Source organism: Falco cherrug, chromosome 5, assembly GCF_023634085.1.
Source record: "Falco cherrug isolate bFalChe1 chromosome 5, bFalChe1.pri, whole genome shotgun sequence".
NCBI lineage: Eukaryota > Metazoa > Chordata > Aves > Falconiformes > Falconidae > Falco > Falco cherrug.
The window spans coordinates 57,239,831-57,302,861 of NC_073701.1; the positions used below are offsets into that span (position 1 = coordinate 57,239,831).

Here is a 63,031-nt window from a genome sequence, read left to right on the forward strand (position 1 = left end):
GTATAGCCCTGGCTGTAGTTATGGAGGAATGAAATCAGCTTGGACAGTCATTGGAACCTGTGACAAAAACATGTGTTCCTTGGCATATTCATAATCATCTGGAAGAGAGAACGGTGCGTTTTTTCTCAGTGGAACTCTTCAAGCAGTAGGAAAGCAAAACACAACACTTCTGCTGGCTTTTCATGGATGTGGTGGGAGAAAATGAAGCCTTGCAGCAGTTCTTTGAAGGTAAGTGTCTTAATTTTAAGAGGGTGTCTTAGCAATTTTTGATGGCAGCAAAAAATAGGACTTGTTTGGGGCTAACTGAAGTAGAAAGGAGGCAGAAAAAGAGCCCTGAAACTGCAAGGTCTATTTACACAAAGCTCCTGTGTAAGGCAGTGCCAGAGTGAAATGGTACAAATGGTACAGATGCGCTGCAGTGCCCTTTTGTTTGTACTGTGGCCAGAAGACCAAAGGGAAGGTGGACCCAGCAGAGCCTGCAGTATTGCTGACGTAATTGCCAGGAAGAAAAACAGGGAAGTGGCTGAGGTCTGCTTGCAATTTATCACTTCTGACACCTTAGCAAGTTTCATCAGGTTAGAGTGCTCCTTCCCTCCTTCATCATCCCACGTCAGGTTAAAGAGGGTTTTCTTTTCACTAGTATAATTCTGAAACGGCCTGATTACAGCTGGTAAAATGGCAGTTGCGGCAGTACCATGGGGATCCTTCTGAGAAGTTAAACTTGGATTTTTTTGTCTTTTGCCTGGGATCTGTCCTGCCTTTTTTCCCCAAGACATTTTACATTCAAGAAGGTCCTATTAGTCTCCTGTCTTTCTCTTGCACACAATTTACGTTCTAATAGATTCTGTGATAAAACTGCATTTCTCCGGCCCTGCCATAACATGATTCAAAATGGTTGTTCGAAGGCTTATGTATTTTTAACTTTTTTACTAAATCTTTTCTTTCCCTTCCAGTTTACATGTTTCACTATTTTTTAAATATAATCTTCCTATACTAAGCTTCTATTTCTGTATTTTTCCCCCTTTTATTACCTGTGCCAGTATTAATGGGATACTGATCTCAAGTAACGGAAAACTACTATTTTTGTTTTGGATAATGTGGACAACTTTTGTTTCCCTGCATTTAATTTTTATTGTGCTAAAACCCCTGATATTTCCTACCCCCCCTGGCACTGTTGGCCTCTCTGAGAGGTGGCAACTCTGACTTTTGTATTTTAATTTCAAACTAGGAAATTAAAGATTCTCCAACATTGATCAAGAAAATGTATTTAAGCTAAGAAATTTAAATCAGGGTGTCACAACCTAGGACTACTAGGCAGCAAATATGTTGTTTCTAGATGTTAAGAAATGCATACCATGTTTCTTAAGTTCACCTTAAGTCATGGAGATCAAAAGCTAACAAACTTGACTATTTAACAGCCAAGCAATGCAGTACTTGAACAAATATCTTGATAAAAACAAACATTACGTTGCTGAAAGAAAAGCCAAAATAGTGTTGGAAATAACATAAAAAAATTAATTTTCAAATTTTTTTAGGAAGTAACTTGGAAAGCAGGACTTTGTAGGGCGTATGGGTTAGGTTCGGTTGGCTTTTTCAACAATGACACTTTGATGGTAGAAGGTATCCCAGAGATTTTGCCTGTCTGAGCTCTTTAACTAGAATTACTAATTGTAATTGCAGAATTATTAATTGAACTCTTTTTAGAAGGTAGTTTGGCAGAACATCTGTCTGGGCCAGCATGAGGGGGAGAAGCCCTATTGATTCCATTTAATTGCAGGAAAAATGAAACATCTTAGGGGTTATGTTCCTTCAGTAATATCACGTGGCCTCTGCTGTATAGCCCTAGAAAATGACAAAGGTCTGCTGGCACCCTGCAGCATGCGGGGATGCTGTCAGATGGCTCCATTTCATTATCTGCACACTGAGATTAGATATGTGTCAAGGCTACAAGAGCTAATCATTCATTCAGCATGGAGTAGCTGGGCTCCTTTTGCTGGTAAATGGTAGGTGAATCGGAACGGGGTGCGCGCTGATATAAAGCGGGGTTTGCACCCTTTCCAAGCAGGAGCTGGCTTCGCTGAATGTGAAGGCCAGCTTTAACTGGTGGCATCTCTACAGCTTAGCACTGCAGCTTGGGGGTTGGCTTTATAATGCCACCGCATGAGGTAAGAGCAATAAATTGCTAGTGCTAACTTGGTGGCCTCTGAGATTAGTTATGGCAGTGTTAGAACATTTGTCTTTCAAGGCTATAAAACAGCTCAGTCCTGCAATATCAAGTGGAGGATGCTGCCACTGAGGAAGTCTCTGCTCTGTCACTCAGATTTGGCTTCCAAATGTATCAGCTGGCAGCTAAGCACATTTATAGATCTGTTTTGTAAGATTATTTGAAACTCATAAACAAAAAGGATCCCACTTTCCCTGTTGCTTTAGTTCCTTCCAGCACAATTTGTTTTGACACTGATTAGTAAGATAGTCACATTTGCAATATTGAGAGGGGGCAGTCTGAAAGTTTTTTCAAAGAAAATGAGTAATGTTTAACTGCTGATCACTTCTTTCAATAGGTAATAGACCTCTTAGATTAGATATGACTCTGCCTGGGATTTGACCTTGGCTTTTTCTCATTCAAGTAAATGGCTTTTCTCTTACTGTGTAGATGTTCTGAAAAGTTCTTGTCTTTTTTTGTTGTTGTTGTCTCATTTCACTCCCACACTAAAGATTTAATCTTCGATGCAAATTTTTTTCTATGATTTCTATTGAAATTAGTATATTTAATTAGCCATTTGTATTTCAGAATCAGTCACCTCATCAGCTCCTGATGAGCTCTTCTGCCTGTCTGTGTAGCAGAGCAGTCAATTTTTGCTGACATAATCAAATTATGGATTGAGAAACTCAAATGAAGGCCAACCTACTTACGCTGTTAAACTCAGTTTTCTCTTTTTTTGACATTGTTGGAAGGTACATTGAGGTGTCTGAAATCTGTGTGTTTGGTCTCAGTTCTCTCTGTGATCTAAAGAAGTCTTTGTGGAATCGCCACCTCTCTGTATACTGATGCTCCTGTATGGATAACATGGAATACAGTTTAGAGCTCTCGGTAAATAAACAAAGCCGCAGAACAAACATGCTGTTAAGTACAAAACACTTAAAACCCAAAGGTGTTCCATACCATCTTAAGGATGAGAGACTGAAACAGGAGTAAAAGATTAAATGATAAATTTAAAATATTTAAGGTAAGATTTGTTTCTCTGGCAAATACTACTTTGGGGGAAAATCCCAACTATCTTGACACAAGCTCACTCCTTACCACTTGGAGTTATAGGTGTTCCTGGTGTTGAATAACCTAGACTGTGATACATCCCGGCTGGCTGCAGCTACAGCTGTTTTGTCCTTAATCCTTTCCTGTTTATTGCTGTCATGTGCCCAAGGTCCATGTCTGTAGCTCTGCTGGCTGAGCAGCTTTCGTCAATGGCTCCAGGTCTGTTCCAGTCAAAATGAACTGGACTATCTTGAACAATTTAAATAGTGACCAGTACTTGGAGTCCTTTAGCACAAAAGAAGTTAAGGAACTCTATAAGCCCTGTAAGTAGTACTTACCTTAGTGTGAGTCAATGAAGCTTAGCTGGACTTTCCACTGAGCCTGTACGGTGGAGCTCGTAAAGTGCTGGGGCCTGTTTTAGTGGTAAAGTATCTTCAGATGAAAATCAGTTACTAATTCTCAAGCAGTTGCAAGGGTTTGTAGCAAACATCATGAATTTGTCCTTTCAGCAAGCAGGAATTACTGAGCAGTGCCATTTTTACATCTCAAGTTGTATTTAAGGAATGCTCTCCGTATAGAGTAGCTGGTGTTTTAACACAGATGTTCCTACAAATAGCTGGACTTAGCTAGGTGCTTCCTGGCATCCTCTTTTAATGTCAGGAAATGATCAGTTTAGTATTGATTTTTTTAGTCAACACTAGAAGTTTGACAGAATATTTTATTGGTTGTGGACTGAATTTATGTTTGCGGAAAGAGCACTCCAGTAGCCTGGTTCTCCGGCTACTCCTTTGAAGAGCGATGGTTGTGGTTCAAGCCAAATTCATGACAGTGTGTGTCTTTCTTTGAAACAGCTGCTCTGTTAGACATAAAACTTATTGCAAGGAATTTCTGGTTCTCTGTCCCGCACCCTTCACTTTGCATTTAGGTACTACTGAAAAGCAGGCAACTGATTTCAGTGCAGACACATGTAAGGCCTGCATGGAAGTGTTGGGAGAATTAATCAAGGCAGGTTATTCAGGGATTGAGACTGTTGGCTACGGGACTATAGAGTGAAGGTTGGGAGCCAGGTGACGAGAGCCTGGTGGCTGCAGGAAAGGAGAGGATGTCTGCCAAAGAGAGATGATACATGAAGCAAGCCACTGCCAGATTAGGAGGCTTGAGTTCAAACTGCTCCTTGGGGGCTAGGAACAAGGACAGGCTAGGGGGGAAGGGACAGGGAAACAGAAAGCCAGTGGTAGAACTGACAGGTTTTAAGCTTCAGGCCGAAGGGAACAGAACAACAGAATATCAGGTTTATGAAGAAATGGGGAAAAAGTCATATGCTGCCCACGACCGCAGTCTCTGTTCTGCAAACAGCTGTGTATGAAGCCCCAACTGCAGTCCTGTGTCTTGGCCTTTTGTCTTCATCAGTCTCTTGGATACCTGGCAATCCTCTGCACAGTGACACTAAAGCTGAACGTGTCACTCGGTGCAGAGTCTTCCCAGCGATGTCTGTGCACATTTTGGTGCGGAGTGTGGCCCAGGAGCAGAGATCCCAGAGCACAAGCTGATAATCAAGTCTCCTGACTCCACACATCCCCCAGCAGCTCTTGGCTGGGCCCGCGGTCCTGCACGGGAAGCGGTGTGTTCCCGGTGCCTCTCAGCAGGGCTTGTCCCACGATGTACACACAGTGCTTTGCTCCTGCAGCCACCTAACGCCCAGGTGAGCAGACTGGCTTGCATGCTACCCACCCGTGTCTGTCACAGTACTCGCTGTGACCATGTAAAACGCATGCCACCATTTTAAATAACTTTGCATATGACCTAACGGCTCCTCCTCTGCTAAAACAGATGCCAATGCAAGCAGGTGATGCCACTGACCTGGAAAGTACGTTCATAAAGAAAGGATAAAGTTCTACAGGGCAGCCAAAGGTCCCATCTCTTCTGTGCACCTGTACTGCAAACTTTTGTTAATGGTGGCCTGTCTTCTTCCTGGTGTGCCACCTCCCTCTTCCAGCACAAAATTACTTACTCCTTCCTTCCCTTCCTATCTGTTTAGCTGTTTCTGCAAGGTGGAGAGGTTAAAAGAGAATGATATGTATCACAGTTGTCATCACCTAGCAGCAGTTAATCTCTGGACTGTGGGATGCCCATGTTAAATGCCCTGACCTTGTCTGATTCATAGCTGTACTTTGAAAGAGCTTGTCTCTGACCTCGGTCAAAATAAAGAATTCCTGGTTTTGTGGTACAGGAAAAAAAAAAAAAAATCATCATCTTTGTATCTGACCTTTGGCTTCAGGAGAAGTGTTTGAGATTGAAGGGGGATATCCTAAATTCAGACAGGTCGGATTCTCGTCTTTTCATTCTTAAAGTTTGTGGAAGGCTCTAAGGAAAGCCAGGCTCTTTTGTATTCTCAAGCTGGCTTTGCGAAGTGCTTTGTTGCTACTTCAAGACTTTCCATGTTACAGTTTTGCTGAGGCAGGTAAGTATGCTGCACCTACTGACTGTTCATCTCTGACGTGCAGAGGACAGGTTCGTATACGTTGCCGATGTGTTGGGCTGCAAGGCTCTACCAATAGCACACCTGCAAGCTGCTCTCTCACAGTGAGAGGCAGCCAAAATCAAGCCTGCAGCAGTGATCAGCAAATGATGCCTAGATTAATCTGAGATCGCAAAGCAATTCAGATGTTTATTAGCAATGCAAATTTATGTGTTAAGGCAGACACATGAGGGAATTCCTGTGCGAGGTGGTGGAAGTGGATTTTTAGATGGTGCTTGTGGTTAAGTAATGTCTAAACACTGGATCAAGAAGGAACTGTCAGAGGCATCAGGAAAAGAAGAAATTTTATGGTATGACTTCTTACCATGCACATGTCTGATGCTAGTACAGTGAGAAGACAGTAAAAGCACCAAAGGCACTTGCTGCTCTTGTGCACAACAGCAGCGATTAACCGTTTGTGCCCTCAGACTCTGCTGCAGGGCTGGGGGCATTGGTTGGTGCCCGCCGCCAGGATGTGCAGGTTAGCCCACTTCACCCCACGTGGCTCCTGTGCCTTGCTGGAGTGAGCAATGTCCTTCAGTGTCCCAATCTTGTTTGCCTTCTGACTGGTCACACCTATATTTATGTAAGGTGTGCTGGAGAGGTGGGGAGCCTACGGAGTACTGCTGTTTGGTTTGGGTTTAGGAGTTCCGCCTGACTTTCTACAAAAGTTGTCATGAATTCCAGATGCTTTATCATCATAAAAATCTGTTTACAGCCCCAGTTACTCAGCAACACAGGACAAAGTACTGAACCTTTCTATTCATTAATACATTTGACATGCTAGTGGGCTGGGTTTTGGGGGAGAATAAAAAACCACCGATCAAACATTTCAAAAGCTTTTTGTGTGCTTTCTTTGTGCTCTGGGTGGTGGTTTTCTAAACTGTTTCAGAAAGTCACTTGTGGTACTAATGCAGAAAGTGGATCTGTGTGAGCCAGTGTCTGAGCTTTGACCAAATCACCTGTTTTGATCCCAGTGTAACAGTGTGACGTTTCCCAGCTGCAGGCTGGGGCCCTTCATCCTCTTGCTGTGGTAATTCACCAAAGCCTTAATGCTATGCATGAGCTGGTATTCGCCTGATGCTGCTCCATCTTCTTCATCTTCCCCTGCACATCCTTGTTTATTCTGCATTTCCCATCATCCTTTCTCCCAGTGACTAAGCCAGAAGCATAACCCAGCTGTTACATATGAGACAGGACAGATCTGGTTTTCCTTTGCGTAGAAGAGCATTACTCAGCATTACTTAGTCTGAAGTACTGATGATTCCCTCCAAGTTCCACTCTCATAACTTGTCTTTTTGCTGTCTTTAATTTTAGGGCAAGATGTCCATGGAGCCTTGGAGAATCCCATGGTGGATACAACTATGTTGGAAGAATTCATCAGTAGTGATGTAGAGTTTGGAACTTTGTAAGTATTACAGCGACATGTACTTCTCCTTAGCAACATCTCTGAGACTTTTCATTAGTGTCATGATAAAATCTGAATGCACCAGTCAGACCTGAAATATGAATTTCAAGAGGATTGTGGCTCTCTTGATATTGTTACTTGAAGCTGCGTAAGATGGCTTGGAAAAACAAATGACAGACCGTAATGGAAATAAGTTTGTCTTGTTCAACAGAATGAAAGATAATGAAGTCTGGGATAATTCACAACTGTTATGCTAATGGTGACATTAAATGCAAAGCTGTTATTTTAAAATTCCTGTAAGTGCTACTTTAGTGTTTATGTACAGAATAAGTGATATGTGAGACTAATGTATAATAAATTGAGAGAGTAATGTAAACCTCCCAATTTGAGGGAAGCTAGGCTACTGTTTTTATCCTAATGCTTCATGCAGAACAGAGGAACTGGCTATTAATCTCTTCTGAGACTAAGTTTAAGAGCTACAAAGGGTGGTCAAGGGTGGAAAGTTGTGCAGCATGCATCTATCAGAGACTTCAAATGCAAGTCTTTCATCCAGATGACTGTTGTTCGCTGCAATATATTATTAACGGGCTGACACTTGCACTTGCCAAGAAGCAGAGCAAGAGGGGATGTTTTTAAAATAATGAAATGGGATTTTTTCATTCCGTACACACTCAGCAGTACATGTTTACTTACAGTGGCTGAATAGGCTTCTACCTGCTCTAAATCATGACTGATGAATTGATTCTCTCTGCCCATGGTGTAAAAGTAAAGAATGAAGTGGTTGTATATAAACATACATAACCTTTATTTTCAGAGTGGCTAAACATGTTTCAGGTTAAACAGATTATATGAGAATTTTAAAATGTTATTCTTTTGCTTTTATACACAAAACACAGCAGAAATATATATATGTGTATATATATGCTATAATGTAGCTTAGGTATGTTAGATATTACAGTTGCAATGCTATGCAGTATTTACGTACAAGAAAAGCTACTATGGGTTTGAAGGCTCAACAGGATTTTACACCGATACATCAGTCATATTTCATTAATTATGGGAACTTTTACTGAATCATTAAATCTCTAAAATTATGAAGTATTTGTTTCTGTTACAGACTATTTATGCATAAGCAGAATTAAATCTTACAAAGGAACTTGCCAAAGCATGCCCAAGGAGAAAAATATTGCAAGACTCCATATACATATATTAAAAATGCAGATCAACATCATGGCACATGCAATATAGAATGCATAATGCAGTGAAAAGGGTGGCATGACCACCAACATCTTGGGTGCATCTGGAAGTGTCCATTACAGATTGTCTTGCATCAGACAGACCACTGGCATTACATTTATTCTCTTATACCACATGTGAAGTGCCATGTGATCCCCCATCTTTTCCTACAGCAATAGCTTGCTCTTGAGCAGTGAAAGAAAAAGGGTTGCAATGTCCTTTCCTAAGCAGGCATTTAATTGATATGCTATGTCTATAATACAAAATATTTTAAAATACAGAATATTTTTTCTCAAAAAGCACAATAACAGTTTCAGTAAAGTTCTAACTTGGGAGACATATCCCTAATACCTCTGTACTTTATGAATGCCTTCCTACTCCTAGAAAGTGTCTGTCTCTGTGTTTTACTGAAGTACTCTAACTTAAAGCAGAAATTGAGTACCCAAGGCAGCATTTGAAACCAGGAACATGAACTGAATGTGTGGAGGGGAAGTTTTAGAGTTTTATGGATGTATCTTTTTAAATTGTACAAGGCACATCTCGAATTCAGTAGCTATGGATCAAGTATCCCACAGGAAGAAAAAATACTTTCAAATGTTTACTAACTCTCTTTATTCAAAGTTGAAAACAATGTTTAAAGCAGTAGACACTATATTTAAAAGCATCAGAAAATCTGTTTTGAAGAAAATAAAAGATTATTATAATAATAATAATTCTAATTATTCTAAAACAATTTATTTTTTAAGACTAATCATGTAGTTGAAGCTAACACAAAATGCAGGGTTGTGGCTGTAGCATGTCAGAAAACCAACAGTGATAGCATTATGAAAAACACAAGAGCATGTCAAAAGTAATAGACCGACCAAAACTGAAACTGTTCTCCTTCAGACCACTTGAAATTGGAAATGCAAAACCTGAACTGGAAACATTAGAATGAAAATCAGGTGATGGAAATTTTCCATTGATGCTTGAAAATATTTGCTGTATATTTGGGAACATGTCTTTTCTGAATAGGAGAGCCCCTTTAAGCAATTTTATTTTTATTCAACTTCTGCCAGAACACTGGGCCTTAGTAAAGGGGGTGTGCCTCACTACGTTCCTGTCATTCTTCCTCTGCTCTAACATTTTTAGCCTAACATTCATCTTAAGTACTTGTCTTTCAGGTAGTGTTTCAGGGCAGTGTTTGAGCCTATAATTCATAGGAATACCTGAAAGGGTTAAGAGTCCGTTTCTTGAACCTCCATCTATTCCTAATGTAATAGAGGAATCCTCTGTAGTTCCTTTAAATGGCAGCAAGATGGCAAAGGATTTTCTCTCCTTTAATCTGTTTTGAAAGCACCATCATGGACTGAAAAACTTGAAATAAAAGATGTGACAGACCTGTACCCTCAGCTGACTGGAGGCAGAAGCATCAGTTCTCTGTAGCAGTCTTGTTGATTTAGGATGCTCCTATTTTTAATCCAGAAGGAATGAAGTGGTTTTGCTACATAGCGTGGGAACATCAGCTTGTTGCTGTGAGCTACTTGTGAAAGACTTGGTGTAGCTTAAACTACGGTGTAGTTCTAGGTCTGCCTTTAAGAGTAATCCTTTACACAATGTCTAACAGAAGCAGTGCTGTAAGTGTGAAAGCCAAAGAGACTAGCACAGGGGGATATAACTAAAGCACATGTACCGCAGAGTAAATAACCAAGAACCTCCTTTCAAACCTCAAGCATGTGAATGGGCTGAGCTGTTGAAAACAAAGCCCTTGGTGTCAGCTGCACACAAAGGAGCACTCACTTCCTGTCTGAAAACTGGGAGAAAGCGGCACAGTAAAATATGGGCTGGCACGTTCTTGTACGGAGCACTGTGAAGTTCTTTAGAAAAGAATCAGGAGAGGTTGTGTTTTCAGAGATTTACCTGTTATTTACCTGTTCACCAGAGTAACAAAAAGTGGTGAACGTTAAAAATCACAGAACACACTCAAGTTGTCTGGCATTCTACCATGCCTCCTCCAAGCCAAAGGTGTTTTAAAACATAAATTTCTTCTGCCTGGCTATGGGGTTTGGCAAGGAGGTGGCTGTGGATCACAGGAAATTTCTTGGTTCCTAGCCAGGATTCTTCTGTCATGCCTCCAGTCCCCAGCTCTTGTAATGACCGCGACAGCATCACTGCCTTTCCTACCCCACTGCACCTGTTCTCTGTAATGGTCCTGCTGGGGGTTTGAAGATGCTGTGCCACACAGGGTGCCTGGGTTTTCCTCCTGTACAGTGCTGATTGCCAGCAGCCCCGAGCTGCTACGGAGGTGGCCAGGCTTTCCAGTCCATAGAATGTCAACTGGGAGATGAGTCTCTTGTGCGTGTAGCTCTACAGAGGGGAAGCAGCCCAGCTTCTGCCTGCATTTGGCATGGTGCAGGTTACTCGGCGGGGGATGGGTGGCAGGTGACACGGGAGCTGTCGGGCGATGGCGATGGCACCGTGAGGGGCATAGCACGGAGCTGCACTTCGTGAGCACCCTTTGGCCCGGGCAAGACAGCTTAGACTCAAGAAATTTTTACTTTAATTTGTTACCAATTAACGCAAACTTTTGACCACTGACTCATGTATTGAGAAAAAGTGAATGTAACCAACGAAACGCTCAGTGGAACATCCTTCCTCCCCCGGCTTTTTCGAGGCCCTACCCGAACCGCGTACTTCTCCCTCCTTCCTACTCCCCCTGCGGCCGCCGCTCCTCGCACCCGGCCCCTCCCGCTGCCGACGGTGAGTGGGGCTGCGGCGGTGCGCAAGGGCTCCTCCTGCCCGCTTCTCACTCGTTCTCCTGGGCCCCGGCGCCGGTCGCTCACGGCCCGCAGGCCCCTCGGGGCGCCTCCGCCTCTGCGCAGCCCCGGGCCGCAGCCGCCGCCGCAACCGGCCCCGCGGCGCTGGGCCACCGCCGCTGATTGGCGGGCTGAGGCGGGAGCCGGCCGCCGCTGATTGGCGGGCTGAGGCGGGAGCCGGCCGCCGCTGATTGGCGGGCTGAGGCAGAGGCGGGGCGGGGCCGGCTGGGGGCGGTGGCGGGAGCCCAGGGCCGCTGGCTGGCAGCCCGCCCCCTCCCCCCCCGCTGGGCGGACGGGCACGGCTGGGGCTTCATGTCAGTAGGCTGGTGGTCCCCCTCCAGCTGCTTTCAGCGTTGCCTCGTGGTCATCCTCCATATCTCCTCCCAGTCGAAATTAAAATCTCTTTTTCGTCCCTAGGCAAAGCCAGTTGCCAGACTCCCCACCGGACTCTGGATCGGAACCATGTTCTCCGCCACAGCTCCAGAGTAGGTCACATGAATTTGGCCTCTCCCAAGCTCGTAGGAAGGTCTCCAGCTCCCTTTCCTTGTCCTTACTTTCTTGTCTGTTTACTTGCAGCCCCGTGGTATGAAGCTATGTGGCCCAGTGGGCTGCAGCCTCCACTCCCATGCCCATCTGCTGTGGCACCCAGCAAGCTTCCCTGCAGGTTCACAGAGACTTACACTGACCCCAATGCCAGTGGGCATCCTTGCACCATTCCCCAAGGCTGCTGCCTGAAGACAGAAAATGCTGTGACTCCTTGGAATCATTCTGCATCCTCCAGCTGTTTGGGTTTTAATTATTCATACTTTCAGCCAAATGCATCTCAAATTTCTGGGTAAATGATAAAGCTTTTATGCAAAGGATGAGACAGGTACCAAAAAAGTAGAGCTTGTGGAAGACGTGGTTTAAGACTGGTGTAAAATCCCTGTGGATGTAGGGTTTTCCACAGGATGGCAGTGTTTAGACGTTTTTGAGACGCTTGTGGTTGAGGGTTCTTTAAACACCTTGATTGAAGTTAAGATTTGAAATAGGAATGGATTTCAGTTTTTAAAATGTTAGAGGCCTAAGGAGGGATCAACAGGTGCTTCATAACTGGATTATTAAAGTGTTCAGGTGTTTTGCAGTACCTGTTTTAGGCATTTGTCCATGAGGACCTTGTAAGTATTCTGACAAGTGGCATGAGAGAAAAAAAAATAAATTGTCATATCTATGCAGGAAGTGAAATGGTATTCATATGCTATCTGCCATATTCACCTACCAGCATATTGTGGACGCTTAATTTTTTTAAAATACATTGGCTAGTGCGAGCATCCAACCATGATACCTAGTAAGAATGGATTGACTGGTGCACAACAGAGGGGGACCTCCCTGGTTATGGGAAGAGAAATGTGAATTCATCAGTGTTAGTCCTGGGCTTGCAGGTGCGCTCTCTCCTGTACAGAGCTCAACTACACGTTACATGTGATGTGGGGGAAGGAAGCTGGGCCTGGGTTTCTCAATGGAGCTATTTGTGTTCTTTGTTTTCCAGTAGAAGGTGCCAGTTAGTCAAAATCATATTACTTTTTGAGGGGATACTTTGGTTATTGGAATTTAAGATACAAAATACTTTTTGACTAAACATGGAACTTCGGAACAAATCCAGTAAAAGAGTAGCAGTTAACGTGGTGGGCAGGCTTTTTTTCTACTTGTGGAGAAACCACTTAGTTTGACTTCCTACTGGGCCTCACTGAGACCTGGAGTTTGGCTTGGTTTTTTCCCCATGCAGAAGGAGTGACCATCTGTTGGGATATTCTAGTTTACATTTTATAGTATCAAAACTTTGGAATAAGATTTTTTCCCTTTGCACAAAGGAGAATTTTTTGAAATCTCATTTCCTGGGAAAGGGGGAAACTGTTACCTAGCAGTTGCCCCTTGAGATCTCTTTGTTAACACATTCGTTTCACTGCTACTAGTATTTTCTGTGTAAAAAAGGGAGAGTTCAAGCTTTGTGCAGTACACCAAATGCACCATTCAAGATAAAGCTGTGATTTTAATGCAAATGTCAGGAAACAGTAAAACCCTACCACTTCTGTACTGTGTAAATTTTTAAGAAGAGATCAACTTCTCTATTCATATGAAATAAATAATCTCATTTATGTTTTGGAAGGAAAAATTGCATAATTCAGTTTTAAAAAGCCAACAGTAATTTCATTCTTTGGGCGAATCAGAATTTGAATAACACTACAGTTAGAATGAAGTATGTTATCATTCTGTAATATCTATTTAAACTTATTATAAATGAATAATGCAGCGTGTGTTTTTAAAAAAGTATTTCTGCAGCGTCAGGCAAAAAAAGGAAGCTCTCGCAATTACTGGGAGATACCACTGATTCTCCATTCCGGTCACAGGACTTCAGGCAAGGTAAGCAACTGTGTGAAGATGAAATTTAACTTTTCATGCCATAGACAAGTAAATATTTTAAGAACAGAGCTCCTGTTGGCTCTGAAAAGGTAGCGGTGTTAACAATATGTACTCCACTACCAGGTTTGGAGTGATTTACCTTTTCAGTGTTTTTGAAAACCAGGATCTATTTATATTTGGTGAAGGGAGAAGCAGTGATACAGGTTCATGTTTCCTGAGGACTCTCCAAATGAATTATTCGGCCCTTCTCCATGTGTGAGCCTGCAGTACACAGATGATACCATGCTCTGCTGACTTTGCTTGGTGCTAAATTGACCAGGCAAGGAAACCATCTTGGGTCAGCTTAACAGGGAATTAATGTAGTGGATGAGCAAACAGACTGCAGTTTCCCTTTATCATCTCAACTCCGTATTTTTTCTGCAGACTGTATCCATGCACGAGCTTGGTAAAAGCTGTGTGTTCTTCCCCACCCCCTCCTGAAATTAATTTGGTATACTGTTTCATCAAGCTAAAAATGCTAAGCTTATACCAATTGATATTAAAAACGCTTATCAGGTGTGTACAGAAATGGATCAGCTTCTGTGAACTGTGAGGCTCTCTGCAAATGAACAGTTTGTAATGAACAGTTTATCTGAGGAATTTCACCCTTGTCTGTTAGTGGAAAATCTGAGAGTTATTTGTTATTTCTTCAGAGTAAGTTATTTTTCAGCATTAAATCAATCTTTTAGAACACTTTTTAACGAGTAGCAACTGGATTTAGTAGGTTGCTTTTCCTTTGGTATCTTTTATTTGATCAGTGTTGCTTGATTGTGACTAGTCCTCCAAGTCTACCATGGCTAGAAATAGAAGACAAGCAGATGCTTCTCTATCTAAAATGGATTTTTTTTAATACTTAAAGGCACAGCTTTGAAATACACTTTCCTTGGGAGTCACTGTTAATAAAATTTCATTGACACACATGCTGTTGGAAAAAGAACACAGCCATTGTTACAAACAGCATGGGGATAATTTAGAAATGTGTGAATTTCCTTATGGGGTGGGGGTGGGTGGGGGAAGCTTTTTTTATTATTTTCCCTCTGCTTTTTAAAAAGCCAACAGTAATTTCATTCTTCGGGCGAATCAGAATTTGAATAACACTACAGTTAGAATGAAGTATGTTTCTGTATCATTCTGTAATATCTATTTAAACTTATTATAAATGAGTAATGCAGCGTGTGTTTTTAAGAAGTATTTCTACAGCGTCAGGCAAGGAAACCATCTTGGGTCAGCTTAACAGGGAATTAATGTAGTGGATGAGCTTGGGCCTGAAATGATTCTGTAGGTTCTGTCTTACTGTGCTGCCACTGGCTGTTGACAGTTCTCAGCTTATATGCTCCATGCCATATTTTCTCCTGTCCTCACTGTACTCCATTTATCTGTCTCTCTATCACATTCTCCTGTGACTTCATAAAATGTATAATATTTCAGAGAATTATGGTTGACCCTGTCTATCTCAGAATGCTATAACGTTGGGTCAGAAAACATTAATGAGTCAACCAGATATAGTGGTGAATGTGCTTGGTATTGGAAAACTGTGCCTTCTGCTGTGGGATGAAGTACCTGTCGCAGTGAGTTGGGGTATATTCAGTTTAAACCTGTCGTAGAGAGAATGGCAAACTTATGTAATTATTTTGCTTAATTGCTTCTTGCTTCACGCATTGTTGCAGATTTACAGTAAAATGCTTAGATTTCCTTTTTTTTTTTTTCTTCCCAAATGAAACTATCCATCCTTTTGGAAAGAATAAAAATAGGAAGTGCTACTTGTGTAATATTTTGCAGATCAGGAACGCTGAAAAACTTATTTTCTAGGGTAAGGGAATAGAACACAAACTTTTGGAATAACTGCAAAGGACAATCAGGTTTAAATATACATGCAATGTATTTGTGCTTTATATGTATATATAAATATATTTATTGAAATACTTATGCAGGATTTTTGGCTAGTCACAAAAGTGATACCTGAATTGTCACTATCTCTCTACAGCAACTGTTAAGGACTGTGCTGCTGAAATGCAAGAATATGACACTGATGGACAGAACGCAGCTTCGGAGAAATGCTGTCAAGCTCTAATGTGGCAACCGTATCAAACTTCTCAGTGGAACAGCTTATTTAACTCTAATTATGAAAAACTGTAAGCACTGATGATTGCACTTGGAAAACGTGGCTTCTTGTTGGTTTTTTATTTCTTGCTAGTATTGTAGTTTTGTAGGAATAAATGATATGTATGTCATCCCTTGTTCTTATTGAAAATAAGACTGGAGAAGGAGATAAGTAGGCATGATGGAATATGAACTTGCAGATATATCAGATAAGCAGAACTTTAAATACTGGTTGAAATTCATGCCAGGTTTTCTGATTTTCCTTTTGGGATTTAGGGGCAAAAGAAAAATAAGTTATTTAAAATATCTGTTAATTTTTGTTTATTTTGTCAAGCACATTCAGGCAAGTAATTACTGAGCATATGGCACCTTTCCCTCTAATGGCCTAAAACATTAAAGAAAAATGGAAATAGAAGATACCTGTATTACTTCTGGGCCCATATAACCTAGACTTTAATAACTATAGACATATATGTAGAATGTGCAACTGTTTAGTCAAAGATTTAGAGTTTTCGCATATAAATCAGAACTGTAAATGGTTTTTTTGGCCACATGATCTGGGAAAGGTCATTCCAAGTTCACTTTACATCTCTGGTTTACTCCATTCTAGTACTTAATGATCCCTTTTAACAAAAACCCTTCTACAGCAGCCTGGTCAGTTCTCCAGGATTGATGGAAACGATTTGTCACTGCCTCCACAGAACTTAAATAGCATAGTAAATTTTAATGTTCCTCTAGCCCAACCTGCTAAAAGCTCTCATGGGAATTTGGAGTGTATCAGTGTTGTTGCTGGACAACGACGTTCCCTGTTTGTGCCACGGTCATAGAGGGGCAGTACACATCTTAGTGTGTCGCACAGAGCCCTCCTCCTAAGGTATTGACATGACAAGAGAGCAGACAGCTCACTGTCCACACCTTTCTACTCCTTTGGAGCTGGATGGGCCAAGAAACCTCCAGCTCTGTGTTATAATTGTCATTACAATATTAATGTTTATAAATACAATACAATAAAAAACTAAATGGAAGTGGCTTCCAACTCCTGTTACACTTTCAGTCAACAGCTGCCTGACAGCTGTGAGCTGAGCCAATTACTTGTTGGTTCCCATATACTTAAAATTGAAGCTCCAGAGTCACATTTCTCGGTGGCTTGTGTCAACAAAGGCAATGTTGATGCTGAGCATTAAAGCATCCAAGTACATGTATTGTTGCCATTAATGTGGAAGGGGATTGAGATATTATTTGCAGAGAAAATTAGTGTTACTTTTAAGTGAGGTCAATGGCAGTGCCTTTGTTCCAAGATGCACTGTAATTATGGCACAGATTTTGTGAGTAGTGATCCTGTATTTTGTTAGCCTCATAGAGCCATGTGGTTATCACTCCTCAGTGTGGAGGCATTGGTCCTCTACCTTAAAATTGCTGTGCCCATTTTAAGGGCAGTTCTCAGGTTAATTATTTTCCATTTTATTAATCCAGTATTTTAACCTTCTGATTGTTTCCTTTTCACAACAAACTGCTGTTAGCTGAGGTAGATTCATTAGAAAAGGTTACTGTACCATTATTTATGCCCTGCATTATGTTTGCTTGGCACTTTCTTAGCTGCTTGCCCCATTACTATTGTGGTTGGTAGGAATCTGTTCTGAAGATGTCTAAAGACTCAAATTCTGATTAGAAAGAGGAATTTGAAGTGTATTTCTCATAGAGAAGTTTGTGTGACAGGGATATCCCTTGCTACCTGAAAATTCTTCCAAGTTTTACTGTACTGCTTGGTAAGACTGATCATTCTTTGTGTGATCAGATCAAAGTATGTATTTGCTCTTAATTACTGTGACATACTCAGAAACTGGTAAGTGTGAAATTCCTCTTTGGGAGTCATTGTTCCAAACAATTCACCTTGGAGAAATGGAAATTTGTACATTTGCTTCTCAGTCTGCTTGCCTGAGTGTAAGCAAATACTCTGAAATTGCTTTAAAAGTACCAGGTAATGAACTTTCTTCATATCTAAATCTGAAAAACAATGCCTTTCCCTACTATGAAATGCACACATTTCCTACGTAAATAAAAATAATTGCCAGTTGTAGGAAGAAACTGAAGAAATTTTGCTTCTTTGGTGGTTTGAGGAGATGGTAGGCACTTCACTATAATTTTGAATATGAATTAACATACGACTTAGCAGTTTTGGAATAGTTACAAATTAAGTAGCTTTCTTTTTATTCCATGTTCCAGATAATGAGTGATTGTTTGAAAGGGGATTTTTTGTTCATAATTTATGAAAAGATAATAAAATCTGTACTTTTCTTGGGAAGTCTGTACATTTTGATTTTTCCAACTAATAATGTGCAAATGAATGGATGAGCTCTAAAAAGCCATTATCAGTAATTGTGTTAATGAGAGGTTCTCAGTAGCATCAGACAAGATCATCATTATCAAACTTTCATTAGTGAGAAAAGCCAATGCTCATGTAAGAGAACCTTGCCATGTAGTCCTATTATTTCAGAATTATTTGTCACTTAAATCAGAGGACTGGAAACATTGTTGGGATGGTGAGTTCACTGGCTTTTTAAAAAAGATCTTTTGATGCCTTTCCTTGTTTGCTATGAATCATAAGGACAGAATGCTCTTTCTCTGTGAGTGACAAATTAGCCCTTCGAGTAAAAGAAATTGGGTTTCCTTAAGATTTGGTAGGAGGGACAACACTATTAATGAGAGTTTAGTAGTCATCTGACCAGAGGGTCAGTATCGATAGCTTTTTTTTTAGCTTGAGTAAAGCCTTATTGAATCCCAGCAGCTTCTGCAGAAGCACTTGGTGTGGGAATTCAGGAACAAAACAGGGAGTCTTGCTCACTCATCAGCATGTTGTTGTCTGCAGCACTAGTTCAGCTCTGTTGGTTATAGCAATGTTGTAATGAATGCTTGAATACACTAAAAAGTTTCTTTGCAATTTTAGGTGCACAGAGTTCTTTTATACCAGATTTGTAAGTGAGGATTATGTAAGCTTCCCTGTCTCTGGTTTACAAATATTTTGTGTGTCAGACTAGAATTAGAGTATACCTTATATGCATTTTCAGTTTTACACCTCTAAGATGCTAAGAAGAAAATACTAGCAGAACTGGTGATTGTAAACATGTATTTTGGCTCCCAAAAATCAGATGGATTTTCAGACCACATAAAAAAAAAGAACTCAAGATGTCACTCAAATATGCCTGTACTTAAAGTTGCTATTTTTTCTTCTTGTTTTTGTAGACCCACTGTAGGATATCACATCGTCACAGATAAAGGATTTAATTTTTCGACAACAGATGATGCCTTTGTGTGCCAGAAGAAGAATCATTTCCAAATCACAGTCCATATCAGAATCACTGGACATCCAAAATATGTCAAAACTCAGCTGGGGGGGAAACCAATAGAAAAGTTTTACTTGAAAGCTTTTGGAATAAAGGCAAGTATTTATTCTCTTTATTAATTTTAATAAGTTAGTATATGATTATCCATAGAATAAAGTAAATAATTGAAAAGAACTCTTTTCTTAGTAATTTTTGACCAAGAACTGACAGAAGAGAACGCTTTTAAGTTACTAGTGACTTCTCTTTGGAACTGTTTTGCAAAAAGAGTGATGTCTGATGGATGCTTTTGCTGATATATGCTGAAAGATGTCATGTTTGCCTGTTTGCCACGGTTTCAGTGGCTTCCCTCTCTTTGGCTGAAATTTTGTTCCCTCTGTGGGTAGTGCAGGGGTGTCAGCTGGTATGTAGGTGGCCAGTCTACCCAATGGTCAAAAAGATGTGTTGAAAAAAGCAATTCACAGAGCAAAGAAAAAGAATCAAATCTGTTTTTCCTGAACAGTTCATGTGCAGAAAACCAACAAAATTTCCCCATTTCTTCTTGCCCGGCTTTCCATTTTCATTTTAAGAACCAAATTCTTCCCAGCCAATATGGGTTCTCAAGCTTGCATATACAGAAATAGTAGAAAATATTAATCTTTCTGAAAGATTTTACTAGTTTTTTTACTTACTACCAAAATTCAGTGGTTTAAAAAATCCATGTAGCTGTTTTAAAAGGCAGTTACTACCAGTTTTGCTTAATGAAAAATGCAGAACCCCCCCCCCCCCCATTCCCATCTGAAGCAAAGTGCTGCGTGGTACCATTCCAGAAAGATACAGAAATTTACATTAAAATAACTTACGGAACTACCTTGCATAGGTTCAGTTCTCATGTTAAATATGTACATTTATGCTTTGGGTTAGAATGAGCCAATAACAGTATAGATTCAGAAAGCATTTTTTCTTTTGCAAATTAATGCATGACTTTTCCTTTTTTTTTTTACTTCTTATTTTTTTATTTCTTTCAAAATAAAGATTTGGGTCTTCAGACTAGCTGTCAGATGTCAATTGATCAGGAGCCAATTCCTGCATTAATTTCTATGTAGTGCCGTGAGAAATGAGAGAGCTTTCATGGTTTCAGACACAGTTTGCCTATTAATTTCTATTGCAAATGTTATATGTTTGAAAATTTAATATTCTTGTCATTTTTTGAAAATTCTTTTTTCTTCATAGGTGGAAGCTCCAGATCAAACAGTTGCTATTGAACAGTCTCAGTCAGATCGAAGCAAAAAAACTTTCCATCCTGTTAAGTAAGAATTTTGAGAAAAGTATTCCATTTTATTTCAATACGTGATTAGCCTGAAATGTGATGTAGTTGTTTCTTGGAAACTTATAGTAGCTCTAAGCCAGTTTTCTGATCTTTACCCAAATTCCACTTTGGGTGCACACATAGAATAGCAGTAGTAACATGTACTTGGTCTTTTTCGGCAGCTTTATGAATGTGTTAAGTATGCTTATCCAAAATATTTATATTCAGATAGCAACACTGTGTACAGTGTTTAGAGTTGTATGGCAGATGCATTGCCTATTTTAAAAATTGTCAGTAATGTTCCTGTTCTACACAGGCGTGAGATGTATTTGCAGTGTTTTTAAGGGGAGTGCCTCTGCTAGAAACAAACTTGCAGCTTGGAACTCTCTGCCATTCTTCTGCGTTTTAACTTACTGTCAGAATCAATGTTTGTCCTTCTGGCATAAGTCTCTTCTGTTGTAGCTGTTCTGTTCTCTATAAATAATTAAATAAGCCTTAAACCAGAAAGTGTCAAGTTTGACAGGACAGTGCTGGGATGAAGGCTTCAATATCTGCAAAATGTAATCTGCAAAAATGAACTTTGAGCTTGGGAGAAGAGCTCAATTTTCACTACATTACCTCTATCATGGCATTTTTCTTCCTTTTGTGTGCTGAAGAATAGATTCTGAGCGTGTGTAAACTATTTCATGTTGACTGTTTGGTGGACTGTGATTTTCTCCATGCAAACTCTTTATTCATATTATTTGTCACTTACAGGAGCAGTGCTGCAATGTATTTGAGACATAGGTGTATATTTTATACTTCCAGACATGCAAATTAGATGCAGGTGAAAAAAAGGACAAGCAGTAAAATTTATTTATTTTAATGTGGAAATTCAGATTCAATAATAAGCGACGTTAACCTTAGCAAGCAACAAACACCCATCGTATGGAACATATACGGTTTTATTATGTTCAAGACTGTGTACAAATAGACCAAGAAACACAAGACTTCTATTACTAAGAACAATTTCCCACTGCTGGTGCTTTATCCTGTTTATCTGCTTGACACAGTCACTGTGTTTTTAATACATTTTTATAAACCAGGGTTACTGCTGGTTTTACTTGGGTTCCTCTGTTAGTTTCATTTGTCAGTTTTTCCCAGAACTGTTTTAATGAGTTTGAGGAAATCTGGCTTGAGCCAGGTAGATCTCCAAATGCTTGTTTCCCTGATCTTGTTTCCTTTTCCATTTTAGAGTTGATCTGCCAGGGGACCAAATAACTAAAGTAACACTGGGAAGGTTGCATTTCAGTGAAACAACAGCAAATAATATGAGAAAAAAGGGGAAACCTAATCCTGACCAGAGGTATTGCTATAGCTAGTTGGCCTATGTGTGTAAAGTGGAAAAGAGAAGGTCTACTTTAGAATGGAGCTGATGTTTTTAAAAAATGTCAGTGTTGCCAGATCTGTGATTTTATTTAAAATTCTGTGATACTTGGTATCTCCTTAAAGGCCTCCCTTCTAGAGTCACAGAATGATATGAGAATTAAAGAAAATACCTTATCCTCCTGGTTAGAGATCGTTTCAGGAAATCATAGCCAGAATGATGACTGGTGAAATCAGGAGGCCAAAAACCCAAATAATGATAATTTTCTACTGAAGAAGGAAGGCTTTTCATCTTTGAGTCTTCATTACTTAAATTTGTCAAAATTACTGTGATCTTTGTTCATTTTCAGTGATTGTAAAGATTGAAAGGGCATATTACTTGAGACTGATGGAAATACTTTTTCATATTGTAAGAAATACATTGAAAAAAAGTTCTGGCTGTCTTTTTATGTATAAATAACAGCAGTTGTATTTAAAACTATTTTTTCTGTGAGAAGACATTACTTCAATTATTGTCTTGATTAAATCAATTTCAAATTAGATACTTCATGCTGGTAGTTGGACTGTATGCTGCCTCTCAGGACCAATTCTACCTACTGTCTGCGAATGTCTCTGAAAAGATCATTGTGAGGGTAGGTAGAAATTTATATTGCTGTCATACTTGTGAAAAGTATTTACTGTTTTGATATTCACAGGAGACAATGCAGGCAGGATTCTTGCACATAAAAATTTCCATTGACTCAAAAAGATTGAGAAAAAAATATAGTTGCGTATTATATGACTATGTTGTTATCTTTTAATTATTGGGGTTTTAAAATGTTAAAAGTAGAGCTATGGAAGAATTTAAAAAGAAAGCTTGCTCTGAACTCCAACACAAAATATGTTGATTTTTTCCAGATTGTTTTTTCTTTGAGGTGAAACGATTTCCTGCACTTGCCAGGAATTTGGTAAATGCTTTCATTGGCTTGATGCTTCATTTTCAAAGGAGGATGAGAAGGTAAAAAAATGAAGGGACGAAGGTTGAGCAGCTCTAGGAGGATTAAGACCCATAGCTGCCCCTTTCCAGTGTGTTTCCAGAGTGTCCCAGCTCATAATTTGGTGGTTGTAATAAAGGTTTTAAAATAGAAAAAGGAAGAATTGGTCTCTCTTCCTCGTGACCATTACTTTTCAGTCCCCTGATCCACATAAAATTTTCCTTTTTAGTGCTCAGCTTTAGCCTACAGTTAGAGTTAGACTTGGAAGAGAGGAAAACCCCAGAGCTCATTGTAACAGGAGCTATGGAGGGTTAGGGTTATGAGAGAGAGAAAGTATAGAGCCCCAGCGTGAGTGGGGTTGCAAGGCGTCTGCAAGGGAAGATGAGGGCTGCCAAAAGCTTTCACTCCTGGCCCCTTTTCATGTGACCAAGAGCTGGTGGCTAACATTTGAACTGGGCATAGTGGAGTTACGGTTATTTCTAAGGCAAAGATTATGTTTAGAGCTTAGAAAGATAGGAAATGCGTAGGTGCCGTGTGGTGGGGCTGCAAAGGATGGTGAGGGCCTCCAGAAGATTGCAGGCCAATAAACTTTTTCATGTGGGCCAATCGAGGAGCTGCTTCTTGTTTGCATGGGATTTTTCTAGTCCTTGCCTTCTGGTGAGGAATAGGCTTAGCATCTCGTTTTAGACTCAAATAAGACCAAGAACTCTAGTGTATTAAGTGGGGCTGGGAAGAGGCTCCTAAAGAAAGGTCAGGGTTGTCAAAAGCTTTTAGTCCTGGCATCATTTTTTGTAGACCATTGCTTGAGTCCTTTTTTGTGGCATGTTGCCTGCTTGGGCTTATGATTACAGCCCAGTTTAGCATTCGGGTTCAGAGAGAGCAGAAGTGTAAATCCCCAGTATGTGTGGTGTTGCCCAGAGGTTTCCAAAGGAAGATGAGGGCTTTCAGAGGGCTTCAGTCCTGGCTCCTTTTTTGTCTGAGGCCATAACTTTGTATTCTCTAGTGCCATAAACCCTCTTCCTGCAGTTAGTTAGTTTTTTTGGGGGTAGTATGGCCTAGAGCTCCTTTCTGGGTGGAGCTGTGAAAGGGCTTTGAAAGCAATGTTTGGAGTTCAGTAGTCTTCTGCCCTGCTGAGAAGTTTTTCCATCCTGGCTGTTGCTGTGGGTTCTTTTACTTCAGGACACTGAAGCATTGTGTTTGTATCGTTCTTGTGTATTTAATTATTTTCGGTTTTTGTCCATTAATTTCCACAATACTGATTTTGTCTGAATTTCTCTTTCTGCATCTAGCAGTCTTAGAAATACCATCTCTTTACTAATTTGGGAAAGCTGTTGAATTTTCACATTTGACTCATCCTTGGAATTATTGTTACTTTGTAAGATATACATTTTTATGTAAGATTTAGAAATTTACTTGTTTCTACCATTTTTAATGACAGATTCTTTTGAAATTTCAGTGAAGAGAGCTTCTTCATGTGTATTGGGGGAGTTTTTTAATAGGAATCCAGGGAGTGAGATTTTGCAAACCTGGCCACTATTCCAGGCAAAGTAAAAAGAAGGATCAAGGGGCCATGATTTGAAGTGGTGAAAATATCAACAGGAAAGCTGGAAAGAAAGAAAAAGTCATTTTCCAGATGCCTGGGATCTGGAGAGGGCTTCAGTGGCAGGGTACAATGAGCCAGCCACTGGCTACCTTAAAGTGGCAAAGCTGTGCAAATGCAGTGCGAGAGAAGGCAACTCATGTGATGGCCCTTTTTACACTCAAATATATTATGACAAAACTACCAGCTGGGGAATGGTTATCAGACTTATCAGATCATGCTCTAATCGTGACACACAGTGGTAAGTGCACAGCACCAAGCCTTGTAGATGGCAAACTTGTGTGAAAGCCTGGCTTCTTTAAATGATCGTGAACTTTATATCATGATCATACTTTTATTCAGACTAAAATTTTAAAGCCTGAATTCAGAGTTAAAAAAATAATTATTGAAGTCAAATACCTTTTCTAATTATACACACTGTTATTTTATTGGTGTTTTTTGAAAGACCTTCTTTCCTTGACATGACATTTCTAACATGAGTTAATTTAAAACATCACAGGGGATTTTATGAACCACATGTGTTTAATCTGTGCCTTGTTTGCTCTTTTCTTATTTCCAGCCTCAGCTAAAATTTGCTGGTAAATAAAGAATGGTTATGTGCTATAATGTCAAAGTTAAAATTTGGAAAGCTTTGGACGTTGACAGTTTAGCTTAAGGTGATAGTAAAGTAGAATTCAGGAGAAAAACAATGACGCCAGTGCTGTGTGAGGAGAAACACTTAAGTGACTCCACTCTGGGTTTTTTTTGCTGGTGTGTTAGAAGAGCTCTTGAATACAATTTAAATGTTAAAGATCTGGCATTTCATTTTGCCTGAATTTCTAATGGAATAAGCAATAGTACATCTATGCTGTACTATAAACATAATTTTTTCTTTCAGGCATCTAACCCAGGGCAGTTTGAGAGTGACAGTGATGTACTGTGGCAGCGAGGACATGTTCCAGAGACGATAGTCTATCATGGTCGAGTAGGAATTAACACAGATGCACCAGATGAGGCACTGGTTGTCTGCGGAAATGCAAAAGTTATGGGCAGAGTCATGCATCCATCTGACAGCCGAGCAAAACAGAATATCCGGGAGGTGAGGGATGTGGAGTATTTAGGGCATTTATGTTTGCACGACAGCACACGTGTGGATCATTGTTGTGACATGTGAAGCAGCTTTTTTATCCTGGGTGTGCTGAGATGCTGGCCTAAAGAAACCAGACGTACCAGCGTGCTCTGTGGAGCTGTCGCCTGTGGACTTTGGAAGAGGCTGCCCATAGAAGCTGGGGATATCTGTGTAAATGGGAGTTGTCAGACTGAAGGGTAACTGGCAATGCAAATACAAATAGCACTCTGCTAATGGGGAATGGGAAGATTGTCCCTATTTTTCAATGTGAAGATTGGCCAAGTGGCTGTGTTAAGCTTGTTGCTGTCCCAGTGGCGTCCTAGATGCCATGACATTCTTCATGTTTCAACATGTTAATCTTGGTATTTATCCAACTAGGTTGATACGAATGAGCAGTTGAAAAGAATAACACAAATGAGGTTGGTGGAGTATGACTACAAGCCTGAATTTGCATCTGTTATGGGAATAAAAAATACCCACGAAACAGGTATTCAGTCAGCTCTGTTGCCATTTTTCATTAACTTCCACTGTTGTCCATTGTGCTGTAGTGCCTTTTAACACCCTGCTATTTCATCCTCATTTCTTATGACACTACAATCCTACACTTTTCTGTGTATCTCTTGTGACATAAAAATGCCAAAATTAAGTATTTCTGGTAGTTTTCCAACTTCTGTTTCAGTTTTTGAAGATAGGTTATTTTTCCAGAGGGTTAATGAGAGTGAAGTATGTGAACACAAATAATTTAACTATGTGATCACAAACAATTTCATTCTTATTACAGAGAAATGAGAAATGGGAATTCTAAGGGTTTCTGATTGTTTTCTGTGAAATGGAAAAAAACAGAAGTGAAATCCTGGGTTTTCCTACCACATAAAATTTCTAGGTCATGTTTGACCCTACGTGTAGCTTTTAGGATGGTCAACTCAAAGCACAAACCCATGGTCAATGGTATGCCACTGTGTTTCCTGACTTTAGTTTATGTTATCTTGTGAACAGGAATAATAGCCCAGGAAGTGAAGGAGCTTTTACCAGAAGCTGTTAGAGAAGTTGGAGATGTTGCTTGTAATGATGGAGAAAAAATAGAAAACTTCCTCATGGTTGACAAGGTATGTTTGTGAGATAGAAAGTGGAGGTGTGTATTTAGACTCTTGTATATGGAGCAATAAACACACACTATGCTTTATAGAAAGCTGTAGGCCTCCACATGTATGTACAAAACCAATGTTTGGCAAATCATTGAGAAAAACTGAACCACCAGGTGTTAGTAAGTAGCTGAATCTTTTAAGGACAGAAAGTATTTACATTAAAATCTAATTACAGTAATAAATAAACATACAATAAAAAAGAAAAGGAAAAGTTCTAACTTTGCTGAATAAGGATGGATTGGACCATATTCATGGCATTGGTCCAACAAGTGGGACTCCAAAACATTCTTTTGTGTTTAAGTTAATTAGCGTTCCAGAAGCGAATTAAGAATGATGGCATTCTATTTGTTAAATAAAAAATTCCTTACTCTAATCCTGGTGTAATCACTTCACACCGAATACAAATGCTAACTCTGTGTGCTCTGTGTGGAGGTTCTTTTGGCCATCCGAAATCCTTATTATAGCTTCAAAATCATATACTATAAAATGTTTATGTCACACAAAGTATCACCATGCTCATAGGTTGGAAACAATACCTTAGTCTATTGTCCTGTGCTCTCTTCTCCTCTCCATTTCCTGCAGAAATAGGACTGCAAGTGACTGTCAGTCACGAAGTCCAGTCACGCGTGACTGCAGGAGGCACTTGTCCAGGACGTTGCTCAGAGCGGCCTCTCTGTTGTGCGCTGGTTCACTGCAGGCCAAGAACCACTTCCCAGCTTACAGCTGATAACGGGAAGGGGGAGGTTTTACAGATTAGTAACCTTAACTTGTCTGGGTGATGTCATGAACACAATCCTGTATTCATTATAATCACGCTCTTTCATTATTCTATAGAAAACATGTTTACACTAGCAAACTTGGAGAAAATACCTATAAGAAATACTGCAGTTCACTTGTCTTCTTTTGATAGGCTACAAGTACGTTAAATTCATCGGTTAAATCTGCTAGACTGTATTCCATATAAAGGAAGCATGAATTAGACACCTTGAATAAAGCTGTGGAAAGAGCACTTTCTAGAGACACTATTGAAAAGGAGAGTTTTAGCAAATTTGCTGTATTTGGTCAGGGTTCCAGCCTGTAGCTGATTTCTAGATGCTCATAGAAGAGCAGTGGTAGATAGTGACACTAGGTTTATTTTGCCCTTTAGCCCTTCCTGTTGTATTCTGTGACAGCTGCAGCATCATTTGCATTTTTGAGCCCCCACAAAACTGCTTTGGAGTAGTCGTTTTTTTTCAGACAAAATTTTTAGGTTGGACAATAGAGCTTCTGATTTATATTTCTCTTTGCTGAAATATCACATAAAATACCATCTATAACAGTGCCTCACAGCACTGCTGTTTGGGCCCGTTGTGTTCCCTTGCTCCTCTGTAGCTTGACAATCTGGACAATGCTTGCCAGGATGTCTTCCAGGGATGTGACACAGCAAATGGAGAAAGCCTCCTACACTTGGTGATTCTGCTGTGAATGTGGCCCAAGCAGGAATGAGTTGTTACAGCAAGGGCTTATTTGCTGCTTAGCAATTTCTTGACTACTTGGCTAAGTCTGGTACCACTTCACAAACACTTTGACATTGTTTTAATGCAGTTAGGTAAATCTGTGCTTTCTCCTCTTTACACCTGTGGCAGAGCATGTGAATGTCAGTTCTATGACCTTTGGGGTGACAGGCAGAAGAGATCTGTGTCTAACAGTTTAAGAATTCAGAAATTTGGAACATATGATGTCCAGGTGGAACATCTTTAAATGTCTGGAGCTCCCAACTCCAGAATAGCTCATCATGTTGAGTAGTAAATGGATAGTACTTTGTATCTTTGCTTTCAGTTAGGCAGGTGATGTGGCCTTGAACTTTGTTATCTCACATTCCAAGTTTAGTTCCAGATAAGCAGGATATTGGCTGGTTTGGTTGTGTCTTATGCCTGTCAAACTCTTTCAAATTAATTGATTGCATTACACATTTGAATCAGACTCTGCTACTTTCTAGAGAAATATCTCAACTGTGTGGAAATTTGCTGTTCTGGGACAAGAATCTTTCTTCTTTTCTTGACTGCACTGTGCTCAGTACTTTGTCATCAGTGAGGCAGTAAGACTCTAGTCAGTCCTTTTTTCCCCAATAAAGTATTCCTTCATTTTGCCAGATGAGCCATCTCAGACTAGTTGAAGTCACCTAGAAGAGATTCATGCATGATATGAAGAGAATAGAAAGGGCAGCTGCTACATATCATTGATATGAGGATAAGTGAATGTAGAAATGATTTCACAGTTCTAGGCACAGGAGGTTATTTTGAAGTCACTTTTTAGTTAAACACTGTTGGTCTTCTGGTAGTAGAGAGGTTTGTAACTTACCACTAATACCTGTGCTCTGGTTCTGTTTGTACGAAATACTGTCTATTTTTGTGGAATGCGGTCACCTTTCAAAGAAAGGTGTGTGTGATATTTACAACACAAAAGGCAAAACTCTGCTTTTGCCTTACCCTCTCTATGACAACTAGACTGGAGCACTTAGCAACATTAACTGCAGTAATAGCTTCATGCAAGGTTTAATGGCATCAGTCTGGTTGTACGTTAATATGAGAAAGCTGTTCTTTCAAACACAGCAGAGAAAATATGCAGTTGCTGTGCTCCTACAGTGGATCAGTAACCATTTTTGGCTCAGAAATGGAAAAATACTTACTACCTGGATGATTGTACTGAGGGCTTCTCCAGAAGCAGGTTGATATCTAGACAATAAACAGGAGGTAGAAGAATAGAAGGCTTTTCTTGGCTAAAATATTCAGAAGGAGTAAATGGAGGGTGTCTGAACTGTGTTAGCTGCGGAGCTGATCATGGTATTAGAACCTATTAAACTCCTGTAATAGGCTGGAGAGGTTGAAGAGAAGAACAAAATATTACGCTGTCACAGCTTGACCTCTGGTTTGGATCTTTCCCTGTCTCCCTGACTCCTGTGTGATTCACGTTAAGCGTACAACATGAATAGAATCTCTGGCTTGTTTGAGCCAGATTAGTCAATCCTGTCAGTAGATGGTTGGATGTACATTTTTCAAAGGGGTTCTGAAATCTATATTTAGCTGCAGTTCTATAAATCAAATAGTAGATGCATATTGTGGCAGTGTTAAGATTTAAAATTCAACACGGTATGAAGGTAAAAAATAGTTTAAATTCTTGGTCTACAAAGCCATTTGGCTTCTTTGTATTTTTCTGCAAGTCCTCATTTTCAATTTACTGCAAATTGAATATTAAGCAATTTTTACAGTCTAGTAAAAGGATTCTATAGCCATAAGTGTGTTGCATTTACAGTGAGGTAACACATATTTTCATTTTAAATATTCGAAGTATCCTTACATAGGTGAATTCTGTACTTATTACTGCTTGTTATATCTGATTGCTGAATATACTGTATCTATTTTTGCCATTGTTTTGCTTCTCAGGATCAGATCTTTATGGAGAATGTTGGTGCTGTAAAGCAGCTTTGTAAACTAACCAACAATCTTGAAGTCAGAATAGAAGAATTGGAACAGTGGAATAGGAAACTGGCCAGGCTGAAACGGATGAGCAGTTTAAAGTCAACAGCCAGTGAAGAGAGCAAAGTCAGGTACCTCTGTCTGTGATGTTCTCTGACTGTTGTCACAGAAGTTGGTAAAGTGGTCTTTGTGGTAGAAGTGAAAACTGATTTTGCTTGACAGTAGTGTTCAGTTAATTTCCAGCATTTAAGTTGTGCAAAAAATACAAATGTCTCATATTTTTTAGCTCTCTGAAAAAACTAGTGTTTGCAATGGCTGTTAAATTGCAGTCATTTTTGTAATTGCTTCAGTTGCATAAAGCGAGGGTAGGCTATGTCCAGTTACAGTCCTGGAGCCTGGAAACTGCTGCTGAGAGGAATCTGCAGAGCTTCTTCCGCAAGACAGAATCTTCATTAGTGCTTCAGTGATGAGCATTTCCTATTTCTAAACCATTTCACCAAGTTTTCTTTGAAATCAAATGCAGTGTTTAATAGCATTCACCTGAATGAGTTAACTGGAGGTCTTTGTTCTTGAAAATGAATCTGATGACACTTCTACCTTTCTCTTTTTAAATGTTAAGACTGCAAAAGCAAGTGACATTAACACCCTATCGAAAATGTCTCTTTTTCATTTATTAGTTGCTGAAGCATTTGAATGTTAAAGAGATCTTGTTTCTTACAGCAGGTATAGTCGAGCTACTAGTCTTTTGCCATCAAAAAAATCAGTCCCACTAAAATCCAGCAAGGTGAGTGAAATTAATTTATGTGAAATATGCCTGTGAGAGTTTTTCTAAGTGCTGAAATATTGGTGAAAGCTTTTATGTTAAATATCAAATTCTTTAGCCAGAATTATTTAATGTCATGCTAGAAGCTTAAAAACTAATTATACCAAGATGGAAAATATGTATGATACACTTCTACTTCTTGCCTATACATTATGTGAGTGAGAGTAAATACATACTGTGTAATGGTGTGAAGGAGGACAGAATTGTTGAGCCTGTAAGTCTGCTCACATGGTGCAGTGCAGCCTTACACAAAAATGCTTGGTTTGGCTTTTTTTTTGGCTTTGTTTTGGTAAGTCTGCCCAGTGATAATTCTTCCTCAACTTTCTTCCTCGGATGAGTCTGCAACTGTGATTGCAGTTAGCATCTCCTGTCTTGTACTGGATAATGCTCTTTCAGGTGGTTAAGACCTGGCTAGGTTGTCGTTGCTATTGGTGAATGACTTCTGCTTGCCCATATCCTGGTATAGAAAGAGGAAACCCCTTTTCACAGGGATGGAATGAGCTGGGGAATATATGTTGACCTTTTTTAAGACAATCTTCCTAGACTGCGGAGTCCTGTTCTGTAAGATGAACCAACACTCGTTTGCCTACTGTGCTTTTGTCCAGTGCCCAAAGAGCAAGAGAAAATAATAGTTCAAATGTTCTTTATTCCACAATGATAATCAAATGCTCCATCATCTAAGATCATCCTACTTGTTTGGAAAGTGCCTTTCTTCTGTATTTACACCAGCCGTGGTTTAACATGGTCTGAGCATATCCTGAAAGCTGCTCATCTTCTAGTTCTGGCCACTGCTTACTGAGTTCTTAATTTGATTTTGAAATACTTCAACAGTATGAAAAGTGGCAGGAAAAAAAAGAAGTAGCTTTTATTTTCACCCGTACTTTCTTCCTGTGTAATGTTTGTGTTCCTAGATTATCAACAGCGCACTCAGTTTTAGGGAGCCTTTCATTACCTAAATTTTTCTCTGTATATGTTGATTATATAAAGATGACTTGTATGGTTGCTCTGAAAGAAACAAGGCTAACTTAAAGTCAGACTAGTGTAGTATTTCTTACGTTACTTTACTTACATTAACCAAACTTCTCTATTTTTCCTAGGTTTGTTTGTCCAAGATGAAAGAGTCTTGCTCCATGAAGATTTTCCGGGTGACTATAATAGCTTTGATTGCTATTATGGCACTATGGTAACAATTAATTATCAAGAAGTTAACTTGTTTCTCCCTTCCCCTTTTCACTCAAATAACACAATATATTAAAATTAACAGCAAATATGCCTGGCAATATTGTAAAGTTGAAATTTTTTCAGAAAAGTGAGATATTCATGTGGTGTACCCACAACTAATCTCTGTCCATGTCACTACGTATGGTGCACCTTGAATGTATCTTGGCTTGTGCTACAGATGCTAAGCTGGACTTGCGAGCCTCTACATGTTTTATGCAATCATTCTGTGCTGAAGCACAGTTTCTGAGGTACAGAGTGATTCTGTTGTATGACATAAAACTGGACTTGTTCCAATGTGATAGGCAATCCTATGACTCTGAAAGTTTAACTTGTGACATTGGACTTGTGGAAAGGAAAATATGCTCTGCACTTCTGAGACTGCCATTTTCTGATACCAGTCAAAAAACCTGTGTCTTACAATCTCTCTGTGAACTGAGTGCTTTGAACTGGTTTAGTGATGCTATTTACAATGGAAAACTGACCACAAATTGTGTTGAATATGAGCATATGTATATATACATATATGCAAGTATATGCATGCAGTACTGTATAAAAGTATCTGATCTAAACCCCGTTAAATTAAGTTGAAAATTTTCCCACCAATGGGGAAGTGGTTAGATAGTTAGTCTTACATTATTACATTTGGACAAGGCACCTGTCAGGGTATTATTCTTATTATGTTACATAAGAGATGGATGTAAATCTACAGAATAATTCTCTTTCTACAGTGCTTTGACAATATCGACCCTATATTTACTTAGCATTCATGACAGACGTTTTGAAAAACATCCGATGTACAGGCAAGTAGTTAAAATAGTGTTAGTGAATTAGAATTAGTAATAGATAGTGGACCAGTCTGTTTTGGTCCACAACTGTGATGTGCATTTCTTAATTAATTGTTTTTCTTTTTCTTCACCAGCAGTACCTCAAGTTCTGTTCTACACTCTCCCTCTACCACTACAGCAGGTACTGTGTCTCTGCTCATCTGCATACAAATAACAGGCTTTCAATTTCTGTGCTATTATAAAATGCAAGTAGACACACAACACTAGTGAGAATTGTGTCTTTTTTTTTTTTCCTTTAGCATTGCAGGAGGAAAGTACAATTTCTCAGAGCACACAACCCATCAGCAGGATCCCTGAAGTGAATTTCTGTGACATTCTGCCTTGTGACAAGGTCTATTGTTGTCCAATTCATCAACCAAAAGTCAAATCTCTAAGTTATATGAAAACCAATGCAAAGGAGAAACGTAAGTTGAAGCATTAATTTATCTTATTTACCATTTAAAGACTATATGAAGAGTGTGGGGGAAATGGCAAGAATCTTTTAAAGGTAGGTAGCTTCCTACAAAAGAACCTAGTCCAGAGGATTTAAAAAAATCCTGGTATAACTAATCATTACTGCAGTCAATATGTTTTTGACAAATCTGGCCTGGTTATATTTAAGAATTTTGGGTCCTAAGATATTTTGTCAGGTGTCACTGTTCTTCCTAGCCATTCACGGTAAATGGTTTCATGTGAACCAGAAGGTCACTAATCCCTTTAATTAACCTTTTGCTACAGTTGGACAGGAGTTGACTGGGGGTAGTGGAAGGTGAATTAACATGTAAAAAATCCAAAAACACTTAATGGTGTGGTATCACAGTGTGGTGACATTGCATCTTTTCTGTGGGCAGAGACAGAAATTCAACTGCCAGAAAACATAAAACTTAAAATTAAATCTCTGCTCATTCGGGGAGGGTTTCTGAGTAGAGAAATGTTATTTGAAGGCAGAACTCTATGAAATAAATTGCTTCTACTGGACTGAATTATTTTTCAGATATTGTCTGCCAGATGTTGTGTGTGTAATATATGAGCAGGTGTATTATTTACAACTTTCATAATATTTATAAGAAAGAGTTTCTACGTAAAGGTATGCACACGTCGTTGGAATCTGTATCCCTCTTGCTCAGACCTTAACATTGTCAATGTCTGGAAGCAAGCATTAATGTTACTAAACCCAGCATTCGCACTCTTCCTTTCTTGGCCTTGGGAACAATTCTTGCACCAACCACAGTTGACAAGTTGAGGCAAAACTGGGGACGGATGCAGTTGAGCCTCTGAAGTACAAATGTCTGCCAGGGCAGGGATTGCCAATTGCTGTGACACTCTTACACATAAACTGTTTCAGTGGGATTCACCCACTGGCCTTTCTTTATACTGCAAAGTGCTGTTGTCTGCAGACAAACTGCATGTAAGTGGTGCTTGTGGTTCTTGTGATTAGTGCTGCAGTAAGCCCTGTGGCAGATACAGCTCAATACAGTGCTTTCAAGAGGTCATACCTAAGTGAATTGTATTGCTCTGAAGCCTGAAAGAGTGTTGATTAATTAAAAAGACAATCTCATTTACAAATGAGGGAACCGTAGATGGATGAAAATGAAACATGAAAAGCTTCTATTCCCAGCTGGCTGCTTTTGGTATTAGGTGGAAAGGGAAGATAAGAATAAACACAAAGCATTACCTTCTCAAGGTCTTATGCTCCAAATAGCATTAAGTGTGGATCCAAGAGTGAAAAATCAGCACAGTACACAAGCTACTGAAAGATTTCAGATCTGCACAAGTTTAATGAAGCTGAATTTATCCCCAGATGGAAGGTAACAATGTCAATATGAAATCCAAACAGAAGGAAAACCAACAAGCTGCTTGATCTAGCTGTAGCCAAGATAAATGAAAAGGAAAATGTTATCAGAACGAAAAGATAAAAGTTAAATGTGGGGAATAATCAAGATAAACAGTGGATATTTTAGAATCAGCCGATTAGTCTGATCCATGGAAAGATAAATCTATTTGAAATTACAGTTGAATTAAATGCTAATTTAGGATATTTAATAGATCTTTTACTGTTCCACCATGCGATACCTGAATTCTGCGAGTGCAGGCTACTACTGAATGCATCTGTTGTAGCTCCTAATCCCTTACAGTTTGGATTTGTTGGGGACACTGTTAAGAGTGTTCAAGTAGAAACAAAAGCATTCATAAGCAAGACAAAACTTATTAAACAAAATTTCAGCACATCTTTATATAGTCTAGCTTAAGGTGGCCTTTTTTCCTCATACTTTATTTGTCTTAAGATCTGGTTTCCCTGAGGGATTTAGACTTTTGAACTTCTATTGATTTCAGTGGAGCTGAGGAGAATGAATACCCTTCAGCATCTGGACCTTTTCAGCTCTGTGCTTCCATGCCATTAGTGCTCATTGCTCACCCCTTCATATAGTGTCGCTGATAACCAGGGGCTGTTCTTATTTTCTCTTAGAGTGTTGTTTCTCCCTGGTGTCTCTCCCCTCACAATATAAACTTGGTGAGGGCTTCTGCTGGATTTTGGTCAACTTCATGCATTTGCGTTTTTTGTCTTCAGATGGTAGTTAACGGATTCATAGCAAGGTACCACCACCACAAGAAATCTTCAGCAGGTTTTTTCCATGCTACTTATAGAATATTACAACTTGTGAATTACAACCCAGAAAGTGCTTGAGGGAAGCAAAAAGGATACTGCATTTATTGAATAAGTTTATCTGAAGCTTATCTGCAGATAGTGGTTGTCCCCATTACATTCTGGTAAAATGCTCATACTTTTATGTTTGTTACTGAATTGGATCTTCACACCCCACATGGGCCTTTGAGAAAGCCCTCAGTTACTGTATGTGACAGAGTGGAAGTTTATCATAATTTGTTGAAGACTGCTATGGTGTTTTTTGGTGTTTCCTGGTGTTCTTAACTGGCAACTTGAGCTCCAAATAAAAATAACATCAGGGTCCAGTTTTCTACATATCATTTGGATTACATCAGCTTAAAGGACAATGAAATGGTAATTTTATGATGAGTAAAAAAACAAGTAAAAGTACATTTCTAGACTGGATACTGACTCAGTTTAAATAGTTGAAATCTTAGTGAAGTAAATCTGTCTCTATCCTATTTTTTATGCAAAATTCTGATATTCACTTAATGCTTTCTTCCATCATTGCGAATAAATCACAGTATTAAATGTTTTGTAATTCAAAATATTTAATAAATATTCCTGCCAACACTTGCATGGGTGAAGTGTTTTATCTACAGGGAGAACATCCTTCTTTCAGTGAGCAATCTTTTACCTGTAACAGGCAATACAAGTTTTCCTACAGAATAGTTCTCTTTTAATGAAAATGTGAAATGGCAGGGAACATTTAATGCATTGCTAACATACCTAGACTATTCAGAGAAAACAGAACAAAGTGAAAGGAAGATGTGACAACTACTTTGTAAATTAAAACGGAGAATGAGAGAATGAATAGGCTATTTTTAGATCTGCCTCAAGACCTACTGTACATGTATAACTGACGACATGTGTTCAGCAGCCATTTTTCTAGGTGTGTGGAACAGTGTAAAGAAACTGGACAGCAGATGACTACTAAATGCAACGGTTACCACTTCAGTTGACAGAACTGGTACATCTGTAAGATGAACAAATAAATAGAAAATGGATTCAAGGAGTAACTGGCAGCAGTATTACAAATTCATAACAAAACACAAAAATGATGGAAATCCCAAAGATGATTTTGTATTACATTGCTTCTGGGCCCTTGAATTTCAGTTGTTAATGTTGTTCCGTGCTCCTAGTCTACTAGCATGAGAAAAGTCTGGATTTTCTTATTTTCCGATATTACAATGAAAACCAAAATCAGGAATGAATAAGAGAACAGTAAGGTCAATCCAGCCATCTTGTTTCAATCTCAATGAAATAATGCTTTTTGATCCTTCCTTTAGTAAATATTTTTTTATAAAATGAAATGGTGACTTCTATTCTGAACAGTCATTTTGACATCAGAATGTTTCCTTTGGAAAACATGGGAATGGAACAATTTGGTATTCTAGAAATACATGATTCCATTTTTTCACAGATGAAACGGTATTTGATGAAGCATGTTAGTTTAGGCAAGATCGACATTTCTCAGTGCCAGTTTATTGGTAACATGTCTCTGGACAGATTATTGGCTGACAATTAGTGTAAAAGCACAGGAATATCTTTAAACAGTTTTCCATGGGCTTGAAGGGCCATTTGCCTTCCCCAGGTTGTAATATATGATGATTATTCAAAAGATCTTTTCTAGAAGAGTGCTGAGAAGATTAGTAGAATAATAATAAAAAAATAATCACCTTATATTTCCCAATCTAGTTCTTTGTTTGAAATTACAGAGGTGACATCAGTGAACATAGTGATTGTGTTGTTAGAGCTGTGTATTAATATCTTTAATTTGGTTACTTGTCCTTCTCTCTCTGAAGTACTGTGTCTCATGTGGGTCAGTCCTTAGTGTCTCACATCTCATGTTCAAAAAGCTAAGTTATTCCCCTGGCCTATGTTTGCATGGCAGATGTCTATTCTTACTAATGCCATTTTCTCACTAGTAAGAAAGATGTGGCTTTATGATCTGATTTGTGCTGAAGAGCCTGACTGGATGTTGATTTTCACTTTGGCCCTCTATTATAACAATTGGTGATATTCTGTGTGTGGGATGAAATTCTTTGTATGAGGCTATTTTTTTAAATGTTTTAGAAATCCTGTAGAATTTCAAAAACTTGTTTCTTGTTATCTACAAACTTCTTTTGACTGTATATATCTTCTTCTGAATAGACGTGATTTGTATTTTAAAGGTTTCCTTTTTGGATATGCATGCCTTTATCCAAGAGATAATTAACAAAAGATCTTCTGGTGTTGTATTCATATTTTGCTGTTACAACTATGCAAGCCTAACTTGGGGACATTTGTACTTGCATCCTTTCATAGGAAACAAAAGTGACATGTTACCTGAACGAGAGCCAGTCAAAAAATCTAATGGAAGACCTGATCTTGGAAATGACTGTAAGTCCCATATTTTTTTATAAAGCTCTTGAAATTTTACTTGTATAACTTTGAAGAGCTACATTTAGGTTTGGAATTCTGCTGCTGGAATTTAGACAAGTTTCATTTATAACTGATCATTATAGAGAATTAGCACTCAGGAATCTGTTAAATACCTGTGATTCACTATAATTTTCTTGTCATTCCAATTTATTCTTACATCTTCATTAATTTTTATTTTTTTTTATAGACGTTCTGGCTGCCCTCTTTAGAGGGTTCTTAAACTTGGTTTCAGATGCAATAAAATGACAAGTGACACTTTCCTTGACAGGGGCTAAAATCTTGTAGGGTGCTCAACACTGCTAACAATACAGCAAAATGCTTAAGGATATGAGTGTAGTATTTGTGTGCAGGAAATGCATGATACAGTGTAAAGGAAGTGTTTGGGTTTTGGTTCAGTTGGCCTAATGCATTAAAACGTCAGCTGCTGAAAGGGGGCATCTCTGCCTTGGGATGCTGACACTGCCTGCATCAGTGGAAATGAAATCAAGTTCTTCGACACAAGACTTTTGGCTTGATTTCAGGGCCCCCCTTTTAGTGACTGCACACTGCTGTCAGAGCCAGTCTGGGCTGAAAATACTGATTCTTCTTCATAAAGATGAGTATCTGCTGATTACGTATGTGGTGATGGCATGCTCTGGCATTCGTTCAGTATGAGCAGGATTATGCCTTGTCTTTTCTGTTTATGTGGATGCTCTGGTTTAAGGTTTGGGTTTTTTTATAAATATTTCATTAAACATTAGGCAATATTTGGATGATAAAACATCTATACACTGGCATACACTTAAAGCATGTTGCTACCTGAGGCCATGTGAGGAATAGAACACAGGTTCTGCTTGGGTATGCCCCAGGGATGATCGGAGAAAAATCATTCCACTTCTGATTTTTTTTTTTCTTTTTTTTTTTTTTTTTTACATGGCTACACACCTCAGGAAAGGTCCTCTGTGGCATTACTATGATACATGTTGTAATGAGATGTTGTGTAATAGGGAAATGTTCTTCTGTACTAGTTCTTTGAGATGAACATGCTCAATTTCCCTCTGTGCCTTAAGCATACCTGTGGATGTTTGCATGCTGACAGTTAAGTATATTTATCACACAGATGTTTTACAATCACAGCACAGGTCAGCCTATAATCATCTGTTGCTGTAGAACAGAGGAACAGAAACACAAAACCCGTGTCCTCCATGCAATGTGAAGAGCAGGCTTGGGCCTGTTGAACCAGGTCCTCCATGGGCTTTCTGCACCACACTGCAAGACTCAAAATTTGTCAGCAGCTTGATGCTGTAGGCAACAGCTGGAGTCTGGCTATCTGCTGATGGCTTACACACTCCCTCCACACCTTGGCCTTCCCCAGACCATTGGCAGGGTGTGCCTAGGTCCACTCAAGGGGATTAAACCTGTTCAGCCCCTGTTTGAGGGCCCGCCACAGTTCAGACTGGAGTGGACTGGTTTAGGGATCTGAGATGCTGCAGGTCCTAATGATGGACCTGCACTGACTAGGTGCTGTAGGTGCATCCAGAAGAAATACGCTCTTCAGGATGCAGCTCAGTGCAGTGATTCCTAGGCCAGCTGTGAAAGCAGAAGCTGTGCTGCTGTGTTAGCACACTGGTTCTTGCTGCCTAACTCCCCACAGGACTAATCTGCCTTGGGGAAGAGCCACGCCATCGTGGCTATACTCTTCATCATGTATGTAGAATATTACAAAACTTAAATTTTTCAAGTTCGAGACAACATTTTTTGAAGACATTATAACATTCATTAGAGTTCGGTAGTTTTCCTGCACATAGGATTAGCAACAAGTTTTGTTGCATTCAAAATTATTTCTCTCAGCAAAGATAATGTTTTTCAGATTAATGGTTACTTGCGTGAGCATGGCTTCTAGTACAGCAAGATAAACAATTCGTATTCTACTTGGACTGCCATCAAAATAGCCTTCAGCATCTGCCCCAAAGAAAATATCACAGTATTAGGTGGCTAGGATATTTGTCCCTGTGAATCAAACAAGAATCTTATCTCCCCTGTAATGGCAGAGTGAAAGTAATCATCCAGAGGCTTTTTACTGAGTGCTAATCTAGACCTGCAGCAACTCCTGTACTGGAAGCAAGGGAGTGGATGCAGCTCTATTAACTGCAATTTTATTATGCTCCTATCTAAGATTTCTGAAATAATCAAGAATAAAACATTATTCTTAATATTTTTAGGGATTGATACAACAATCAGTTCCATACAGATTTTGGAAACTCAGCAAAGCATTGACAGTCGTTATTGTGGTAAAAATCTACAGTGCAGGTAGGTAAATTGTTTTATTATGCTTTATTGTGGTGGAATAAAATACCATTAACATGTCATAGCTACCTGGCTGGCTCCTTCTCAACGTAGTTTCCTCTAGCACGCAGGAGTTTTTTCTAGCTTTTATTATTTTTTCTTTATAAATTTAAATGCAATTTCCATGTTTTTGCAAAGATAGTGTCCATCTCAAAATCCTATGTGTATTAATGCCATGTTTTTCAGGTCTGGAAATTACAGCTATGTTATTCCTGTTAACAAATACACACCCATGGATGTAGAAATCTCACTGGAAATAAAGTAAGTACAACTAATGGTAATACATACATAAGAAGACAGTGGGTCATTTTTTGGATAATAGTTCTTGCCTGATTTCTATTGTGACATGAATTTGTCCCTATTCAGAGGAGTAGGACAAATCTATGCACAACAGTTCTTGATGTAGACTTCTGAGTGGATCCTTTCCTGTAGCATAGACCCACTACCACTTTCAGCCCAATGACAATTTCACCCATTGATGCAGATATTAAAATCCAGTAACCTTAAGGTTCAGTTTAATAATCATTTCAGTAGACATGTGCTCATATATTAGCAGGATTGTGGCCTTTGGCCTAGAGATTTGATTTTTTTTTTTTTTGATATAGGGAAATGTTATTAAGGAACATACATAACTAACGCCAGAGAACACCTTTTTTGGCCAGTTGTGCCAAACCCTGTGAAAGGGAATACTTGTGCAGGAACCTCTGGTAATGCATAAAATTGTGACTTACAGCAGGAATAAGCAGCAGACTTACTCCTCTCAGCAGATGTTTTCTCCTCAAGTAAAAGCCTAGCTCCATTGTGTTCTCCCAGAAGTAACAAGCCCTTTCTTTTAGGGCTCTTCTCTGAGAAGGCCAGTGATACCCAGAACAGCTGCCAAACACTGCCTGGTGACACTTAATGACTCCAGTCTCTCCAAGAAAGGGCTCTGTGAAGTTATGGGTAGTCTTTAGGTCCAGTCTTTTGATCTTGAATGTTATCCTTGTAAACATCTGTCTTTTTCAGATAAAAGGAGGTGTAACAGTACTCCTGAAGCCTGCTCATTTTCTACAGCCACTAAAAATTTGTTTTTTAGTGTATACCATTATAATCTAATATGACAGCCCTCCCATGTAGGGATTAAACATGACACTCAGTTTCACTGAAGCAGTTTTGGATATTGGTTTGTGTTTTGCGGGGAGGGGGATTTTCACTATGTACCTTTTCTATATACTTTCACTAAACAAAGACACAAAATTAAAAAAACCTCAAAACACTTCGGAAGTCCAAACATACCTGGGTTACTGGTGTGTCCAAATACTGTAAGATACTGTGAATACTTCAAAAATTTGGAAAACCTGTATGCCTGCTGAATAAAATCAAGTTAAACCAACACACACTACTTACAGCACGTCTAGGACAGAGAACGTGCCATTTATGAATTACATGTTTAAAATTGATGTTTCTTATAATACCTTGTTGGTGGGGGGTGCTTCATTGTTCCCCACAGCATAAACTGTAAATATTCACGTCACCTTTTCTCCACCTTCTGCTTTCATTTTTTCTGCTAGCCATTGCATTGCCATATGTGACTTACTTTGGATCTCCAAGCCATTTTTGTTTGTTTATACTCTTCTCAGAAAAGCCATCTGGTAAGCTAGGAAGTGCTGGAAACTCTCTCTAGGGATAATTTGGAGAAGGTATGACCACAAGGTCCTTGCTGTTGAAGAATTCTGAATGAAATTCTGTTTTTACCATTGCTTTCCCAGACAAAGTCTAGGATATTTTTACTTCTTTTTAATGATCTATTTGCATGTGTACAGCAGCAAACGGGAGTTACTTAGATAGGTCCCAGTTTTAAGGCTTGTTATGAGTTTGTCTTCCATAAAATTGATAAATGTCTTTAGATGCCCAGGTGCCCTCTGGCATAGGTATATTATGCCTATGCATGGTGGAAGCCATGCAACTCAAGAATGTCATGACCATTAATTTTTATAAAAAGTTGTATATAGCTTCTGGTATGAATGTGCTTAAGGCTTGAGGAAGTTTAGTGTACATTTCTACATTTATCTTAACAACTGTAAAGATGATGCAGATTTCCAAATGTAAAACATCCTTCATTCGTGGAAGGAAATGGGACCAGGTTAGAGGTTGGTGACTTAGGTTTCTCTCCATATCAGCCAGTGAAGTGAGCTCCTCTGCTTTATTTCCCTGCAATTCAATTCTTCGGATTTCCCTCCCTATATATATATATATATAGTATTCATGTATATTGTTCTTCTATTTAAGAGGAATGGGATAGATCCTTGTTTTTCTCTGTTTCTTGAAGCACCACAGAACCATTAATTATATTTCTCTGCAAAGTCACATTTGGAAATTATTGCTCCCATTTTTCTTCAATCCAAAACAGTAGGAAGGATTTCCTAGACACCACACAGGTAAGATTTTTGCAGCATTACTTTGGCTTGTTGGCATAATTTTTATAAAATTAATGGCTACAAAATTCTGATTTTGATTAAGATAGTAGAAATCTAAATGGTACTTTGAGTCTGCCAGTCATAGCTGGCTTTGGCATGACCATAATGAAGTGCAGTGTTTTTGTGGGGGTCAGTTTTCTGCTGAGTGTTATAAAGATCTATCTAGTGACTCTCCGCAAGGACAGTTTTGAATCTGCTTCAGCCTAACTCAGCACTATAACTCATCATATCTCCAGAGATACTTGAGAAATGGAAGTACTTATCACCCAGGGCCTTAGGAGACAGAGTCCTTCAAACTTTTACTTACTCTATGCTTCCATTATTGTCTTATGGGTAATGAATTTCACTTTTTAAGTCTTGAATTCACTGGAAACAATGGTCATATTCCCCTTTATTCCTGTGTAAACAGGAGTTTACCAATAAATGGATTTCCTTAATGGGAAAAAAAGCTGTAAAAACATGTAAGCTTTTTCCAGTAAAAAAATATTAAGAGACTGGATCTTGCAAACTTTTGATCATCTCCAGTAAATTGATGAAGGCCTTAAACTCCCTTCACATTCTCTGGAAATATAAGACTCTTTCAAGGCCTCGATTTGTCTGTATTGCTTGGAAATGTTTATTCTGGCTAAAATGGTAGGAAAGGTAGAAGCAAGAATAGTAGCATTTCTGAACACATTGCAGGAAAGACCCTCCAGAAGTTGGAAGTAATTTCAGATTCTTCTTTAGATTTCTGATCTATGGTGCTATACATTGTATGTTCTTAATTGATTTTAAGTGACTTTTTTTGGTGCTTTGTCAGTTAGAGCAGTTGGGATACCCCTGCCTTTAAGCTGACTTTCTGATCAACTTTTCAAATGTCTTTGCAAAAAGTTGCAGGCTTCTCTGCAACTGCTGCAAAGCCATCAAAAAGCCAGAACTGTCCGAGTTTTGACCTGTCTGCCATAATTCCAACAGAACTAAAATTAAGTCAGACCCAGAGAGTTTTGCGATGCAGAAATGTCCCTTGACTGCTAAAACTGGTCAAAGAGATTTCCTGGGTCAACCTGAAAGACATGAAAAAACTAAAGGTAACTAGCCTCCAGCAGCAGTGAGCATTCAGGTTTGATGTGACTCAGAATAGAAATGCTGCTGAGTTTAAGGGTTTTTTTTCAAGAGGATTTTGCTAGGCACTGGAAGACTTATTCCCTTCCAAAGAGCAGGACAACAATCATTTGGACTCAGCAGTCTCACATAAGTTGTATCACATGAACATATCATCTCCAACAGAGAGAATGTGTCAGAAAGTGAAGGGAGGAGGGAAAGATGAAGGAGCTGAGACACTAGAAACTGATGAAATAAGAGTTACCATGGATCATTAGATTAAAAAGAGGTGAGGACTGGATTTTATTTTATTCAATGAAGCATAAACTTTTCAGATAAAAAATATATTATTTCATTTGTACATGGCAGGTCACTGCAATCAAAAATAGCATTAAGTCTTGTCTGCATCTAATTTTGAAATACTGAGTGAAGACATTACCCATATCTTTAGAGTATGCAGAGGAACTTTCAGTGCCTTCTGAGGACTACTAAAGCTGCTGTTTCAAAATCAGCAAAATTGCCATTTGCTACTATTCCACCTTAAACCTCTCGGGCCACCTGGCACATCAGGAACAACCCCTGTTTATTGCGGGATTTGCTTGGAAAAACTGGAGAGGGAGTTCAGTTATTCAGAGCCCAGCTGAGTGTCATGGGAGCCAGATGTCTGTCAGTTCCTGTGCAGGGCTGATCAGAGCAAACCCACATTTGCAGGGTTTAAAGTCAGCACTTTTGTCTTTAAGTACTCTGACTATAGCGATCAAGTCTTGTTACCATAATTAATTTGCACTGCATTTGTCAATGAAATGTTCCCAGAGCCTAACCTTCTTTCCGATTTAATGTGAAATGAGGTTATCTAATCTCTCTCTCTCATTTATCATCTAGGGACGTCAGCATATTTGGAGTCTCCCTGTAGCTAAATTGTATGACAGTGCGTACTACTTCCGTGTAGCTGCACCGGTAAGCCTTTTCAAATGGCAACACAGCAAAAGACAAATAGCATTTGAACTGAGAGAAGATCCTATATGAATCTCCTTTATTTTTCTTCTGCAGGGTTTTGCAGGCTGCTCGACAGATCCTTATTTTGCTGGAATGTTTTTTACTGATTACTACTTCTATTTTTATCGGCAGTGTAACTGAAATGTTGCTGATCATTCTGTTCTTTGGGGAGAAGACAAGGAAGCTCTTGATATGAAAGAGACTTGTGAATGGCCCTGGATATTTTTTTTAAACCTCTTGCTGAGTTGTATGGCGATTTCTTGTTTGTTTCACTTTTAAATTAAAAAAAAAGGGACAAATAAAGTGTTTGACAACAACTCTAGCCCTTCATTTCCAGGAACTGTTTCTAAAAGGACATGAGACAATGGAGTATATGGTGTGTAAATAAAATAATCCCATTGATCATAGTGAAGTTATATGATATTGTACATATAGCAGACAAGAACAAAAGGGCAGGAGCTCTGCTGAGCTGGGATACGTTCCAGTCCTCAGAAGATGGTAAGATAATACAATGTTATTTGCAGTCGGGAGACCTGCTTCTGTCCTACAGGCATATACCTTCTTCTAGTATCTGCTGCCCTTTATTTAGATATAAATCTATTTTTTTTTCACTAACAAAACCAAAACCAAACACAACTTTGAGAAACTTAGCACTGTGTATATGCCCTCTAAGTGCTCTAAGTTGGGGAACAACAGGTCAGTTTAGGGGTCTGTGTAAGTATTTCCATTTCAGAAAGCAGTATCATCATTACCATTCCAATTATGTGATCTAACGATGCTGCTGCTGTTTGAATGAGAAATGTTTCAGCTAGCTTTTTTTTTTTTTTTTAAACTGTACAGCAAGAGTGAACTGTTTACTTCTAAATTCAGGTTATTTTTTTCTTGGTGGTTGTGATTTGTGCTAGTGCGGTGGAAGAATGGAAATATTTGAGAATAATGTCTTGCTGGCATGGCTTTCTAAGATGCATATGGATACACACTTGCCTGGGACAAATCTTTTTGTTTATATTTAGGAAATAAATTTTTAGTTAAAGCTATTTGAATGAAATTTCACATTGGTTGCTCAGACAGAAGGAAAACAGATGTAGCAACCAAGTACAGTATAAACAATGTTGTGGGGTGTGGTTAGAAAAATCATTTATTTTGTGTAGAGAAGAGAAAGGAAATATAATGGAGAGACTGCAGGCTTTTAAAGATTTATAATATAAAAGTTACATTGGAGCAATGTTACTCTGAATTAAATTTGTTATTAGCAGTGAAAGGGAAACATTAGGGAGAAAAACTAATTTCTCAAAAAGAGCTGACCACAGTCTTTGTAAACACCAATGTGTCTTAATTATATATTTATTGCCTGACAATGTGATGGTAGAGTTTAATCTGTTTCTGTGCCTTCATTTGGCATTTGGCATTTCTTTTGTCACTATTTCAGGGTTTTCTTTAAGGATGACCTTCTCACTGATTGCTTTTAGATGTATGTGCTTCATTTGGGGTTAACTGCAATGTCCATAGGGGCTTTTTTTGCCTTAAATGACTCGCTGCTTTAACCTTAATCATGTAAGGGCTTTGTTTTGGTTTGGTTTGGTTTTTTTTTCCCTGGGAATTATTTATGGTGTAGACCATATGTTTGGTAATATTGCAAAAACGAATTGGACTTGGAACTCTGGATCCAAAAGCATCAGAAGTTTGTGCCTTTAGTTTTTTATGGTCCATACTTGAGAGTGATTCCTAAGAAGTGTTATCTGGTCACAGATTATAATGCATGTGCATTATGAACAGAAATTGTACCTTTCTAGACCCAGCTGGCTTCATCCCACTGTTCTGAGTTGAAGTACTCTTCCGTGTGTTACTGCAGTGGCACAGAGCACTGCGGTAGGAGAATATAAGGTCCCAGTGTTCCCTGTCATCAAAAAACTGCCTGTGATTAGAGTTTGAAGTGAGGTGCATGTGGGATAGCAACTGTTTTCCTTGTGGAAAAGATTGTGGTGATTTTTATCACACGTTACTTTGCCCATTCAAGAATTTTCAACTAGTTCTTTAGTCCTGTCATCCTTTCTTAGTAAGGTACTCTCGAAGGTGTTATTCAGATTTAAGATGACAAGTTGCTGTACAAAGACTGTGTTCTAACATGTCCAAGGTAATGAAAATCCACCTTGGTGAAAGCTAGGGAGGAAGCGGTGGAAATTTAATACGTGGCATTGAAAAAACTACGTAAAGAGTCTTCAGGCTCCTGAGAAAATCTGTGGATGACAATGTGCTGAAAGACTTGTTGTAAAATGGGATGACATATTAACAGTGGTGTTTTAATAATTTTAAATAGGGATTAGGTGACTTCTGTCCCTTCATGACATGAATTACATTGGGGTTACCACTGAATAAATTAGTGGATCAGGGGGCCAGTGTAGCAGAACCCTGAGCATCCCTGAACATGCCCTGATTTTCTGTCTGGAAGTTAGTCTAGTTAGAAAAGCAAAACTTTGCTATTTGCCAGAGATTTCACATATACCAGGTCCAAAAGTGCAAGAGACGATACCCAATGGAATGATTTGGCCTGTACCTGCATTATGGGTTTTGTGTCTGGGGAGAGTCAACCAGGAAAATATTTTAATTCTCCTTCCCCCTGGATAATGTTTTCAGGATATGTTGAACCATCAGGCATGTGCTGACTGGCTGTACTGTGCATGTATGGCAGGTTCAGCAAGCCTAAGGGTCTCAGCCTGTACTGGTTTTGGCTGGGACAGAGTTAATTTTCTTCTGAGTAGCTTGTATGGGGCTGTGTTCTGGATTTGTGCTGAAAACAGGGTTGAAAACACAGGGATGTGTTAGTTACTGCTGAAGGGTGCTTACACAGCATCCGGGGTGAACAGCTGAAAGGTGCTTACACAGCCAGACGTATCCTGGGCTGCATCAGAAGAAGCGTGACCAGCAGGTCAAGGGAGATGATGCTCCCCCTCTACTCCACTCTCGTGAGAGCCCACCTGGAGTACTGTGTTCAGCTCTGAGACCCCAGCATAAGAAGGACATGGATCTGTTGGAGCGAGTCCAGAGGAGGGCCACGAAGACAATCGTAGGGCTGGAGCACCTCTCCTCTGAAGACAGGCTGAGAGAGCTGGGGTTGTTCAGCCTGCAGAAGAGAAGGCTCTGGGGAGATCTTACAGCTGCCTTGCAGTACCTAAAGCGGGCTTAAAGGAAAGCTGGAGAGGGACTTCTTACAAGGGCATGTAGTGATAGGACGCGGGGTAATGGCTTTAAACTGGAAGAGGGTCGATTTAGATTAGATACAAGGAAGAAATTGCCCACTATGAGAGTGGTGAGGCACTGGAGCAGGTTGCCCAGAGAAGCTGTGGCTGCCCCATCCCTGGAAGTGTTCAAGGCCAGGCTGGATGGGGCTGTGAGCAGCTGGTCTGGTGGAAGGTGTCCCTGCCCGTGGCAGGGGGTTGGAACTAGGTGATCTTCAAGGTCCCTTCCAACCCAAACCCTTCTGTGATTCTAAGGCCTTTTCTGCTTTGCAGACTGCCCTGCCAGTGAGTAGGTTGGGGATTCACAAGAAGCTGGAAAGGGGACACAGCCAGGACAGCTGACCCCAGCTGACCAAAGGGATACCCCAGACTGTAAGATGTGCTCAGCAATAAAAGCTGGAGGGAAAAGGAGGAAAGAGGGGGAACATTTGGAGTTATGGTGTTCATCTTGCAAGTAACCATTATGCGTGGTGGAGCCCTGCTTTCTCGAAATGGCAGAACACCTGCCTGCCGATGGGCAGTAGCACATGAATTCCTTATTTTGCTTTGCTTGTGTGCACAGCTTTTGCTTTAGCTGTTAAACTGTCCTTATCCCAGCCCACAAGTTTTCTCGCTTTTGGTTCTCTACCCCATCCCACCGGGGGAGAGTGAGCAAGTGGCTGGGTGGTGTTTAGCTGCCTACTGGGGTTAAATCATGATGCAGCCCCGCCATACATGGTGGGTGATGTACATGCCCAGATTTTTGTCCATTTTTTGTCCATTTCAGTGTGGAAATACAGAAACTCTAGAAATGATTCTCACTCCCGTATCTGCTCAGCCTTCACTCTCCTGTGTTTGGGGAGGTGGAACTCATCTTGACACCACTGGACTGGTGGCATTCTCTACATTGTGCAGTCCTTCTCCCTTGTATAATGCTGAACTAGGACTACCATGGAGGAATACCGTGGGGAAAGCATGGCCGGCACCATTTTACATCCTGAGCAGCTAAAGGAGGTGTGGATTGACTTTTTCAAATGAACACCATAGTTCTAAAAAGCTCAAGTGTCTCTGTTGGTTTTTTTGCCGTTTCTGTGTGCTCCCTGATGAAGTTGCAACATTTTTTAATAGTGGTTATTACAATGTAATTTGAAACGTTTTTTGTGATACTGAGTAACAAATAACTGATGTTTTATGTACATTCTACCTGGAACAGGAATTTCCTTTTCCTTACCTATTTTTAACACAATGTGGATGAATTGCAGAGACCTCCAGACGTCCATCAGCTGGACTATCTCCCCCTGACTTGGGAGGGAGCTGAGGCAAAGCAAACGTCCAGTCCGGGTGATAGACGCAGCAGTGAATTGCAGGAGGAAAAGGCAGAGTGAGAACAGGGCGATCTAGTACCATCTGATCTGGTTTTCAAACCATGCTGTTCATACCAAGAACGTGATGTGGCAATTCACGTTTTTACTTGACTGTAACACAAATTACCTACTTTCCGTGGGTTTGATCTAGTGGTGTCAGCGGTATTTTAAGTAAGGACCCGAGGCCACTGAGCAGAGGGGCTGTAAAGGGGAAATCCAGAGACCAAGGGCAAGGCAGAGGAGCAGGAGTGGTTCTGGGCTGCGAGCCCGCAGCTGGGTAGCTGACAGCCGATTGTGCCCAAGGCACAGTGGTAAGCGACGGGGCGTTCTGCGTTCTGACTGCAGCTCAGTTCCAGTGACTCCTCAGTTCAGAAGAGGGCTGGTGGGTAGTGAGGAGGCTTCCTGGTGAGGTGATGTGAGCCTACCATGAGATGCTAGACACCCCAAAGCTGCGCTTGGAGTCCTGCACAGCACAGCTCCAAAGGGAGACCTTGGGGTGCGCTTGTGATCAAGCCCTACTTCCCTATGTTTTTCTAGGATCATAGCTTGCTTTCTAGAACCAGAAAAGTACTTCCGTTAAGAATGGTTAGCAGGTTAAATTCTCTTCACAGTGTGAGAAGCTGCTCGCTCAGAAGTTGACTTAAATTACAAATCCATTACATAAAACTTGAGTCAATCCAGCTGCAAAATGAAAACCCGATTTACACCAGGTTCACTCTTTCTGTTAATCTGAGTGCTAGAGTATGTTTAACATAAATCAGTTCATTGTAAGTACAGAAACTAGTTTCAAGATACACAAAATTAATCATTTATAAACTATTTGCAGTGCTTGAATATGTCGCTTTATATGAAGATATGGCTTTTATATATGACATAATAGTCACTTAAAAGCATTGAACACAACTGATGGAAACTCATTATAGGAATAATTTACTGATCTTACCTTCATCTTGGAATAATTCTACCTAATGTCCCAGCTAAACCGGTACTACAGAGAAAAAAATTCCTGCAGGTTTGTGCCCTGTATTGCTGACAGTCTGCCACTGCAAAAATCCCGGCTGCTCTGCTGGCTTCTGTGGATTGCTTTTCCACATGATGTTTGCATCCTCCCACGTTCCCTACCCGTTGGAAAGCCCTGATCTGAGTTGTTCTCATACTGACGGGGAAAAGCTGGCTGCTCCCTCACACAGGAATTCCTACCTGCCTTTGGAACAGTAAATTGTTCCTGTCTGCTTCTTTCTGTGGGTTCCAGTTTGGGTCTTTTTCTCTTCTTGGCTTCAGATTTTCTTGAATCTTGTACAAACATAATACAGCTGAGCCTTTATTGCATTTGTTTAATTGGTCAACACATTAAAAATTATTAGTTAGCAGAACAGGGAGGTTGATCATACCAGCTTGGAAATTTGATTTTATGTTTAAAGGCAGGATTTAGTTAATTCTAAACATAAAATCTTGAGTGATGTCTCTCTGGTTTCTTAGGGGAGATGGTGCTTTTGGAAACAGGATGTTTGGGAAGTTTTAGTTTGTAGATCCAGAGCTTTGGATAACAGCTTTGACACAAGGAGACTGGGATTCAGTCTCACTCCTGTGTAGACTTGGCTCCACTGATGAAGCTTTCATGTCTTCATTGCTCACTAATGAAAATCTGCTAATAGTATTTTTCCTTCTTGAAGGGGAAGAGGAACTGAAAGTGGGGCAATGTTGTAAGGGTAAATGCATTAAACACTGAGATGCCCATATGTGTTGGGAATATATATGTTTGGGACTAATCAAACAGATCCTGTTTTAGTAAAACAATGTGCTCAGCACTTTGAAAGATCAGGCCCAGTGAGGATTGTATAGGTCTAACTTCAGCTTTTCAGTTTGAATGCTTTGGTCTTGGCATGTTAACTCAAAATCCCTGTTAGGCTAAAGAAATGTTTGTCCAGAAAAGGCATGAATATTTTTTTTTTCTGGACGATGGTCCAGTTTCAAGTAATTGGAAAAAACTGTTTTCACTGTTACGTTTCCACACCCCCTCCCTTGATGTTATGCATCATTTATATTGTAAATGTAATAGTATTATAGTATTCTAAATAGCAAGAATACTATTAGCAAAATGTACTTGTTACATTGTTCTAATATATAGGTGTGTGTTTGCTCACTATGGAATGAGTAATTTTAGTTAACATCTGCAAACCACCAAATAATACTGGGAGTGGCAGCTGCTGGCTACGTCCCACGCTCTCAGAATCACTTGGCTGAAAGAACAGTGCTTTCTAAGGCCAAGGCATAAGCATGTCCCCATCCTAGATTACATATATTTTGTTCACTGATTTGCTTCCCCTCCTGCTAAGCTTTGGGGCGTGCCGGGTGGCGAGCACCCTGGTAGCAGGCACCAGCAGCCTGGCCGATGCTCAGGGGGCATGGTGGGCTCTGCCTCGACGGGCTGGGCTGGGGTACCTGCCTGGCACAGCCTCAGTGGTCCCAGAGAGAATGGACACGGGGCTTACTGAGCACAACCAGAGCAGCGGTGAGGTTCAAAACCTGTTAAGGCACGTTAGCTGGTCCTAGTGTGTCTTGTTCAGGTCCGGTGTAGGTTAAAAAAAGAAAAAATTGTGCACTCACAAAACTTTGGGGCACCAATATCCTCATAAATATAGTCTCCTCTCCCTCTCCAGCTTCCCCAAATAGCTTGTTTTCTCTTAAAATAGCACATGAACAAATATTTTCAGGGCAAGCCCAAGCCCTATACTCAAAATAACAGGTTTCACCCTGGCAGTCCTCACCCAGTTTTAACCCTGGTTGCTACGGCACTCTGCAGGCTGGGCAGGCTGCGGGGCAGGGCAGTGTGGTGGTGGCACACAAGCTTTTTGTTGCTCCTTGGCCTGGGTCCAGCCAGTGTGTTTCGCCCCTTCTCCCTCACCCTGCAGCAGTGGCAGCAGCCTACATCTGCCGGCCGGGAGCAGCAGCCAGGCTGCAGGCTCTGCTGCCTCTCCAGGTCCGTCTCCCAGAAGAGGCACCTTCTCCCAGGCATCCAGAGCTGCTCCCCTGCACACCACAGCTCCCAGCCTTTGGCTGCATGCCCCTGTACTGGAAAAGCCTTCATCTTTCTGCTCCCAGGCTTTGAGCTGGCTCCCTCTCCTCTTCCCTCAGTAGTTGCTTTCCAGCTGTCCGGTGTCCTGATTTACTCCCTCCAAGAAAGGAACCGGTCACAACACTTTTAAAGGATGAGCTTTGGAATGGGTCATCTGCTTAGTAACAGGTAGAAAGGAAAAGTGACTTTTATGAACAGGATTTAAAATAAAGCTCATTATTTTCAAGGTGGATGTTTAAGTTTCTAGTTGATGTTAAATATATCACAGTTGCCTACATGCAGTAATGTAAGCACAGGATTTGCAAATTTGAGTTTAATGTTAATTTAGCTGGTAGAGATACTCTGTGGGGTAATCAGTGCTTTGCATTTTTCATTCAATCTTAATGTTACACTTTCCCTTCCACAACATAATCTAAACCACAGACCAGCTGGCTGTGTTGATTAAAAACCTCTTTCTGCTTTTTATTAATCTTCATGGTTTTGCCCTAGAATTATGAAGTGGTCATGGTCTATCAGGAAAGAAATCTGCTGTGTTTACAAATCGAGATTTCTGCCTAAAGCATATTGCTGATTCCTAAAATAAGTTGTGCCCTGAATGCTTTGTTACATCTGCTGAGCCTTACATGAATGTGGAACAAAACTCTTCAGGTTAAATTACATACAAATAATTCATTATGCATTTGGCTGACACATTTCCCCACTGAAAACCTAGATTAAGAGAATGTTGTTAGGGGATGAGAGTGACAGAGGACTGTTGTTGTCAGTGGGCCTAATCCTGCCTTTCAGAGGGGTAGAGTTGTGCAAGCTCTTCAGTGCCTTTACCTGGATGGCAGAGGGATGATGGATAGGGTCAGGGTGTTGCTGCAACACTGATCCAGGTGTCAGAGGCTCCTCGGGATGCACAGCAAAGGGCAGGAAATGTCCTCAAATGGAAGGTGATAGAGCAGCGGGAAGGATGCTCTGATTCCCTAAATTAATGCGAAGGCTGCTGGGGCACAGCCTCTATCTCCCTTGCTCAGCAAAGCTCCTTGCACAAAGGCCATTTGCTCAGACTGGATGAGACTCACCCCAAACAAGTAATGTGTTCCGTGCGCTCCTGCCTTTTTTAAAGAATAACTATTTGATCACAATGAATTGATTTTTTAAAACTTATTTGATGTGATGATTAGACAATCACTTTAGCATGTGTTTTTTTCAATTATTTCTCATTAGCAAAATGAGGCAGTAACTAAGCATAATCTATCTTTTTCTGATTTCTCACGAGTTTAATCAAGACTGGGGATATTCTTGCTGAGGGGCTTAGATATCTTTGCATCTAGGGATGGTTGAAGTAGTTATGTCCTGTAGTTGTGCCACCTGTACTTTGACCAAGATCCTACGCTTAAGGATGGTACTGGGTGAAAATGTTATATAGGTAGACAGATCTGCCTACAGGTCTTTGCTGCACACTTCCCTTCCCTACTATGTGTTGCTGTTGGGGACTTTGTCGGTACATATGTTTGGGGCAGAGAAAGCACAAAATAATGATGGATGCTTATAAATAATGCACACTAATACCTCAGAATTTTGCTGTAGGGAATCTGGTTTGGTCTTAGACTGTACTTTTTTGTTTCCATAGTTGCACTTAAATACAAACACCCATTTTTACTATTCATAATAAATTGCCTTTTGAATTCCATGCCATTACTATCTGCTTTGCGCTTTAGCAAGGGGCTGTAAGATTTGCAGGTTGGAAAGTCAGTGCCCCAAAGTTTCCTAGAAGCTTTTCTCTCACTCTGAGGAATGATATGCCTCAGCTCAGCGTGTCTCTCACCATTGCAGGGGTATCTGTCCTACAACAGAGTAGGACAGAGATGGGCCATGAAGATGTGAAGTATCTGCAGCCTTGCATGACACCATGAAGAAGGAAGTTTCCTGTGAGGCAGCTCTGCTGTGACTTGAACTGTTGAACATGAACGCTGACTATCTGGGAAGTTCATCTGTTGTGAATGGAGTAGTTCTTTATCTTTTTGAGGGTGTCTTAAGTCTTTGTAGGGTGCCCTTTCCTTGAAATCACGTTTCTTGGTTTCTAGTCTGGTTTGGAGTCTGCTGCAACCTTATGATTTTGCAAATTTCATCTTAAAAAAGCAATTCCTTTTTTTTTTTTACTTTGGAGAGTCTTGGCTGCAAAAAAAAGTCAGTTCTGAATTCTCCTTTTCCCGATTTACTTTTGCCAGTTTTGCAGGCTTTGATAATAGTTTTTGAAGCTCTGATTTCTTCAGGCGCAGAAACTTGCACTAGCAGCTTGCTGTGGTAACCTCATTGCTGATAGGGTGCTGGTGATGCTGGCTGCTGCAGGCTCATGGGTACTACTTAAAAAACACCAAACCCCCAAAGGCTACTGGGTGGGCAGGTTAATCTCCTTGTCCTTCTCCTCATGACTGCACAGCTCTTACTTTCATTGGCCTTTTGCCATCTCAGGCGTTTTCTTTAATATAGTGCACGTGGTTGGGCTCTGGCCACAAAAATGACTTGTAGCAGCATTCGGTCGATGCTGTTCCCCTGTAAGTCTGCTGCGTTCCCATGTAGCATACCCCTCGGGCATCAGGGCTGAAGCCATGTTGCAGCACTCTCCAAACTAGCCAGCTGCGACAAGGTCTCTTAGCACCTCATACCAACATACTCTTCATGCCAGTCCCTCTGCTGCCACTTTCTCATCTCTCCTCACCCAGGGCATGTCTTCTCTCTGCTTCTCCCTCCTCTCTCTTCCTTGGCTGCTCCCTCTTCATTGGCTGCCCAACCTCTTAACAAAACCAGCCACACCTGCACCTTATCTACATCGGCCAACCCACCACCCCTGAAGCCAGCCCACAGCTGTATATTATCAATGGTAATCAACCCAGCTTCATTCCTCTACAAAACCACTCAAATTATTCTCTTAGCAGCAGCCTCATCACTTTCCTTTGCAATCTACTTGCTTTAAGGATCTGTCTATTGCCTCATCTCTTCGTAAATATTATCCCAAATTCAAAATTCTTGCCCTTATCTTCTAGAAATCTTCAGGAGCTTGGGATGTCTCTCTGTGGCTTTTGTGTTTCTGCCTCCTTTTGGGCCATGACTTTTGTCCCTGTGCTTTTTCATCTACATCCTTCTTCCAGGTCACTATTTCCTACAAATGCTAACCTAAATCATTAGAGGCTCAGCCGCACTACTAAATACATGTTTCCTGAGCCTTCATACCATAGTGTTGTTTCTTCAGTGTCTTCTATGCTTGTGGATGGTCTTACTGACTTCAGCTGGTGCTCCACATGGCACCGATGGCCCTCTGGGTACACACAGCAAGCCTCAGGGTGCTGTGTCCGCATGTGCTCTTCAGCACGGGGCACAGCCTGAACGCTTCACAAGCAGGAAATAAAAAAATGAACAGAACTGCTTAACAAAAAGAACGCAAACTCTGCATTTCTGGTTCACTTCACTGTCTCTTAAGGATTTCTTTTTTCATTAAGCTATGTGGTTAAATGTATTTTTCAAGACAACCAAGAGTGACCCGAGGAGTTCCACTCAATCCGTCTCTCTTGGTGGGGTTTAGTTTCCTTGCTTCTGTTCAGACAGCTACCAAGAACCATACCCCCCGTGTTCACTTATTTGAACTGAATTAGGTATCATGGTTACACAAATCAAAACAAATAATAATAAAAAAATGATCTGTGCATACAAGAAGCAGCTGATGTTCTGTTTCTGGAGTAAAAAGTATGTAGAGCATTTTTTTCCAATGCAGAAAGAAGAAAAAAATCCAAACCTGCTGAAGTCAAGCATGTTAAAGGAGATGGTTACAAGAAGAAGCCCCATATGCTGTACATAATATATGACTTTCTTCCTCTTCTATGTCTGCCCTCCAAAAGATGAAAAATTACAAGGGCTGAAAGTGAAAGCATCATTAAATGTTAATCTGCCGGGGCTTTCTTAGTGCTAGTGAGGTCAGGCTGTGCTGCAGAACACAGTGACAGATGGAGCATCATCCTCTGTGAAATCGTGCCACGCTGCCAAATGCTGCCGGTAGACGAGCTGTCTGTCGCCAGGCATGTGCTCTGGCCGTGTGCCCCGTGAGCTCCCTGCCCAGGGGTGGGAGCGCTCCCAGGGACCTGACCCCCTGCACAGGAAAACGCCGGCATGGGCATGTCATGCAGACGCCGAGTCAGGAAGGACGGACTTTAGATTAGGGCCAGTAATGAGCTTTCTGTCTCCGTGAGCGTATCGTAACCTGCAGGCAGGAAAACGCGGGATTTGGGAATGGTTTGTCCGGGCATACCACTGAGCTGGGGATCTCTAAATTGCTCTGAGGACCGCTGTGCCTGCTGAGCCTGGTTCCTGTGTTTGTCATTGCCTCGTATGAAAAAGACTCAAGTCCTGGAGACTCACCATGTTTGCAAAATTAAGTTGAAAGCTCCTGACTGACAGGTTTAAGGGCTTTCTCCATAGATGTGTAAAGCGACGCTGCAGCTTGGGCAGAAGGGCAGGTTTTGCTTGGTGTCTAGGTACACCTGCTTGTGAGCAGGCTCCCTGCGCTACTGTGCTCTTGGCATCACCACCACGTAACTCACCAGCTCATCCAGCGATGAAGCTGCTGACAGGGAAACAAACCAGGCGAGTTCCTCCCTAAAGCTTCAGCACAGCAAAAATGGGAACGATCCCCAAATCCACGCCTGCCCCGGCTCCTTTTTGCCAAAGTCCTTTGCAGCGGAGGAGCTGAGGCTGTTCCCCAGGGCTGCCAGAGCCAGCGGTGCAGACGCTGTGGCCTCAGGGCCTGTCTGCTCTCGTTCAGGAGGGACATAACACAAGTGCTCGTTCAATGTGACCTACCTACCCTGGTGACGTTACACACAGTTGGTAGGCAAGCCTCATCCTCTGCCTCCTGTATGGAAGAGAGCTGTTCCCACTGCACTAGCAAAGGAGGCGAAGAAATCCTAAAGCTCTGGTGAAGCGGTGGTGTCATTGCCTTGGTGCCACCTGATGCATTTTGGTGATGACCTGGGTTACAAATGTAGTTCCAGCAACTTGTGAGAGGCAGTGTCACCATCGGTAAATTATATAACGGTTAGGGTTTTAGCACAAACCTTAGAAAACAGTGGAGCTTTGCTCAGTTGCTGCTGCTTATGAGTCCCCTCATTTCAGCTGTGTCTAACCTGGGTTGCACGTTTTCCCAGCATGGGTGATTTCCAGAAGTCATTTGCTGGGCTTGATTGCCTTGTGATGACCAAGGATGTTTGTGGAACCTTAAAATGAAGCTTTTAAACTTAAGTGTTAGATCAAGAATTGAGTTTTGGTATTCGAGCTCTTGCCCCAGATGAACTGAACAGCATCAAACCTGGAACAAATGGGTTGTGCACCTTCACCGGGTCACCACAGCAAAGAGGAAGGCGACACCATCTTTGCTCAACAGAAAGACACTGTACTTGTCAACAAAGCTGTAGTTATTTACGCTTTTGAAACAATTGTAAGCTCTCACTCACAGTGGTTGTAAAGAGGTAGATAGCCAGAATATGAAGGTGGCTCAGCCCCGAACAGAATAATGTCTAGGGGCAAACCAGTACTGCTGGCGGTGTGCCTTAAAACAGCAGTTAGACTGACAGGCAGCTCAGATGTCCATCGAGTGGGGACAAGGTGATAAATTGTCAAGCTGAGCTAGGGACAGCAGAGGCTGAGACTACTATACCTGTGTTTACCCAAGAGGGCCCTAGCAGCGCAAGAAGCAGAAATTGCACCTTCCAAACCGCAAAACAGCCTCCAAGACAACAGCTTGTCTCCTAACCCCTCGTCATAAGCTTTGCTGTGTGCCTGCCTTTCAGTAGGTGGCAAAAAGCCAGCTCACACAGGCTTGCAAGGAGTTTTGTAGTCCGATAATGTGTCTCAAAACAGCCGGCATCACGCTGATGTTGTGACAGACAGTTTCACGTTGAGTGAAATCTCACTGACTGTGGGATTAAATTTGTGTTTTCCAAAAAGGCTATTACAAAAATGTGCGTATCTCAGAAGAAGTAAGGTTCTCCCTTGGCTGTGTGGCGTCGTTGATTCATCTTCTGGGGAGGGAGCAAAAGCAGCCGCTGTTGCATGGGATATGCGGGAGCACAAGCTGTACACAGGACAAGAAGAGAGCGTAAGGGTGCTTCCCTTACGATTCATCTTGTACTTACAGCATTTCTGTGGATTGTGGAGTCATAAAATCGTGGCCCCTGTGTGTCTTGTCCTTGCTTCCTCTTCCTACAGGTTTTATTCAAACTTGTGTCAATTTTCTTCTCCAGGTATATGCCCAGCTGGATTTTGATAATGTCTCCAGAGGCCCCTGTGCAGTTCTCTTCTCAGTTACTGCCTCCTTTCTGGGAAGGTTTTGCATTTCGAAATGTGCTGAAAAGCATGTTTCCCACATCTACTGTAACGGTGCTAACAGAGCTTCCTCCCCAGGCTCTGGAGGCTTCCGGTACCCAGGGCCAGTGCATTGCTCTGCTTTAGTGTAGCCATGTCAGATTTTGTTTTAAAAACATCTCATTCAGCATATCCTGGAATATTAATCTGTTCTCTTCAACAGATAAGTCTGTGATTTTGGCAACAAATGCAGGAAAAGAGCCAGTATGGAGCAACTGAATTTGCTTCTACTGAATGCTGCACCGTGATAAGATGCTCTGGTCCAGATGGGGCTCCAGATGGGGGTCAGACATCCACCTTTTTATGTCTCTGGAGCAAATATTCCCCCCCTTTCCATGCTTGCATTTGCAGGGAGCGTGCCGTACGTCTGAGCAGGGAGATGGCCATTTGTGTAACAGGGGTGGGTGCAATGTTGCAAACGAAGCACACACTGTGCTTCATCCTGGAGGCCTTGCTTTTTTCTTCCTTCTTTAAATCGTTTCAGTGGACCTAACTAAGCCACTCAAACAGAAAGCCTGTGGCTGTTCCATGTGCGAGAAATATGCAGCAGCCATTGCAAGCAGTTGATGAGGTTCCTGGAGCTCTGCAGTGGCCACCCTGAGACTGGGGTGCTGTCGTTTGTCTGTGTCCATTAGTGACCTGGAGAAGGAGAACTTGACTTATTAACTTGGCTTCCTCTGCTGTTTGGTGCTGCAGTGTAAGCCAGTGCCATCTGTGTGAGAGTTCATCTGCATGGTGCTCTTCAGGGAGAAGTGGGAAAACCAGCTAGAAGCCCACCCCAACATATAAGCAAGGTCTCTACAAGCATTGCTGAGCCCTTCAGAGGCATGACTAGAGAGCCCTCACAACTTGCAAAAGCTCTCCTGGCATTTGTGTCTGGGAAAGTATCAGGGAAAGAGGAACAGCCCTCTTGACTCCTCAGGAGATGTCTTCTGACATCTGCTGCAGGGCAATGGTGGTTCTTATCACAGTTTGCATAACTGCAGGCATTTGTCCTGACTATGAGTTTCACTTTCGGGAATCTGGGCAGGAGCATTTATGTCAGCTGAAGTATTGAATGGATTTGCATTGTACAATTTGCTGGGTGATCCAGATCAAACATCAGCTGCCACATTGCTGAGTGGTTTGCTGGAGGTATTTCTTCTCACCTGCCTTGCCTGCATCTGAGCCCTGGCTGCTGGTGGCAGCTGCGAGATGGAGAGCTGGAGGGTGCAGCAAGGTAGCCTCTGTGGGGCACCAAGGCCACTGGGTGCCACCTCAGTCCTCCATGAGCAAACCCTTTCCCAATACTGACCATTAGCCTTGCCTACGATGAGCAGCAGCTAATCTCTGGTTTTCATATCGTTTGGTGCTTTTTCCTTTGGAACAAGAATTGGTATTGTGTTATGTTGTCCCATTATCTGTTGTTTTTTCTAATGAGTTCCTTTGAGGAACATTATTTAAGCAAAAAAACTCTAAATGTAAACTCCAGAATTATTTGCTATGCGTATGTATCTTCGGCAGGATTCAAGCCCAGACAAGAGGGAACAGAGAAACCAACAGATGGAGAAGGATGCAGCCGAAGGAACTACTGCACGAGGGAGCATCTTTAACCCGTGAGGCTGCTTTGTACTCGAAATTTTTACTTTCATTTGTATTATAATGTTGAAGTAATAAAAAAAACAAACCCAAAGTACAGACACTCATGTTTAAAGGAAAGGATACAATTAAGGATTTGCCCACTTGAGGAGCAAGTAATGGAGCTTCGTTACCGCAGGCACAAGCTAGAAGCTAGATGGTGCTACAGCATACGGGTGGGATGACGGTCACCCAACAGCTGCGTGAAATCACAATGCGATGGTCAAAAGAGGTTATACTAAGGGAAAATCTTCAGTGTTAGAGGCTTTTAAACACCTGGTTTTACCTCCTGCTTTTGTTTTGACTGTGTAAAAGTAGTTTCCTGCTTCCCCGAGCCTCTCGAAATGCCCTGTCAAATATTAACTTCTGGAAACCTCTTTTCAGTATTCTTATATTGAACTGATTAATGCCAACAACGCTGCTCCGTGATTTGAAGCAAGGTCAGTTTTGTCTCTCTCCTTTATTTGCATTACATCAGGAGAGCAGTCAGACATTCCCCAACACCAAATGGCAGCGCCACTCGGCATGGAGCTTGCAAAGATTTATATTGATGGTGTTCAAAAGCATTTGTGCAACCGAAGGGCATAATTCCCATGAAAACCCAGTGAGAGCTGTACTCTGGAGCTTCCTATGCTGCGGAGCTTTCTCCAGCCTGCTTATGTTGGTACTTCCCTTGTTCAGACTCAGGAAAAAAACAAACTCCTTTGGTTTAAATGATTTAAGTGATTTTTGGAAGTTTTGGCTTGTTTAAAAATGAATTCATTTGACCTGACTAATGAAAGAATGTCACTCTTTCAGCTTTAACTCCAGTCAAAAACTTGTCACCATAAACGTAGTGGGAGGATCCAATCCCTGTGTGGCCTGGCCAGCTGCAGATCCTGTGCTGCTGTTGTGCATTTCGAGGGGTCCTTCAGGGCAGCGCACCCCACGCGACAGACCCCAGAGAGCTGCTGGGTGGAAGGCTGCATTTGCTTCAGAGTGGAGAGGAAGGGGAACTGGTCCTGTGCAAGTTGAACGGTTCTTCTTTTTTATTTTTTATTTATTTTTATACTTTCTTTTTTACAGACTTTGAAATGCAAGATCTTTACACTTACAAAAGCGTGGCCTACAAGGGCTTTAAGGTGCATACGATTTCATCCATGTAAGAAGATGAACTGCAAGCAAATGGGCTATTCACGTGGGTTAAAATCCCACATGCTTTAGCCCGCACACTTAGCACCTTTGCTTGAACGCCTACAACTTTCTTAGCATGTGGCAGATACAGTAACGTCCCTATTCTGAAATGGGTGTGATGGATAGACCACTGGATGGTGTGTCAGGAGTTGTATCTTCTGGCTCTTCCCTTGACTTGCTGTGTGATCTTCTGCAGGACATAGTCTCTACTTTTCTTCACTTACAAAATGATACAAAGATGTTTTCCTAGCCACACAATGCACCTTGCTCTTTAGACACGAATAGTTCTGTGACACGTATGTGTTACTGAGTGTAGCAAAAGGAGTAAAACTGGAAAAGCTGAATATGTTCAATGCATTTAAATATGCCTGGAGCTTAATAATTTAATTGGCAGAGTGCCCTAGTTTTCTGGCAAATGGGCCTGTTTAGTGAGCTCCTGCTGCGCCTGACATGCTGGCCCGCTGCTGTTCAGACACAGTTGTACATCTGGTGATCTGAGCTGCACTGCTCCGTCTCTTGCACCCCTTCGGTGAGCGTGCTGGAGCCAGGATTACGCCAAAATACTCAGCCAAAGATTTGTGCTTTCATCTGAGGCTTGAGGACATGCTGGAAGTGGTCCTTTATGCTGCGTGCAATGTGATCGGAGGGTACAATGGAAAACTGCTGTAATGAGTGGAAGAAACGGCATTTGCCCAGCACTGGTGCTGCTCTGCGAGAGGTACCCGTGGGAATATAGGTCAGTGAAACATCCAGAGGGGTTGCACAGCTGCAAAGGGCATGTTTATGTGCACAGGGTGCAGAAGGCAGGCCTGAACTAGCCAAGCTGCTGTTGACAGCCTGGTGTGTGCCAACACATGCTGTTTGAGCCTGATCTTCAGAAATAGCTACGGTGCTTTGGTCCAGAGCTACCCTCGGGCCGGCATGGCTATTGTGGCTCTGGAGTGGGGTATTGTGGCACAGGGCTGCAGGGCGCGTGGGCTGCCTGGGACCCATGGCTCTCCTGGCAGTCCCAGGAGGGGTACGCGCCTGGTTCTCGGAGCTGCATGGGGCTTGGTCATTGTGCATGTGAGCAAGGTGAGGCTTGGCAGCTAGAGCAGATATCATCTGTGTTTTCCAGCTCTATCAACTGATCTAACAGATGTGGGTTTGGACCCACAAGACCTTTTTCAGGCTTGAAGCAGTAGCAGCAAGTTTTGCTCTTAAGCAATTCAAAATTGTGCAGCTTCACTTGCATCAGCTGGTGGAATATTTAAAGCTTTGTGCTATGATGTCTCCCCAGTTTCTTGGTCCCCTTCCGCTTACTTCCATGTGCAGCATCTTGTAAATTTTCTCCATTCTTGCATTTATTTGA

The 63,031-nt window shown here is 40.9% G+C and overlaps 1 protein-coding gene across 1 annotated transcript; it reads left to right on the forward strand.

Annotated features, from left to right (window-relative positions):
- Positions 1–3,488: 3,488 nt before the first annotated feature.
- On the forward strand, positions 3,489–45,107 carry MYRFL (myelin regulatory factor like). The gene is made up of 25 exons (XM_055711150.1): positions 3,489–3,576; positions 7,083–7,179; positions 11,628–11,695; positions 11,787–12,045; positions 13,519–13,610; positions 15,634–15,781; positions 18,990–19,185; positions 20,300–20,376; positions 21,610–21,720; positions 22,282–22,372; positions 25,192–25,392; positions 25,801–25,909; positions 26,419–26,528; positions 29,990–30,153; positions 30,743–30,806; positions 31,943–32,028; positions 32,795–32,866; positions 32,986–33,032; positions 33,151–33,315; positions 37,863–37,937; positions 40,181–40,268; positions 40,491–40,565; positions 42,613–42,721; positions 44,723–44,797; positions 44,891–45,107. The coding sequence occupies exons 1-25, from the start codon at positions 3,489–3,491 to the stop codon at positions 44,975–44,977; spliced, it is 2,754 nt and encodes a 917-aa protein (XP_055567125.1). The 3' UTR covers positions 44,978–45,107.
- The last annotated feature ends 17,924 nt before the right edge of the window (positions 45,108–63,031 follow it).

What these genes read in the sequence shown, in the direction of transcription:
- MYRFL (XM_055711150.1), top strand. Translation starts at nt 3,489, where the DNA reads ATGAACTGGACTATCTTGAACAATTTAAATAGTGACCAGTACTTGGAG. An exon ending in ACTTCCTCATGGTTGACAAG is followed by an intron (nt 26,529 to 29,989) that starts GTATGTTTGTGA and finishes TTTGCTTCTCAG; the next exon opens with GATCAGATCTTTATGGAGAA. An exon ending in ACTTCCGTGTAGCTGCACCG is followed by an intron (nt 44,798 to 44,890) that starts GTAAGCCTTTTC and finishes TTTCTTCTGCAG; the next exon opens with GGTTTTGCAGGCTGCTCGAC.